The following is a 65,178-nucleotide window of genomic DNA, read 5'->3' as shown; positions in this document are numbered from 1 at the left end:
AAAATGTGGCTTATTATCATTTTGTTTCAAACCCTTTAAATATATCTTTTATAGATAAATTTCATTAGTGTCATCTTTTTCATTTAATAAAAAGACAGTTAACCAGAGAACATCGAATTGGAGATGGGGGTAAAATATGGTTTGCATTTTTATTTTATTTTGACACAAAAAGACATTTCTTTCTAATTTTTTTTCAGATGAACTTTTATTTTTAAGTGCTTATGACGTTACGAATAATTCGAAAGAGAAACCTAATATATAAAAATTGGAATTTTTTAAAAAAATATTTAAAATTTTAAAATTTAAGCTAACTTTTAATGATTCCTAACCACGATTTTTCAAAATTCACTTGTGTGCATGGGCACCCATAGGGAAGGGGCCTGCCCCCCCCCCCTAGAAAATATATGCTTAATGAAATATATGCGTATTTGATTAATCATGTATAATTAGAAGTGAAATTAATTTAAATTAATTAGTTATTCAACTAATTAAGTTAAAAATATTTAAATAGATAAAAATTCCATTCGTTAATTTTTTAATTCATTAAGCTATTTGTCGTTTTCTTTCTTGAGCTCCCCTCCCCTAAATTCAAACATATGGGCGGCCCTGCTTGTGTGAATACTAAGCGTCCCCACTTGTTTAGTACGGAAGGAATGGAAGGAGGAGGATGATAGTGCATTGCAGTTTATAATACAATACGATAAGATCATATATGTTTTAAATGTTATTTTCAAAGGATTAGACAAGTGTATATGCATTATGTATGTAGTATATAAACCTATACGTTCTTTAAGAACTTATACATTCAGAAAGAAAAAAAATAATAATAAATAAATAAATAAAATAAACAAAACTAAAATTAATATTTTGAAAAGTAATCTGTAGCTTTAAAAACAGAATTCTGAATAATTTTGGAATTGAAATCGCCACACCCAAACTAGAAAAGATCAAGTACTTGTATAACTGCAACAAAAAAATATGTTCGCTGGTGTTATCTGCATTAAAGAACTAAAATAATGTAATTTTTTATAAACGAATCTTGTTCGTTCGATATAACTTGCGTAATATCATAACTGATGGACACTTTACAAGCTTCAAAGAATTCAATCTTACCGCGTTCATTGCAAACAGAATGCAGGTAGTTAAACTATTATCATTGTAAAATGGAAAACTGAAAGATTGAATTTTCAAAGTAGAATTTTCTTCTCTTAACAACCATTTTTAGCAAAATTTTACAATAAGTTTAATAAAGTTATTTTAATGAACACGTGTGTAATTATCATCAAAAAACATATTTTCTGCAAAAAATAGTTGGATGATAATCACCTGCGCTAAGCACTCGCCACTAAGTCAAATTCGATAAAATAGTAAATTTGAGGAATAAAATTGTGTTTTGGCTGATGATTTTTTTCCACTGGAAAGAAAAAATATATATTTATTCTCGATTCTCAAATATTCTTCAAAATGAATTTTTCAAAGCAAATCAGAATTTTTTTTCTTCCTATTACAGTAATTTTCAGTATAACCAATTAGAATTGAGCCCAAATAATATAAACCTGAAACAAACTGTCGTAAAATACAGATTAAACCCCGTTAAATAATTCCATGGGAAGAAAATTATTCATAAAAAATTGTTAATTGTTGCATTGGGTGAAGACTTTCGAAAATTGGAGAAAACTTTTGATATTTAGCTAATTTACTTGCTAATAATTTGAAATCCTTAGTGCAGGACCTGGATATAATATACACCTTGGTACCAATTATAGACACAAACCAATTATAGAGAATTTTTTCGTAACGCGATATAGCGTGATAGGTAAGGAAAGCGTTTAAAAATTCTTTCTCTTTTATTATGCACTAACATATCATTTTGTTTTTCAGTTGGAAATAAATGGCTCCACGAATTTGAGAACGAATTCAGAAGACCATGTAGCTTAGATTCTACGAAATAAATTATTTATTGTTAACAAGAACTTTTCTTATATTTCAGCATATAACTATTGTATTTTATCATATAAACTAAAGTACACATTTATGAGTGAAAAACACTGCTGTTTTAAAATACTTTTCCTTAGTTAGACGTGTATCCATCAAGATTTCTATTTTATTTATTTATATTAATGAATTGTAACACAGTAAAGATGTTTCAAATATTTGTTTCATTTTCAAGAACATTTCATAATAAAACTTTTTTCTTCTTCCACTTTTTGAATTGACTCTTCTAATTAAAAATAGCATATAAAAATAGTAGAAAAAATAATGCAATAACCAATATTAAATCATTAATACTCAAAACGCTATTCATCATAAGTTATATTGATTTGATTTTATAACAGTCGTTGAACAGCAGACCCAATTTTGGGTTTACGAATACTAATGTTCATTTAATGCCTTGTAATTTTGAACCCAATCCAGAAGACAATGTAAATCCTGGATCAAGTATTGAGAGAAATTTGCCTTCGTGGAGGTTTTTTTGATGGAACTAACCCTCATTTACGTTACATGGTGAGGAAAACCTCACACGGTTAACCTGATGGCAAGAGAACTCGAACCCATGATCCATCTACCGCTGAAGATATTTTTTACGTCAGCACTGTGGTCGGTGCAACCAGCTGTCGCTGGCATTCGAACCCGATTCTCCTCATTGGAAGGCACACGCTCTATCCCCTGAGCCATCACGTCTCAAATTATATTGATTAATATAGATGTCATGGCCTATATTAGAGTAAGGGAATCCAGCCTGAAAACTTTTCCTTCTATTGTTTAAAAACTTGCGATCTGAAATGGCCAGGTGGTTCGACAATACAATACGAACTACTTCGGAGTTTCACATTGTCCTTCACTTGCACGATTGCACCGTTTCGTAATTCCACACTGTCCTTCCACATTGTCCTCCGTATACTGTTTCAGAGTATTACATTGCATGAACTCATTCTTCTGGGTTCCACATTGTACTTCACTTTATTAATACTAAAGTATATATAAAAAACGCGTTTAAATATTAATCTAACATCGATTTTAGAATATCTTGTAATATCATGCATATCTCTTTAGGTATTTGGAATTTTTGAAAGCTTTTGCAAGAAACGATTTTAGACAAGTCAAACAGTCAGAAAAAAGCGAAGGGAAAGTAGCTGCATTACCTTAAAAACTTTAAAAAAAAATATAATAATAGTTTCATTTTTTTTTTAAACTTTCTGACTTTAAACCTATTAACCAATTGTAATATAAGGTTAATCAGTTGGAATATCATAGCTGGCATTCTCAATTTTTTCATAGATTATTACAATTGAAAAATATATGACGTTTTTGTTAAAAATTTAATACTTAAGTGCTAAAAAACTTTCTCCTATTTATCGTATCGCTTCGTAATGATCTTTCATAACCCCTCTTCTCAGTGAGTAAATATATTTTATGAACTAAATTAACTCAACGAAAGCAGCTCAAATTAAAAAAAAAAAAGAATATTGAAAAATGTATTCATTCAATCAAATCGTTGTGCAGTTAAAAAAAGAAAAGAAAAATGCAATGTAAAGAGAAGCAAAAAAAGAAATAAAAATTTCGCCTAGTACGTCTTACAATAAAATAAAAAAAAGATGTATTGATTATAATAATTTTATATAATCATTAATTTATGGATAAATTGTTTCCTTGCAAGTTTGTATTCGCTAAGATAGTTTTAAGAGTATAAATTTCGATTTCAGAAAGAATAAAATGCAATAATCGGGTAGACGGATCATAGGTTAGAGGCCCCTTGCCGTCGGGCTAACCGTAGGAGGTTCTCGTGGTCGTCCTCTCCATGTAACGCAAATGCGAGTTAGATCCAGAGATGCCAACTGCTCCGGACACGCCAAAATAATCAAAAAAGCGGTAAAAAACTACAAAGTAAATTTTGCAAATATTTGACTATTCTTACTTGCTTTTTAGAAGGTGTAGCATGTCAAGACTACTAATACTATAAAGTGGTGAATTATATAAACCTACGAATCATTTAGAAATAGTGGTGGATAAAAATCTACTAAATTGAATTTATTAAACCGAGAATCACAATTGATAAACTACCACTTTAAAATACATATTTGCTGTCCGGAGCAAGTTGGCATCTCTGTACTACAGAGATGCCTACAGTGTAGATCCCTCAAATAGTCCTCCACGAAGGCAAATTTCTCCCAGAGTTCCCTTGTTTTCTGGATTGGGTTCAAAATTACAAAACTACGGAGTTAAACATAAGTAGTCGTAAACCCAAAAATTGGGTCGGCTGTTCAACGACAGTTATTAAATAAAAAAAAAACTAGACTACCAAAGCGAACTTACTACTACTTCGTGTCAGCTTGGAGAAAATATTTTTGCTTATTAAAAAAAAAAAAAATCCAAACGTTTGCAAAATTGTTATCGAGAGTGATAGCCATGAATTGATTATAGCAACTAACTTGCTAAGATGGAATATTTCCAGCCTTTCCTTTATAAAACCTGACGTTTTAGATCCCAGCGATTAAAGTGGTAATAGAATTCTAATTACAATAAGCCAAATGTTTTAACATCGCCAGCAAATTTATCATTCCACTATACCAGCGAATCTTTAAGCATGTTTAAATTATTTATAAGTATGTTAGGAGATTAAAATCATTTAAAATCAAATACATAAAACCAAAACTCAAATGCTGCCACTTTAGCCATTCGATATAAACCTCATAGAAGAAGCTTATTTTGCTTGTTTATTATTATCAAAGTGTTACATAATGTATACTTTTAAGTTAAAATATAGAAGATTTTTTATCTGTAGCTACAAATTAAAAAATCTGAGATATTAAGTGAAGAAAAGTACAAAGAGAAAGAAACAACATAGAAATATGACTTGTTTTTATTAAATTTAAATAAAAAATAAAAACATGTTCAAAACCAAAATTTAAAACATTTGATAAAACTTCAATCAATAACAATTAAATTATATCATAAAATATTTAAAACGAGAAATATACACAAGTTGATATGTTATTTTCTAGACATTCTGATAATACATGCTAGAAAAAAAATTATAATACACAGCTGCATGGATATATATATATATATATATATATATATATATATATATATATATATATATATATATATATATATATATATATATATATATATATATATATATATATATATATATATATATATATATATATATAAAGGACCAGTTTGATTAAAACAATTCTTAGAACTTATTTTAAATTTAATTAAAACTTATAAAACAAGATGAAAAAGCTAGTTTGAAAACTACTGGTTTTAAATTCGACTCTTCACTAATTTCAAAAATTTAATACAACACAATTGCAATTACATGCGAATAATTCACTCAATCTTATTAAATTTAAACTAAACCATTATAACCTTTGCAAAATGTCAAGAACATTAAATTTTATCATAATAACAATCATAATAACAATAAAAAATTATGATAAATAATATCACATGACACCAGAAACAGCTATACAGAGCAAATTCTGTCATGTATTCAAGGTGACAATTTGAAACACATGTCTAAACTAAGTCTGATGCAAAAACAAAAGAAAATTTGCCCATTGAAGCTGCAAGGGCCTAATATCTAGTAAGATCCAATGACAAAATTTATTAAAAATAATTCATATCCAAGTATAAAATTTATGTTTTTAAATTCGATTTGTCATAAATGTTTAATGAATATATCAATTGAAACATATATTTTATTTTTGTTACAGTAAATTGCACTTGTGTTTCAGACAAATAAAATTTCAAAAAATAAATTCTATTTTTTTTTAAGCTGACAGAAATAATATTTATAAGTAAAAAAGAAAAAAAAATATTATCTCTAATTTCAACCTGTTAATACATTTAGAAATTTTATTATTTACTCTAAATTCGCGTTAAACTATTCATTCAAAATCTAAAACAAATAAGTTCACTATTTGTGTCATGCAGAAAGTTAAAAATTATTAACATTAACATCTTAACATAGCTCACTTAACTGCCTTTGCTGTTAAGTTCATTCTTTGAAATCTCTTAATTCTTGTAATCTTCAATGAAATACGATGCTAAAAAATTAACTAGCAATTATTAAATAGTTAAAAAGTAATTATTTGTGAATTGAATACAGTACCCCAGAATGACAGCAGATGGCTCTAGTTGTCTAACAGTTATTGAGTGAATAACTAGTTTCAGATGGAAGATGATTAAAATTCATCAAAAGGGCCAGATGTCTAAAAAAAATGATATGGGAAAGAGAGCAGTTATTCGTTTCAGATGAGAAAAAAAAACCAAGCAAGTTGAATGAGGATGTCATTTTCAGCACGATAATGCACTTTCAAAACTCAAAGATTACTGCAAAATCTCAACTAGGAAGTCTATATATAAGCCCCCATTCAGCCAAGATTTGACACTCAATGAGTATTTTGTGAATTTGAAATTGAAAGAAAGTTCATTTTGAACAAATAAGGTAACTCTTCATTCAATGTTGTGAAAACAGCTGTTGAGAACTGAATCACTTAGCAGAGATGCTATCTCTACCAATATGGGTTTAACAAGTTGGTCTTGCGTCCCAATAAATAATTGACCATAAATAAATGACAGGCAAGTATGCCATGTCTCCTAATTCAATTTCATATGTTTTGAGTACTAGCAGGGACGGATAATAAATATTTTTTAACTACTCTTGTAACTCTTTTTTGGATCTATCTTCTTACATAATATTTTAATTTAATTCTTAAAGAGTCATTCCGTGTTTCATTTTCCCCCTCGAGTTATTTCAATAATAATGAGAAAAATGATCATTAATAATGAGCATCATTTAGAAAATTCAATTAATTGCTGCAATGCTTACTTTTTGGATTTCCCTAAATTACGAATTGCGCAATTTAGGGAGTATGCATTAACCTTTGTCCACGAGAATCTGATGTGCAATATAACACAAAATTTAACCAAATGTAAATAATGAAAATCTTTCATTAAAAAATATATTATAACATCATTACATATTTTTAAAAAATTTAACTTATAGTTCTAAAGTGATGCAAATATCACTTCCACACAATCAGTCTTACAAAAATTAAAAGCATGTTTTGTGTTGAGTATTTCTCTTTTAGTCAAGCATAGAACTTTAGTCATTGCACAAAAGCACAGTTTAGACCAACAGGGTGAATATGTTGTCTGTTTTAATTGTAAAGAAAAAAATGTTTTTAGTGTTTTTTTTTTGGATAGGAATCACTAAAATAAGTACTTAAATGTATGGTTCCTTCGTCTCATCTAACATTTAAATGTGATATGAAAATGAAATGTATATGAGATGTTGACGTATATGACATTGACGTATATGAGATATGACATTAAATGTATATGAGAAAGAATCGAAAAAAAATTTCTATTAAAAATTCTTCAATAAAAAAGTCATTGAAAAGTAATGAAGATATGTCTTCTCTATCAATAAAGTAAATGCCCTAAACGGAATTTAAGCAGAGAAAGATTAAGCAACTATATATATGTGTGTGTAGCTCAGTCTTCTCGATTTGTTCTTTAAAATAGGACAATCCCTATTTAAATGAAATAAAATCCCTATTAAAAATAAAAAAGTTTAAAATAAAAATATTTAATTTTCAAAAATAAAGGCTGTCATTGCAAATTATACCTGAATACAAGAATTAATCCAAAATTTCTTTCAAAGATCCTCTTTTTGGAATGTTGTAACAGAATAAAATAGGATCTCGGGTTTTTCTTTCCTCTTTTTTTAATCAAAAAGTAAAGTTGTACTAAGAAACCTATATTTTGATGAAAATCACATTTATTTAAGACTATATGGATATTCAAATAATAAAAATCTAAAACAAAAATATTTAAGTTCTCTAATGTTATTTGATTAAAAAATTACATAAAAATTTTCTACCATAAATTTCTGTGGTCACATTACATGCATTTTTCAATCATTCGCACGACAATGCTAACAAATGTAACAGCAATCATACATTATAAGAAAGGGCATGGTGAAGTTTTTTTTTTTGAAGTTTAGAGCTTAGTGATAGATCAAATTATAAATTTTAGACTTGGATTTTGTGGAAGGCTTTTCGATTTATTTATTTTTTGATGCTTGGATTTTAGTGAACAGTCATTTTTTATGAGTACTTTTTAAAGAACAATTTTGTTCTAAATTGACCACAGATATAATTCATTTACGGACGTATATGTAAAAAAAAGAAAAAGAAAAAAAAACAGCTTCTGCAACACAAATCAAATTTATAAAGCATGAATAAATAGGATTGAAAAATGATGTGGGGAATGGAATGGATAATAAAAATAAATGAGATTGAGCATTTGCCCTGATTATATTCAATATCTGTAAATTTCAGAGAATTATCAACACAAGAGTTTAATTTCTATGTAATGTTATAACAAAATTAATATGCCGATACTTAACAAGTGATGAAAATAGATACTTATAAATGAATATATGAATGACAATACAAGAAAATATGAATGAAATGAATACAGTAACATAAATATACTATTAATAATGATAACAAATAGATGCAAAGAATAACAAAAAATAATCATAAATAATAATAATATGGCACTTATAAAACAAATATAAAAACTTAATGAATAAAAAAAAATGGAGAATGGGGAAGAAATATATAACTACAATTTTAAATAACAAACATACTTTCGTAGTTTTAGCAATCTAATAAATTGATGTTTAAATGATGTGAGGTTAACTGAAAATATATATTAATTAACAAGATAATTTTTGTACCCTTATTGATAAAAATTAAAAAAAAAATTATTTCACAGATGAAGGACATAGTATAAATACTTTAAATTTAAAATTTTATTTAAAAAAATAAACATTAAAAATTCACATTACTAAAATAGAAATGTAGAATTTTTCTTGAATTGGTTAGACTAAGAAACCTTTGTAGAAACTGCTCAGAGTCTCTGCATCTAACGTACTTGAAGATTTATTATGCAACAGACAGTAACAGCACATGATTCGGTTAAAGCAAAAACTTAAAAGAAGGAAATTTTTAAAAAAATTCCATGTAAATATGACATGGTGTGATCAACAAGATATAACAGCTTTCAAAAACTATGACAGCTAAACTTGGTCTTTTAATGAATTGCTTACGCTCTTAAACAGTTAACTGTTAGCTAATATGTTAGCATTTATGTTATTTCGAGAAGCAAATTTTGCAAAAGAACTAAATATAATATTATATCTTTATATTCATAGAGGTGTCTTTGGTGTAATTGCCATGTTTTTCGGCTGGAAAAATATGTAGCTGATACAGTTAACATAATTTTGATGTGGGGTAAGATAGTGGAAGTTTGGGAGAAACAATGCTAAGTACAGTAATCTTCTCCGATTCTCTTCTCTTAAGCTAACCCAATTAGGACTATTTTGAAGCTGCTTGTAAAAATGCTGTAACTACGTTAGATTCAGGTACTTTAGAATTGACACATTTAATAATGCACTTTTTTTGCTTAAGAGTAAAAAACGTAATTTCTTTAGAAAATCAAATTTTTTTATGTGTTTAATAAAGATTAACCTTAGTTAAGTAACTATAGTAGATACAGGCAATCTAGAATCGACACGTAAAAAATAACATATTTAACATACATAATATATTTAATATACGCAATAAAATATACGTAATAAAAAATATTTTTCAATATTACAGAATTGTTATCTGACTTTAATAATAGACAGAGAGTAACTATAATTGGGAGTTACCACTACTTTTAAAGATGTAGATAAAGCTCTTGCAAAAAAGCCATTTGATTTATATGATCCTCATACATAATCTTTATTTTTTTCAATCACATCACGATCAATTAATACATACAAGAGCAGATATATAAAGCAAAAATAACTCTAACCAATAGAATTGTTTATATTATTAACAATTTAATTTATAATTAAAACTAATTAATGTTTTACAAAACTTTTGTATAACTTTAGTGTTATAAAAGCACAAAGTTTGTATTCAAAACACATATATCAAAGTGCAGGTTTAAGGACTTAAATATGTAGTGGAGATAATGCAACATTGAAATGGTATCTAAGGACTTTTTACTCTGATAAAAGTGTTGTAGTACTTTATTCTATCAAAGGATAAAATATTTCAGAAGTTTATAGTAAAAATTAGAAGTTTTATAACATTATGAATCATAAACTTTAGGAGAAAAATAATATACATTTATGAGAATACAAGTAATATATACAAAATATACAATATATTTTAATGTGCCTAATTCTGAAAAACACCAAACACAACACCAAAACATATCACAGATAACATTTATGATGAACAGGCTCTCATTAGACAAAATTATATAATTACAAAGACATCACAGCAAATAGTTTTAATTTAATGTATAAGCTCTTAGTAAATAATCAAGGAACATTGATCTGTTTAATGATTATTTTCCTATTAACAGACAATTTTTTTTAAATTTGGAAGTATATACTTTTGTTCTAAAAAACTAAGAATCAAGGAAGAATGATTTGTTTAATGAATTTTTTTTCCTTCTAACAGGTATTTTATATGAATTTGGAACTTCATACTTTTTCTCTAAAAATAAAAGTTCAAAAAACAATGTTTTGTTTCATGTTTATTTTTTATGGTATTTCACATGAATTTAGAAGTTCATATTTTTGTCATGAAAGATTAAAGAACAACTAATCAGAGAACAATGAATTTTCCAATTCACATTTTTTTCCACTAGCATGTATTTTACATGAATCTAAAAGTTTATGCTATTGTTTTAAAAAACTGAAGTGCAATTAATCAAGGAACAAAAATTTGTTGACTGATTAACTTTTCTACCAACAGGTATTTTATGTAAATCTGGAAGTAGTACTTTAGTTTTGAAAAAACTAAAGTGCAGTAATCAAGAAACAATGATTCATTTAATGATTATATATATATATATATATATATATATATATATATATATATATATATATATATATATATATATATATATATATATATATATATATATATATATATATATATATATATATGTATTTCACATGAATTTGGAAATTTATATTTCTACCATAAAAGACTAAAGTTTTTGTTGTAAAGTAGTTTGTTCATTGAATATTTTTTTACTAACCTGTAATTTACATAAATCTGGAAGTTCATACTTTTGTTCTAAAAAACTAAAATACAATATGATAGTTAAAATAGAAAAGGGCATAATTTTAAAAATATTACTGTGATAAATAAATTCTAACTAATTCTTAAATATATATATATATATAAATTTCTTTTAGAAAAATATAAACATTTAAAAGCATTTTAATTTCAAACAAACACTTTAAAATGCTTTAAAAACTGGTAACAGCTTTCTGATAAGGGTGTTGGAAGTGTTCACATTAATCTTATACTTGTAAAATATAAATCTGAAAGTTTTTTGAGATAGATATATTTCTTTAAAACATTTAAGTTCTAAATTTAGCATGCAGTTTTTAAAAGTGAGGGAATTCAACAGACATATATTTCAGAGATATAATATAAATTTATAATACATTATATATGCATATATATTCCATAAAAATAAAAATTTTATTTAAAATTGATATTCTTATGATAAAAATATATTCTAATTTCAATAAAACTTTTCTTTATCAAATACATTTTAAAAGTGGGCTAAGTATAAATATAAATAAAGAAATATAAATTGCATTTACTTTCAGTAATAAGAAATTATTATAGAAAGCACTTGAATGTTTATTTTCCCCTCCCTAAAATAATTCCTTAAATGTTATTATGCATGTTATTTATATTTTCTAGTTACTAAGAATCAAAAACCAATTATTTATATTAAAAAAAGTATTCTTTTAAAAATCCTAACTAACATATAATATAGTTTAAATAGAAAATCATATATGATTTGTCAGTATATTTATAAATTTTTAAATGCTTATAAATTTTATTGATTTTGAATATTTGTAATTGATAATTTTGCTCATAATTATTTTCTTCATTCCAAAACAATATTAACTAATTATTTCAGTCATGCAAATCTTAGTGTTGGACTGAAAAAAATTATGCTAAATGATTTATTTACACCAATCTTAGACATACAGTTGACTTAATGTGCAAACATTTCCCAAAAAAATTAGAATTTACTTTTTGAAGTTTATAATTAAAAAAGTTGTAATACCAATTATTGAAACTTATAACATTTCAAATAATTAGCAAGTATATAAAACATGAAAGAAAGCAATGAAACTTATTTCCATGATAAAAATCTATTAAAAAAAATTAAACAAAAGTATTGAGCAACAAAAAATATTATACACTACAATATTTTCTAAATGCATGCAACAGAAACAAACAACATAGAATTAGACAATGATTTTTACACTAGGGTGAGTTTGCATAAACAAGATAATTAGGATGAATTTTTTTTTACAAAAATAACAGATGATATAATATTACAGTCGACCCCAATTAATGGCATAACGAATAATAGAATATTAAAATAAAACAAATAAAATTTAGTGCATTTAAATTACTTTGCATAAAACAACTATGAATTTCCTGATTGACACTTATTTTTGTTATCCATCAGCCTCTAATGATAATAAAAAGAAATAATGAAATTAAAATTCTTGTTTGTCAAAAGTATTTTATCACTAACCAAAATGGAATTCTCTTTTGCAATGAAAATAATAATAAAATTCTATAAAAATAATAACAATGCAAATAATCCATGAAAATAATAAGAAACTTAGTTATAATTTGAATAGAGGCTCTCTATATTCATGAATTGCCTCAACCTGGTGTCAACAGGCTCTTTCACATTTACCAAGAAATAATGAAGTATATTACATAACAATTTGGCCAAACATCATCGACTTGAGTATTTAGGAAGAAATTATAAGAATCAATATAATCGGGAAAAGGGGTCAAGGAGTGTTCAAGCAAAAGTGAGTATTTTGGAAAAAAATAAGATAATTCGCACAAATTAATTTCAGTATTATTTCTTTATAATATATTATCTCATCAGTCTATCATATTCATCTTATTAAATTTTAAACAGTTTTACATTTAAAGATTCAATATGGCGATTCATCATATATTTGCAAAGTTTTAAAAAATAAAACTTAGCTTATAAAAATTCAAGCAGTTCTAACAATTGCGTTAAATTAACTCTTGGTATCATTTACACTAACTACAATTTGTAGTAATTTTCAAAGATTTAAAATTTTTTAAAAACTAAAATCTGAACGCTACGAATGTCACAAAAATTTTACATTTATAGCAGCTAATTTTTAAAACATCTTGCATTTTTAAAATGTAAAGAAAATTGGAGTATGTATAAATAAATAACACTAAAAATTGCTTTAACAAAAATTATAAGAACTCCTTGATTTTTTTTAAAAACTCAATTGCATGCATTTGAAGGTCTGCAAGTATGACATTCGTAAATGATGGAATTGCTTGAAAGTAATAGTCCTAATTATAATTTTTAATTATTAGAAACCAATATACAATCGAAGTCACATTTGCTATAAATTGGGAACATTATAAAGTGTACCATTTGATATTAAATATTTGTAGTGCTAAAATATTTAACTAAGATACTCTTAGGATAGTAGAATTACCTGCTCATTTTATTACCGTGGAATAGGGCTTTAAGTGGGGCAGACTGTATGATATTAACAAAAACTAACATTTACAAAGTATCACTTAATTGGAAGTTATGGCAATGGCCAAGGTAAGCCACTAAAATCAACTGGACCTCCTAACCCAGCATCAGCTTCCAAAAGACTCATTATTACGGCCATGGCAGCTTCATCATTACCTTCACTGGTATTGCTTTGATAGGAGGCCTGTAACATATCACGACCAATGACAGCATCCATGCCAGAAAGAGAAACAGGTTCCGACATAGGAACTTGATTGTGAACTGGAGGTATGTACTGGGACGAAGTACTGGTTGAAGAAGGAGAACTCATTAACAAATCTCCATCAAAGGCTGAAGAAAGATCCCTTTTCATAAACATATTCCGTGGAGAATAGCTCTTATCTCGTTCTGAATCTATCATAAATGGATGGGCTACAAAAGGTTCAGCATTAAAATACGAATTTATACTACTTGTTTGAGGTGTTTCGTTGCTTTTTTGTCTCTCTAGTACTTCTTCAGCAATTTGACGGCCAATTTTGCCAGCTCCAACTTTTGTGCCTAAAATTCTAGAAGTATCTCCAATGTTTCCTCCTGATGGTAAATATGATAGAACGGCATCTAAACTGTTAGAGTTGCTGTTCATTATGTCATCACGAGCACTGTTTGAACTTTCAACAAGGCCTGTCTCAAGAACAGGCACTAGAGTGTTTACAGATATTATATATTCTAATTCTTTAGTCCATGGATTTCGAAATATCTTCCATTTACTGGTAAGGAAAGCAAAATTTCCTTCTTTTCGACGAAATCTGTAGACTTTGGAGGCCAAACTCTCTTGACATTGCAGAACTTGCCTATGGAAATCAGCTAGGTGCATGATATCGTCTTGATGGAAATATTCATAACAAGATGTACCTTGCAGTTCTTGAGGTAAATAACCAAGAATTAAAAATACTCTTTGATCAACAAAGAGAAATTTTCCATCCACAGCATGACGTGACGTGAATTCCATAGATCTTACTTCAATTCCATCTTTTGGAATAGGATTGGATAAACAATGCTGAACTTGTCCAATAGCAACCAAACAACTTAAATTACAGTCACTGTCAACATCATTATCTAAATCTAGGCTGAGGTTGGCTGGTGCCCATGATTTCAAATAACCTGTACACCGTATCACACAGTATTTACGATCAGAATGATGAGATTTACGCTTCCTGTTAAGCCCTGTTGTAGTATCTGCCTCTTCCTTCACAGATGATGAAACTTTGCATTTCATTCGACAAAAAAAGGAACGCCTGGCACCAGGACAAAGGCGCACTTGAGTTTGAGGAATATCAGTTTTTACAGGCATCATGGTTTTTGCATCAATCAACCTTTCTTTGGGAACAAGGTCAGAAGATGACAATTGTTCTTTTACTTTCGCAACATCTTTTGGGTGCAAAATATCAAACCAGCTTTGCCCTAAAAGATCATTCTGAGAATAATGCAAAACTTGAGACACAGATTCAGAGACAAAAAGCATACGACCGCGGTCACAGCTAACAACGAAAAGGAAGCCTTCTGCAGCTCTCAAGATTAAATGCTTTAGTTCTTCATCTGATAAGAAAGAGGGCTTATACAAACCTTCAGCATAGGAATTGATTGATCCCCTCAGAGTTTTCATATGTTGTACAGCCATGCGTAAAACTGTGAGTTTATCCAATTTCCTAGACATGGCATTACACATTGGTACTATTGATGACAATTCAGTTATATAAGTATTCATTTTATCACGTCTCCTTTTTTCTATTTCACTGTGATTTTGTTTCTTAGTTTGATCTTCAGGATCATGTCGTTGTGACTTGGAATCTGAATCCAATTCAGAACCTTCAATAACATCAGTCATTTTTCTCTTACGAGAAGAACCTCGAGTAGATTCAATATGTGAATCCATCCTTAGTGCAAGTGACACTAAAAAATAATTATATATTTTAGCAAATTATGTTAATTGATAATGTTAATTTATGTGGACAAAATAATTTTAATCAAGCCAATTGGAAATAAAATAATTATATATATTGCAATAAACAAATACACTTTGAATGAATAATAAACATTGTACACTAAAATTATTTTAGAAAAGTTTATAATTTAAATGCAAAGTATATGGTGCCATATTAAAAATATACAAAAGAAGAAACTTATTATCTCATAATAAAATATTCATTAGAATCAACGACAAAAAAAATTAAACCAAAGAATTGTTAAACAAAGAATACTTGGTACAAACTAACATTTTAGTTTCAGAGTATCAAAGAAAATTTAATCATGTTGCAGTGGAATTTTTACAAAAAAATAATAGCAGTAAATGTTAGATTTATTTACTTTGAATCTCATAGTCTACTTTTTATTAATAGGAATTATAGGATTGGTTATATTTTTCAGGATTATATCAAGATTGCATCCAGGTTTTGGCTAATAAAATGAATTGTTGGTTGACTTTCGTTATTTAGTTCCAAGAAGGACATCTTTGAGATTCATCTTACTCAATTTAATTTTAGAACTACTCAGATTCATTTTCCCAAGATAGTGCCGACAATAAATTTGATATACAATTTTAACCTTTTAAAAAGAAGGTTGCGATTTAGAAAGTACAGAAAAATATAATTGTACTAAAGTAGAAAATTTTTTTAATGAAAACCTCACAATTTGAGGTCTTGTGTTACATAAATCATTAAACTTATCAACTAATAAAGGCAATATATATCTGGATGAAGTCAACATTAATTGACAGAACTCTACTGAACATTTTACCTGCTTAAGTTTCAAAAATAGAACATGGTCTTTGAGCTGGAATTAAATAAACAATCATAGAGGTAAATAATACTTACATTAAAAATTCACAGAATGAAGTGCTTTTGAATTAGTTTGTTTCCCTTTGCATTATTATTCAATTTTTTATGAATTTTAGAAATTTGATAAATTTGTAAATTCTCCCTCATTAGTAATTTAATTTATCAAAATCCCATTTTTTTATAATTCGACTACAATGCTTCCAAGCACTTAAAAGAAAAATATATCCTTCTAATAGGCATCAAATTTTAAAATTTTATTTCCCAATTTTGAAGTTAATTATTAGCTATAAACCAAATGTTCTATAGAGCATTAGAGTTTTAAAAGATTAAAAGGTTTTAAAGAATTTTAGATTTTATGTAATTCATAGAGTGTGGTTATATTTTCCATGATGTGTGCATTTCATTCAATTTGTATTATGACACTTATTCAAAAAAAATAATAACGTTCAAATAGAAAAAGGGGTGACACCATTTATGTGATACCATTTATAACTCTGTTCAAAAAAGGTAGAATTTAGCGATAAAAAAAATCGAATGCACAATATCTGATTTGAGGCAAAAATTTTTTAATTCTTTATTCGTTATCCCTCCCCTCTTCAAAAGTTATTTTGTCTCGCTCTGTTACAAAAATCACTCTTCTAGCTAACTGACGCACTATCTATCTCAAAAAAGTTATCTTTTATATTCTCCTTTCTGGCTTTTGCATCATTAAAATACTTACCCAATGTGCTTTAAAATTATTTTTAAATACAAATTCTTGAATATACAAAAACTTGTACTAAAGTATTTTGTATTTGTTCTTCATTTACGTCGCACTAGAGCTGCACAATAGGCTATTGGCGACAGTCTGGGAAACATCTCTGAGGATGATCCAAAGACATGCCACCACAATTTTGATCCTCTGCAGAGGGGATGGCACCCCCGCTTCGGTAGCCCGACGACCTGCACGTGAAGTCGAGCACTTTACGGTAGAACAGTTTAACGAGGACCAATACCGCACACCCTCGGGCCCTACGCAGGCTGATCCAATTGGTCACCCACCCGCACATTGACCGTAGCCAGTGATGCTTGACTTCGGTGATGTGCTGGGAACCGTGTCTTAACGATCAGTCCACTGCGGGACTATTTTTGTATTTAATAAAGAAAATTGAAATTATTAAGATCTTCATAAATACTAACAAACAAATTTATCAATTTTGATTCACTTCAGAGAATGTAATCTCTTAATAAATAATTTTTATTGCAGCCCATAAACTGCTACTAGCTTCTTGCACATTGCATTTCTTTATTTTGATTTTTAATATTTACCTCAGTAAAGTCAATGGAGAATGTGGTTTATAGAATTATGTTACATCTATACTACACTGTATTATAATTTTATTTTGATAAAACAGAACCAGTGTTTTAATGGAAAATGATAGGAGGATACAAAGTAAAAATATAATTTTAACATTCAAACTAAAAAAAATTAGATTATTATGATTGTGTATAAATAAAATAATGTGTAATATTATTATTTCATTGCGTCAGTAACATAATTTTTTTTTTTTTAAATAACTCAGTTCACAGTTATAAGAAAAGAAAAAATAGCTTTTATCTCAATTTTAAATACAAAAAAAAAGATACTGCTTAAATTCAAATACTGCTTACTATTTATTACATAACTAACTTAACATCTGGGCTTTTATCAAAAATTCAAACATTATTTTCTAATTAAAATATAGCTGTTGTATACAATGTAAGACAAATCTACTAATTCTTCAAAATTTAAACATTTAAATCAGATTAAAATATAGTTTCAAAAGAAAGTTTCCATGAAAATAAAGATTTACCACATTCATTATTTCAAATCAATTTTGGTGAAAAAAATTAATTTCTTAATAAAAACGTTTAAACAATAACTTACCGTTCTGTTACTAGTCTTGATATGTGAAGAAGATTAAGAAGTAAATCAGCTTACTTACTGCCACTTAGAAAAATCTAAAACATAAAATTTTCAATAAAATGAAATATTCACAGAATAAAACAAAAATAAATAAAATCAACAATGTAATATAGAAAAGAGGTTCTTAAATTATGTCCCAAGGAATCCCTTTGGAGTAGACTTAATAAGTAATCAGGTGTGACTACTAAAACATTCCAATATGTGTTTCTGTTATGCACAACATATTTTTATAAGCAATTATAAAATATGAAATCTAAATATAGAAACAAAAAGTAAACCTCAAATAAAACTTTACAACATAGAGACTCATATTGTGGTTCTGGTTTTAAAACAATTACAACAAATAAAAAAAATGTAAAACAATTAATAAAATCTAATTTAAAACTTAAATTTTTTACAACCAATTTTTTATTTGTTTCAAATTTTTTAATCTTTGAACTTTCCTTCTTGCATGAAACTATTAATTAACTACGTAGCAATTAGGATTCTATTATAGCATATAAGAATTTTGAATTACACATACATTATTGTATTGAATTAATCAACACATTTAAAAATAATAATATTCAGCAAAGATTTATGGTTTTGCCGATATAGCGTAAAAGTTATTATTGACTATATAGATCAGGGGTGGGCAAACCTTTTTGGTCAGGGGCAACAAAACGTGAAAAAAAAGTTTGGTGGGCCAAGTAAAAACTCCTAAAATAAAAATTAAAAAAAAACGATATACAAGTTTTTATTTAAATATTTAATGCGATGAATGAAATTGCGATTTTATTTTTCAAAGTTTCTTATATTGAAGCTCAAGTGATGTATTTATTCTAAAGAAAGAGGCTAAATGTTTGTCTGTTAGTCTACTTCTGAAAGGATTTTTTCTAAGGTTCATAGTTGCAAACACTTGTTCATATATATAAGATGAAACAAACATGGCACTGATTTTCTTAGCATGAAATATTAAATTTGGGAAACTAGCTTTTGATGATGATTTGTGAAGCTCAAACTTTGGCATATTTAGAAACAACTGCTTCAGATAGCGCCAATTTACGGCTTCTGCTTTCAACATTTTACCAATTGATGCTATCTGTGCTAGCTATTTCCATCAATTTATGTTTTGCAAAACAAAATTAGAGAAAATATAAGGCCATTAGCACTTTGTTAAAAAAGAAATACCAAAAAAAAGCTTTAAACAGAGTAGAAAAGAAAATGGGTGTACATTGTTTATATTCACCATGAATTGGCAAGTTAAAATTCCATCCGCGGGCCGGATAAAGCCTTCCGGTGGGCCACAGTTGTCCCGCGGGCCGTAGTTTGCCCATCCCTGATATAGATCATCATTTATCACAAATTTTAAGGTTTTTAATTTCGTATAAATTTTTGTCTATCATGCTTTTTTTTATCAGAGCCATGTAGCATCCATGGATATAAAACACTAAATGTTTATTAAGTATTTTATTTTTGATACTTTTTCTCAAGTATATGAATCCAACATATAAGCCAGCGAAAGGCATAAAATATAAATATTCAATTATCCTGGTCTTACTTTTAGCATCTATGCCCAGACTTAATAAATTCAGACAATGGAATTGACAGTATTGCATTTTATAAAACATTATTAAGGCTTCCAACAGGGTGAAAATTAGTAATTTCGATAAAAAATTTATTTTATTTTTTCTTCTTTTCTTTAGATTTAAACTTTAGTGCATAAGTTTTCCAAAACCCTTTAAAATTTTTATCACTGATTTTTTGAAATGAAGTTACGGTTATTTTTTCATATGCAACAAACAAAACTGAAGCTCTTGAAGACAAAAACAAAAAAATTGCTTGCTTTGAAAATTCAAGCCCCATATTTGCCTGAATAAATAACATTTTTAAGACAAGTAAATTCAATTTTCAGAAATTAATTTTTAAACATTTGATTTTTTTGTTGTTAGAATTTCTTTGCATTTTCTGAAGAACTGAAGATTAGGAGAAATTTCTATGTGCTAACACAAATTACAAAAAAAAAGATTATTACAAAATTTTTTGAAATTTTTAAAGTAAATTTTTTTTAATGTCAGCGTTCTTTTTAATTTAAAGTTAAGGTCTAAGTTTGAATTTGCAATATTTTTTTCAAAAAAAGTTTTAAGAAAGAATATGTAAAAAATTTTCCTTACAAATCTGATATTAAATAATTTTACTATTCGATTGTATTAATATTTAGTACTATTAGCTGCCATGGCTATAATAACGAGTCTTTTTGAGATGTTTTTTCAAGATTTTAGTTCAAAATGCAGGTAATCACAGTATTGATCTGAAGAAAAAAAATTATTTTATAATTTATGCATTATAATTTAGTCATAGAGTTGTTAGCGTGACATGAAAAATTTGCAGTTTTTAAGCTTGAACTTGCCTTTATTTTGAATATTATTTTATAAGTTTCTAAAACTTCACTTCAAATATTTAATTTTAAGGCCTCTGATTACTGAAAATAAAATTCAAATTTAACTTTTTTCAAAAAAACAATTGTGTTAAATCCAGAGAGATACCTTAGCGATCATCATCTAATCTAATATAACTTAAATATTTATAACAATTATACAAGAAATAACTTTTTCAAATGTAATTTAATCTATCGAATAAAAAATAATTACAGATTTTCTATACTATGTCGTTCGTCACTGAAATAAGCTTAGATAATATGAGTATAGTGAACTTTTTACTTTTATTCTGTTTATAGTTTCACATAATAAAAACCTGATAAAGAGATGTGATATTCATGCTAAAAGTAGGAAAGTTGATTTCGAGAGCGATTATATTACTCTTAATTCGGCAATAAATAACCTTCTTAGTGTTTCAGGCTTTGTCTTTATTTTTGCCTAAAAAACTTGCAAAAGCTTCTTTTTGTATTAACTTGTTAAACCTTCCAAAATACTCAGAAATGTTTTACTTTGTACAGCTTCAATATCCGAACATAAAGTGGTTTTAGTCGTAATTTTTTTTTTACCACAAGTGGTGTAAAATTAATACAAAAATAAACCAACAAGGTACAAATTTTTGATCTGTAAAAACAAAATTATTAAAATGAAAAACTTTTGATCAAAAATAAATAAAACTTGATATTTATTTAATTAATATCAGTCACCAACTCGCTGAAAAATGTTAAAAATTTTAACATTTTACAAAAAAAAAAAACACTTAATGAAATCATATTAGTGCATTAAAATATAGCAGTTTACTGACATCAGCATTTAATACAAACTTTTAAAATTATCTATTTTCCAAAAAACAATATACTGGTGATTCCCAATGATGATGAACGTTCATGTTTTTTTTTTTCAAAATATAATCAATTTATTATTATTTAATACACAACTATATGATTTATATATATATCAGATAACATCAATCGCTGGATACACTTCCCCCATATCTTGAAATTAAAAGGATGTGAATTAAAATTAAAATTTAACGATCTGCTCTCTTTTACAAATTTAATAATGCAACGCAAAATTTTTTCTAAAAAATTTAGCCCGTAAAGTAGTTAATTAGTAAGAATTTTTTCATTTTCTGTTCATCCACTTCATTAATTACGTAACCATAACAAAGCAGAACAGAAAACACTCGAATGATGATGTTGATGAACAGAGTTGATAGGTTTCTTTCTGACTAAAATGATAAATTCGTACTGGTAAGATTTTACATGATTGATTTTCACTGCTGTTTTTGATTTGCTCCTGTCCCTAAAACTAATGGCGTGTATTTCAAACAGCAGAAACACAGCATTATTTCAATCACTCTATTCACTTCGATTCTTTTTAAAAGCACCAATGGTAATACAAGAATTAATACAACTAAACTTAATAATGAGTTTTTGCGCGAATTCGTTGATGTTTTGAAATCGAATTTTTTCTCTGTTGGAATTTGTAAACAATTAGTAAAAAGCAATATGTCTAAAACAGAGAATGCTATTACTTTAAAAGGCTCTGCAGATATTGTGACGGAATTTTTTGGTATTTAATTTCTTTAACACTTTCAAGGTCTGTTGTATTGTTACTATACGAAAATGTCCATTGCTCTTCAAAAGAAATATAGATTTTCTGTCTATTTCGTTATTGGATTCTTATGTTATGAATGAAATAAGTAGTATTAAATGTTTTTAGTCTTTTACTGTAAATATAGAATTTTTTTTTTTAAATAATTATTCTAGATATTGTAGCTCAGACTTTTACTTTTAAAAAAAGAAGTCACATTAATACTGTTATTGGCAGAACACAAGTTATTTTAAGTTCACGTGAATGATGAAGTAACTTCCTGTAAGTTTATAGAGGACTTGTCGCTACATTCTAATTCTTCACTCATTTTGATATGGCGTGAGTGACCAGTTTTACCACATTGCTCTATTTGACCAAACGCATGCCACCTTTTCATAAAAGACAGCTGGCAGAGAAGTTCTTCTCCATAGATTGCAACAAGAATGGGGTTTGCATGAGAACTTTTTAAAAGTATTTTGTGAAACTACCGTTTCTCCTAAAGTTGAATTTGTGAAGATACCGCTGAACGAAAATAAATTTCGCCTGGACAGACCCCTGAATGACTAACTATTATGTAATAAGAGTGAAAGTGTTTTTTTTGTGCACTGTGCATTTAAGGCTAACATATTCGAATTACATATTTTCATACAGGGAATAAACTTTAAGGAATTCTTCAGTGTTTTTTTAGATTTTAAAATTTGCTTCAGGAGAATGCTTCACTAAAACAGAACGCTTTGTTCTTTTGAGTTACATGACAATTTTTAATTATTGTAAACAAAGTGCTGTTTTGGATCTTAAATAGTCTCTTTGTGTTCTTCTGTTTACTTTCTTTAAAAAAAAAATTATTTTCACTCTTAACATATAGCATTACTATTCACTAAATAACATAGGTTCAGAGAACAGGCTAAACTGAAATAAAATAAGAAATTGCAAATAATACTACATGTTTAATTTCAAACAACGTTTGAGAAAAAGAGTAAATGTAGTTTTTAAACCAGAAAAATAAGATTGATGAACATGTTTATCGACTTTTGTTATTCATTAATTTTGTTATTCCTTTTTAATTTTCCAAAAATTAAAAAAAGAAACAAGATTTCGTTCACTATATTAGAAAGAAAAATTTAGTTGGATGTTCTTATGGACGTCAAGATAACATTGTGTCTATTAAACTACAAATGAGACTTCATGCAGTGGTCGTTATAATAGAAGAGTTGTTCAAATGCAGAAGGGAGACATACTAAAAAAAGTAAACTGTATCTTAAATTTTTGCTAAGAAACTGAAAAAACTTTTCAACAAGGGTTTTTTTTTCCTTCAAAATTTTACCTGTCCTATCTATTTTTTTTTTTTTTTCAATTTTATCAAGGTAGAGACATAGCTTTCTTGGGTTTTTTATAAAAGTTTGTTTTCAGTTTCAAAACCTTTTATGCTGGGTTTATAAAAAAAATTCTTCTTTTTTATGTATTCTGTGCACCTGTATTAAAATGTTTGTTAAATATGTTAGGTGCTAACCAAACTTTTTACTCCTTTAGATTTTGGAATTAATAGCATTATTTACCAAAGAGGGATATATCCTGTAGAATCCTTTAACCGTGTTGAAAAGTATGGACTGACAGTTTTAGTAACTAAAGATAATAAACTACAGGCCTTCATTTCTAATATTTTAAAGCAACTAAGAAGTAAGTAATTAGAATTTTAATATTTCGTCTTTGATACATGTAGATATTTTCTAATTTTACAACAAAAGATGTAATTTAAAAGATGTTTGTTATAATGTTCATGAATGTAAAATGAATACCTTAATATATTGAATATTTTAACTTATCTAATTAATTGTGTTTACCTTTAACATGACATACAAACGATTTCAATTAAGTAATACGGAACGCAATTAAATCCATATGAAAATATTTCATTGCTAGTCATACAGCTTCTTCAATTTTTTTTTCTTTCATTTTTCTGCACCTAAATACAAAGTAAAGAGTAAAATTTCGAAGAAATAAGTTTTTGACACATGTCTGTGTTTGGCAGTTTTAACCATAGATAAAACCTTTACATATAAAAAAGTTAAAATGTTGCATTTTTATATGCATACAAACAAACAAGTCCATACGCTCCAGAGAAAATCTGGAAAAACGAGATTTTGACACGAGATTGAAAGACACAATTCTCGGAATTGTCAAAGACAAATTTCGCTGAATGTCACAGTTACATTTCACTAAAAACGTAGGAGTTCATTCTCTTATTTGCTTGTACAATATAATATTTAAAAGTAATAAAATTACGTGCCAAAGAAGGGATTTGGTAGATTATTGAGATTCTTTTATGCTTTTGCAATTTTTGTGTAATTTTATTAACTCAAAGCATATCTCTTCACAATATGAGAATAATAATGGATTAAAAACAGTGGTAGAGCACAATGAATTACAGAGGTAATAACCTTCCCTTATTTTAAGTAAAACTTGCAGTTTCTGGCGGCATCAACCACAATGGAGTGGAAAATCACTTGAATTTCAGTTAATTGGAAATACAAACTTAAAGGAGGCTTTTTTTCACTCAAAAAAAAAAAAGAAAGTTTTTTTTTCCTTTTCTGAACTACTGACGCCAATCAATTGCTGCTGCAATTATTGTAAACCCAATGGTGTTAGTGCACTACTCGATTTAAAATCAGTTTTGAGCTTAAACTTGGAGATTGTTCACTAATTAAATTTCTCATCTGGGTTTACTGCCGTGCAGTTGAAAAAACAACTTAAATGCTTCATGATTGATTCTATTGCTAGTGCTATGAACGCTGAAATAGAATTTTAAAAAACTGATAAATCGAAAAGCTCTTTGAAAGAAAAGATGTCAGGGGGTCCTTTATTAATTTGTTTCGTGTCGTAAATGCTTCACAACCATGATTTCTTTGATTTTAAAGTAGACTATGCATTCATTGTAAACTAGACTTCAAGATAAAAATAAAGACTGTAACTGATTTTGACTGACCCAAAATGGATTATAAGACCTGCTATACACCCCTGTTTGGTAGTAAATAAATTAACATCTATTCTTTATAAAAACAAGCGTTTATGAAACAAGTTAATATCTTTTAATAAAAAAATTTTTTCTTATTAATTGGAATCAGAAGAATCATTAAAATCCGAAGATAAAATATGTATTCATAATGCATTTTCTTTAAAACAATGTATTGTTTCAATTATTATTATTATTAACTCTATATTTGCTGTAGAGAGCTATTCTATTCAAAAGGCTGATAATTAATTTTGGTTCATTCATCATTAATGTGAGTATTTTAACAAAATAAATTGTCAAAATAATTGTGAAGTTTTTTCAGTTCTTTTGCAAAATATTGCTTTTATAATTAGTGCACCTTTATATTAAAAAATTCGACATTTTAAACTCTTTACCTGGTTAAGTTCTATATCTCGTAAAATATAACACTTGATGTGCATTTTTTTTTTATCAAAGATCATTTGTTAATATTTTATAAAAGATTAAGAAAGTTTATGTATATTTTATATCATATATTTTTGCCTATTGCTCCTGATTATTATGTCTCTGACAAAATTTTGAAGTTATGAAATTTTGTGCTATTAATATGGTCGCATATCAAAAATATATTTCTAAATTTAACTGGAACTAGGTATCCCATATTCTAAAAAAAGGGAAATATTGTTGTACAATTGACTAAATTATCTAAATTTGTTACAGGCTGGTTAATGTCCAAGGAAGTTCATAAGCTTGTTGTTGTCATATCTAATTTTTATACGAAAGAAACATTGGAACGATGGGAATTTAAAATTCAGTGCGAAGGAGAATCAAATGAGGGGTATAATATACATATTTCAATTTCTCTTTATCTATTATGTACTTTTTTTCCTCTTTTAATTTTGTTCTTTTGCAAGCAAGGTTCACCAGCTGAAGATTCACCAAAGTTACCCTGAATATTTACCTTTCAAATTTATAACTTTTTTTCTAATTACGAAATGACCTGGAAAAAAATGTGCAAGCAGCTCTTAGGATTGGCTAAGATAATTTAAGTAAGCTATTAAAGTTCAAAAACTGGAGTATTGGAACAAAACTAAAGAGAGAAGCAGAGTGCTTGGAGCTGTGTTTTTGATTCAGTTGGAGCTTGAGCTCTAAGTTTTCCCATGCTTTAGGGCTCCAACACTTTCATTTTATCCTACAAACATTTGAATGTTTGTTGTATGACCTGTTAAATTGTAATAGCATTGCAACAAGTTGCTGTAAAGAAACTATTCTCATTATTTAATTACATTTATAATGATTTAAGATCAAATATGAAGGAGGGTTTATTCAATTCAATTCTACTGCAAATTAAGTTATTTGTATTTTTTGTGTGAACTGATGATTATGTTATTTTTTTTTTTTTTAAAATAATGTTAAATTAAAACCTGAAACTCTAAAGCACACATAAATATTTATCAAAATCACCACAGACCAAGCTTTAGTTTATTATCTGGGAGCCGTGCCGAAACTTAAGCTGCAACATTGGAAAATTCAAAATCAAGATTCCATGCAGGAAAGAGTGGGCAAAGCAATCAAAATTGTTCTAAGTGTGGAACAAGCCATAGCAAGTAAAGGCCAAAGTCCCTTTGAATTATAATAAGGAAAGAAAACATGATTTAATTTTACTATAATAATAATTTAGGGTAACGTACTTATTTAAGTATTTTTAGAAAATGGATTTAGTTATAAAGATTAGATCTAATGATAAAAGCATTATTTGAATATCTTAAAAGTTTAAAACAATTTTCTACATTGTTTTTGTTCTTTTTAAAAGAAAGCTCAAAAGGATAAGGGGTTGCCCAGATATTTCATTCTATACTATAAAACAAGGTTTATCAAAAATTACACCTGTATTGCGGGAGATCACTTGCCATAAAGTATGTTTTATTTTATTTTTTTGCATTCATCCTAATTTCTTTGCTTTCTTTTGAAAAGTATGAAAAATACTTGATACCTTTTTAATTTTTAAGATATTCAAATGAAATTTTTTTATTAGTTGCTAAATTTGATTCACTACAAAATTATGGAAAAACTTTTTAAAATTTTTTCAGTGCTTGCTCAGCGTAGGAAAACTTAAATACTCATAGCTTGAGCAGTATTTAACACATTTTTTAAAATTTTGTTTAATTCCATTGAATATCTCTAAAGTTATAACAAAGAAAAACATATAGCGAAAAGAAATAGTTTTTTATAAAAATGTCCATTTTTTTTCCATAAATATTTATTCTAGGTTTACAAAACTGTATGCAGTTGTTAAAAAAATCAACTGCAGTAATCGATACAAGTTACCAAGTGTATTTCTCAATTTTCCGGCTCAGGGTGTTAAAAAAAAAACTTCTTTACTTTCATAATTTATTGTATGTCTCTCAAACCTGTGAAAACTTTAAATTTTATTCCTAAGTATAAAAAATTGCAAGAACTAAACATCTCTAAAGTTACAAAATATTCCTTTAAGTATTTCTTGAGAAATTTTAAAAAATGTCAAAAACTGAAAGTGTTTCTTTCATTATTGTAGGGTAGTATGTATATTTGTATATATGTTTATGTATATATATGTTTATATCCATGTATATGAGTTTTTTTCATTTTGAAATGAAATTTATTTATTAAAAGTATTAAATTTTCTGCAAATATACTACAAATTTTTTTAAGAAAAAAAAATTAATTTTGTGCCTACAACTAATGTTTATAAATAAAAAATTTATATTTGATGATTGCCACCAATATGACTAAATATGCACACGACCCTTCGTTAGTCTACTCAAAATGAAACCTGTTATTTTATGCGGATAACCACATAATTAATACTTTTAACCAAAATGTGCATTTAGACATTTCTGCTAAAATTGAATTCTCATTGCAAGGATGCCAGCTTAACTAACTACGGTCAATTTCACTTAGTTTTTGTATAGTTTAAAAAATTCCTTAAAATTTGGATGGATGAAAAAAAAGCTTTGTCGATATATATTTTAACTCAATTTATTATTTGCTTGAAATTGAAATTAAACAATGAAGATAGTCTCACATAATATAGAATAGGGGACTTAATTACTTGCATAATTTATTTATATATTGTTATATATTATTATTGCTTTTGAAGAATTTTATATTATTTCACTTCCTAAATCAAAAGAAACAAGCTTTGAATTTGTAGTTGTTGCCTTAATAAATTTGTACACATTTTAATTTAAATGCATTTTTTTAGATTAGATTCAATATTTTATTAATCTTGATTTATTTTATTTTAGAGGCAAATCAAAGTCTAAGGATTTAAAAGAAATACAGAAAGAGATCAGAAATATTATTCGTCAAATAACAGCCAGTGTATCTTTTCTTCCTTTGCTTGATAATGCATGTAAGCATTTCTCGTTTTGCTTTTACATTTGCGTGTTTCACTTGCCATATCAATTAACTCCCCTTTTTCATTTATTTCTTTATCTTGTAATTTTAAGATTAAAAACATTTATTGATTTGCAACTATACATATTCAAAACAAGTTTCTCTAATAATTGTTCAACGCCATTAAACATTCTTTTTATTGCTATTGAATTATAAATAATTTATCTCAAGAATATTTTTTCAGATTATTACTTATATTTGTTTTATAATGTTAATCGATTTGGCAAATGAGTCATTCATTTTCTAAAGATGAAAAAGTTGTTGTATCTAAGTTTAGTTTATTTTGTATATAAAATTCTAAATATAAGCATCATTGGCATCTATAACAGTGCAATAATTTTTTTACGGTTCTTGTTAACCTTTTCTCTATTAATTTATCCAGGGTTCCCGCGGCCTTGAAAAAGCCTTGAAAAGTACTTGAATTTCATTTGGATTTTCAAGGGCCCCTAGAAGTACTTGAAAATGATATTAAATCCTTGAAAATTTCGAAATAACCTTGAAAAATATCGAAAACTCAGGAAAATAGCCCTATTTCCAGTATTTCTATGTTTAACTTTATGACACGCGTAAGTGTGAGAAAATGACTTCCCCGTCTTTCAGATGATGACACGTACTGTTTGATTTTAGGATTTTATGTATGTTTGGCTGATTTTAGGAATTTTAAATATTGGGAACTGCGCCAGATTCTGACAAAATCTCGAATCTTATTCAGGCGATTTTAATATCAATCATTGATCCTTCGTATTAGACTTATTTAAAAATTATGTGTTGCAGGGATGAAAGACGTCCACAGAAAAGCGGAAATCCGCTTTTTTTCCCCAATTTTGAAAATTTCCGACCATGTTCCAAAAACTAAAATTTTTGAGAAGTCCTATTGGAGAAACCCAAGCCGCCCGAACGATAGTCGGATTACCGCGACTTCTGCTATAGAGTGGAAAGGAGTCTAAGCGTTTCGTTACGAGCGCCGATATTTGATTTTTTTTTTTTTTTTTTTTTTTTTTTTGTTTGGCTGATTTTTGGAATTTTAAATATTAGGAACTGCACCGGAATTTGCTAAAATCGCGATTTTTAATCAAACGATTTTAATATCAATCATCGATTTTTGTATTTAACTGATTTAAAACTTACGTGTTGCAATTTTTTTACGCGATTTAAAAATCGTACTAGCAATTCATATTCACTCAATTTCAAAATCCAATATCGCGATTTGTATTTAAGCGTTTTTAAAACCCAATATCGCGATTTGTATTCTCGTGAGTTTAAAATCCAACGTCGCGATTCGTATTCACGCATTTTTAAATCCAATTTTGCAATTCGTTATCACGCAGTTATAATATCAGATATCGTTTTTCGTATTTGTACGCTATTTAAAAATTACTCACTGCGATTCGTATTCACGTGATCTAAAAATTATGCATCGTGATTCTTATTTACGCGATTTAAAAATTCAATATCGCAATTTGTATTTTCGTGTCTTTAAAATCCAACAGCGTGATTCGTAATCACGGGATTTTATAAATCCAAAATCGCGATTAATATTCACGCGATTTTAAAATTCAATATCGTTATTTGTATTCACGCGATTTTAAAATCCAGTATCGTGATTTGTATTTTCGTGTTTTTAAAATCCAAAATCGCGATTCATATTCACGCGATTTTAAAATCCAATATCGTGATTCATATTCACGCGATTTTAAAATCCAAAATCGCGATTCATATTCACGCGATTTTAAAATCCAATTTCGTGATTCATATTCACGCGATTTTGAAATCCTAAATCGCGATTATTGAAAGAAGTAGAAGTAAGCTTTCTCTTGAATTAGTTACTGTAAAGATGTGATATATTTTTCATTAGTAAGTAATTTAATAGTCGCGCCTTCCTATAATTGCTTAATTTTTTTTTAATATATTAGTGGTCAATATTTTAAAATTATATTTAAGAAAAATTTAAAGTTAATTGTCTAAATGCTTCTGCCACTTTAAATATTGAATAAAAATCTCCCAGCATAGTTAAAAGTTGCCTTTATAAATCTCAGTATCATATAGAGCACTCCCCCCCCCCTCCTCCTAGTGACCTGCGTTGTAAAAGTTCAGCTTTTTTAATTTTTGTCCACTTTAATGCCTAGTGTTGCAATTCGTTTTCGCGTGATTCAAAAATCGTACTCGCAATTCCCATTAAAGCAATTTAAAAATCTAATATCGTGATTTGTACTTAAGTGTTTTTTTAGCGAAAGTAGTTTTTCCGCGAGTTTAAAATCCAATGTCGCTATTCGTATTCACTCATTTTGCGATATCAAACATCGATTTTCGTATTTATACTCGATTTGAAAACTACTCGTTGCAATTCATATTCACGTGACCATGTCAAATGCGTATGATCGATGCTACTGAAAAAAAGTTTATTCAAGTATGAGTGGTTAATTAAAAAAGTCAGTGACCAAAATTGTTACTAAGAATCTATCAGAAGGTATTGAGGTGAAAGTTGGCAACTGTTTCAATTTAAAATGGTTGACTGATAATAAATTTAAAATGATAATCAAGCCGCAACATCCAATAATTGATTAATTTTCTTAAATAGAAAAGTGGTCGAAATTTCAAAATTATATTTAAGAACAATTTAAATTTCACTGTCTAAATGCTTCTGCCACTTTAAATATTAAATAAAAGTCTCCCGGCAGAGTTGTTTTTAAATATCTAATTGATATCACACTATTATATAGAACATTCCCCCCTACCCCGTCTTCTGCCCGAATCTTTGCTTATTCAGACTTTGTATACCTAGCTTAAAATAAGCCTTAATGCAAAATTCAAACCTGACGTTTTTATGCATCATGAATTTTATTCTCGACTTGATGCCAATCACCCTTGTTTTTTTTTTTTTTATATATATATATATATATGCTTAGATCACTTTCCGAAATCAAGAGAGAGCAATGGAAGTCTTATTTTTCAGTACTGCTATTATCGACTAACATTTATCGTCAAAACATTTTAGTTTAAAATGTTAAATTTTAGTCTATCTTTAACTAAAATTTAAGTCCTTGAGAATTTTATAATAAGTCTTAAGAAGTCCTTGAAAAGTACTTGAATTTTATTTTTATAGTAGAGCATGAACCCTGTTATCTTTTTAACACAAAATTTATTTTTTTTATTTCAATTTGTATCTTTTATCAGAATTAATTCTAATTTTCAAAAATTATTAGCTATGATGAACTCCAAACTTTTATTAACACCTGTGATGCATAACTAAATGTGGCATTAAATTCTACTAGTAATTCTGTTATATTTGCTATCATAATAAGAACATATTATACCAATATTGTGTTAACTATAGGTACTATGGTAATAAGCTTTTAACAGCCCTCCAAAACGAATAAGTATCCTAATATCCAAAATATATGGAGAAAAAAAAATTTATATTCTACAGTGGCTTTATCCAGTGTTTTCACTACAGTGCGAGAAATTCGCGCATTCCGTGAATCAATTTCAAAATTCCCGAATTTCTCGCATTTTGGAAGAAGCTTCGAATTACGCCATTTAGAATAAAATCCGTTTCACTTTTCTTCCTGGATCTTTCATTATTTTCAACAATTGCCCCGTTATCTAGCTTCCCTATTTACCAGTATTGTTCAGAACCTTTTCGAACAACAGAACACAACCCCTCCGAACCACGGAACCCCTTTCAGAACGCATTTCTCTGCAACCATGTGTTTACCATAGGTAAGGTTTTTTTCATGTAAGACGTTCAAATTTTTTATGCAATAATATAAGATGGACAAATACCTAGTAAAAGCAAAATCTTCTATGATAATGCCGCAAAAATATTCAATGCTTTAAAAAATAGAAGACGTTAAAAATTTATTATAATAAAAGAAATGGGGGGTTTTTTTCAAGTCTATTTGTCTTTTTTTAGTTTTTAGAAATCTCACTTAACCTTCTGAAATCTCACCCTGTTTTTGAGAAAGGGTGAGAAATTCTCGCCTATTTTTTTTCTATGATAAAAACACTGCTTTGTCCCAGATTTACCATAGTAAAAGTTAGAAATTCTACCCCTAAAAAGAAAGATTAACTTCACATATATATTATCATTTAACATACGCTATTCAGAATTAACCACAATTGTCCCATGACTTACTTGATAGCTTCAATTTAATTTTATTAGTTCTTAATAAGTATTTATTGAAGTTTATAGAAGCATGTTTTAAAAGTATCTATATTGAAAGGGTTCAATAGGTAAGGTTCAAAAGGTATATCTTTTAAAATATTAGTTTGGAAGTCATCACCATTCTTTGCAAAATGGTCGACATTGATTTTACCTGTGATAACCAAATGAAAGAAACCAAAAATAAATATTTCATTGAAAAAAACTGCAATAAAATTTATTTTTGATTGTTTTGAGTAGCAAGCTCATATTATCAAATCGTAAGGTAAAATCTTATTTTGAGATGTAGTATCTGAACGAGTTGCCAGAGAAAGTTTTAAAGTAGACAGTTAGGTCCACCATTGTCTTTGGGTGTAAGTACGCCACATTGGGCAGATCGGTTCAGAGTTGTGGATTTCAGTACAGTACCTACAAACATACATTGTAGTCCTGTCGGTTGGTCAGAGTGCTTGAGGCTGAAGTGGCCCTTTACTCTTTCATGAATTGAAGGATTGTTGTGGTGGTTCCTTACTGTCCTTGTTGCCTAAAAATAAAAGTAGAGAAATAATTATGAGAAAATTGCGTAAGTAATATTAAATAATGATGCCCCTTTTACATATACAATTAAATAAATAATGTAGAAAAAGAATAATAAAAGTATACTTCCTGTAAGAAGTTTGTCAAACTCAATTGTACATCTCTTAAGTATAATACACTTTCTTATCACATTCTCTACAACATTATCTTCACTAATCACTTTTATCATAAAGCATAGTCAATTTTCATGAAATCTAGTCAGGGCTTAATCCAGGGCGATTTTGGTACCGTTTTTCGGTACCTTCACAAAATTTTTTTAAAAAAAACGGTACCTTCACAAAATTAAAAAAAAAAATCGGTACCTTCACAAAAAAAATCAGTACTTCAACAAACTTTAAAAAAAAACGCATCTTCACGAAAATAAAAAAGAAAGTTAGAAGGAATTAAAGTGCTGAATAGTTTTCCGAGCGGTTCACGGAAAAGTGGATTCACAGTGAATGCCGTATGGTACGCCATCGGACGGCGTTCCGCGCAACCGCACTGGCTTGATATGCTGACGTCACTTCTCCTAAATACGCCATTCAATCGGAGTGAGTGGTGAAGTTTTTATACTAGGCAACCGGCTAAATTGAGCCAGCGTGTAAACAACTCAACTCATTTTCCCAGACAAGTGTTTTTGTTATGATTTAGCGTAAAACGTGTTCTATTCGTATTTTTTAACAAGATTTATGAAAAGTTTTTATAATGAAGCGAGGAAGAAATTTAAGTGGAGCGGGTGGCTCACGGAATAGCGATTATTATATGAAGCGTTTACGCACGATCGATAGTATAGGAACGAAATCAATTAAAACATTTTTTTCAGTCTGAAAAAACTGAGGAGAAACCGTCACAACAGTCGCCGTCTAAAAAAACCGTCACAGTTGATAACGAGGCACAGTGAATTAAAAATGCTACGGAACCAATGATTGAAGAGCAAAACAATTCAAGTTTTGCTACAAAAAAAAAAATTTTTTTTTTTTTTTTTTTAAATCAATACTTAATTTTCACAAAAATAAAGAAAATTTTCACAAAAATAATTTTTTTTCACAAAAATAGGTACTAGGATTGAAAACCTGGATTAAGCCCTGCTAGTACAATTCAAATAAAGTTTATTTGTGTTAACGCATTTTATATACAATTACACGTCTATATCAGTGTTATTCTATACGAATATTGTCCATTTTTGTAATATTTTATATAAATAAGTGGCATATGAATATATTGCCATAATATAAAATTCACTATTTACACTCCATTGAGTTTGACTCAAATGGTCAGTGTTGCAACACTTGTAAAAAAAAATGTGCAACTGGTCTCAGAGAGGCATCTTCAAATAGGTTTTCATACTCGAAAATTGACATGCATATAAACATTCAACTTTATTTATACTGATATGTAAACCTAATTGCCCTTTTTTAATGTAAAAAAAGTCTTTATTGTCAAAAAATCTATTCAAGTTATGCTTTTAACAAACTAAGTTTTATGTAGAATTTTTATCACTCAACAAGTTTTTTTTTTTTTTTTTTTTTTTTTTTTTTTTAATTTCTCGGTTATAACCGAAATCACCTTTAAAAAGATAGTACAAAATTATATTTTTATTAGTGTACCTATTGAAAGCATGAAGTTTCTTTTTTTATCATAATTATGTTTAAAATATCCAAGTAACTATTGTCTTCTTAAATACAAATTTTTATACAAAGGTATTGATGTTTAGTGTAATTTACTTTTTCCTCTCCTTATAAAGGTGCATGAATATGAAGTATTTACACTTTTATGAGTATCTGTGTGAAATTGCAACATCTAAACATTCTACTCTTAGATAAATTGTTTTTTGAAAAAATGAAAACCTATTAAAACTGTAAATTAATGTTTAAGACCTGTCCTTTGCATGAGATATATCATATTAAATGATATGTTTAATATACAAAGCTTTTTTATTTGTATTTTGTCAGATTTCTGCAATTTAGTGGTTTATGCTGCGTATGATTTTTACCTTTTGTGACATTGCAACAGTAAAATTTTAACCTACCTTATAGTCAGAATATAAATATTTTTCCCAATCTGGTTCGACAACAATAAAAGAAAGTTTTCTACTTTTGCTGAATGTAGACTACAGATCAGATTTTAGAGGCTTATTCTCAAAAACTTTCAATATAGTCTGAGGTTGATGAGGTTTTTTTTATTTTTAACCTAAGTAAATTTTTTGTATCATGCTTTTTAACACAAAATAATCGTTGAATATTGTCTTCAACAAAATCATTTATAATTTTATTTGATAACATTGTATTTGGTTTGCTTTTCTAATAAAATTATGCTAAACTATTCTTTGATATTTATAAATTTTACCAATGTCAGATCTTTGTTTGTGGCTCTCTATTTCAGTGCCTGATTTATCATAAAGTCTGTGAGGCCAGACTCCCTAAATGTTTAAAACAATTTCTTTTTCTTATCTCATCAAAATTTGAGTTAGCAACAAATTGTAATAAATCTAAGCTCAAATTTACTGATATATTATAATTTACTCTTGTTATAAGCAATTTAAAAGCACTTCATAAAGTAAATTTGGCACATCAAGTAAATTTGGTTTAAAGATACGACCAGGGGCGCCTGACAGTTTCGTGCCTAGGGCTGTCACACTTCCGGATCTGCTTTTCTTTACATCATACTTAGTTTTTTTGTTGGTTATTCCATAAGCAAATTCTGTATTTATTTATGTCACGAAAGATACTTTTGAAGTCACTTATAATGAGAGCAATGGGAATTGGCTTTCTAAATCTAGGATCCCATGAAAGCCAAGTCAGCTAACATTATCAAAAAAAAAGGAACTAAACTAATAAAAAAAATGAACTAGAAAATGTACGTTTGGAAAGAGTCCTAATGTACATTTTCTAATCCACCTTCAAAACTTCCAAACCCACATTCATAGACCCTGAGTTTGCAACGAAAATTGCCAACTTTTCTGGTTCTTTGTGCAACTTGTGAAATATTTTGTGCCAGACTTGTTGTAGATCAGGGCTTTCCAACTTACATGAGGCCGGGGGCCGCAATTAAGAACACCAGTCAAATGGCAGGCCGCAACTTTATCAAAATTTTATCTAGGACTCTTATGTTTGAAAGAACATTAAATATTACTGTCAGATTTTTGTCAAGTTGTACAAAACAAACGTATTGAATTACAAATTAAAATTAGAAGTAGATTTTTAAGCAATATACATGATTATTTTTGTATTTAAAAACATTTTTTTGCTCTGTTGGTATGTTGAATTTCACAGAAACTAATAAATTAGGTTCTTTTAACGAAAGAAGAGTATTTTAAACCCATATATATTTTTTAAGAAAATTTTCCTCACAAAATGACAATTAATATATTTCAGTTTGTGGGCCGCTAGTTGGTAACCAGTGTTGTAGATCAAACAGTTATTAAGATTTAAGAAAGAAAAATAAATATTTCTATCAGTGTAAAAGAAAAATTACAAAAATAAAGTTTTAATTTCATGCTGATTGCATTAGCAGCTTAATTTTTTTTATTCAGTATGTGTATTTAAACAATGGCAATTGCTCCACCTACAACAAGTATATCAATGCCTTTTCTTACTTATATTGAAACCAGAAAAATTTAAAATTTCTTGGAAAAACCACTTATTTTTAGTTTGGGTGGTGGTAATTTTTTATCCTATTACTGTTAGTTTCTATGTTTTACAAGCATTTGTTCAGGCGCATGCGATGTAGTAGTTATAGAATCTATTCAATAGTTTGCATTGTAACATCTTCTGTAAATAATTACACTTATGATAACTGATGATTTTTGTCTGCCTGCTGTAGAAAAATGAAATCACATTACAATTATAGGCTTGAGTATACTTGATTTTTAAAGAGTTTAAACATGCTATTTTATGATTATTGTACATTTATATGAATATTTAGTTTTTCTCATTCAGTAGGGATAATTAAAACCATTTTAAAATTATAAATCCTAGAAAAAAATAGCATAAATTTTACTACCTCGTTAAAAAAAACATTTAACGCTAAATATGAAAAAGTTGACAGTTATGTGTAAGGAACTTTTTTTTCTCCCTTGATTTTTCAACAGATTAAACTAAAGGAGTATTAATAAAACCCTCCAAAGGAAATTAAATTGTGCCTAATACTATTTTTTTTCTTGCAGCTGTAATAAAATGATTTTAAAGGTGTTTTGGAATAATTCCTTGTTTATATTCAATTTATGCTTGTAATAACAATGCTTATTTTATAAACATTTTAACATTAAATTCACTTATTAAATTTTTATTGGTTTGATAAGTAATGAATGTTTTTTTTATATAGGCTCATTTGACGTTTTACTATACACAAGTAAAGATATTGAGGTTCCTGATGAATGGGCAGACAGTACAGCTCATCTGATACCGGATTGTGAAGAAGTTAGGTTGAGCAATTTTTCCACTTCTGTTCACAAAGTAGATACAGCAGTTCAATACAAAACCTGTGAATAAAATGAATATATTTTGTTCAAATGATTTTGAAATATTTTACATAAACTTTTTCCATGCTCCATCCATGATGCTTTTTTTTGTAATATTCGTATATTTTTTTTGTATATTTATACTTTTTTAAGTTGTGCTGTAAATAAAGAATAATCTTTTTATGAAAATGTCTTAATTTATTTAAATTATTATTTAACGTAAATTTGTTTGTCTTTTAAAAAATTATTGTAAGATTTATTTAATAGATTACTTGTATTTCTTATCTCTGTTCTATGAAGGAAAGCTATTAAATTGCATAAACCATTTGAGCCTTAAATTCGTTTTTAGAAATAATTCTAAGATTACATCAAATATATCTTTATTTAACTTAAAGGAATATTTTTTATAATTTTAATAACGCTCATGAATTTAATTAAATTAAAGCAGGTCAATCTTTCTCGAATCCGCTTTCTTTCAAGGCTGCAAAAAAAAAAAAAAAAAAACTTAGAAAATCCAAGAATATACGACCTACCCTTGTAAATTTCTATAATTATCAAGTTTCTTTTAAATTTATTTTGATCTATTTTTATATTAAAGAATCAATTTCCAAAGTCTGGAAAATTCAAGTTCCGAGATTTTTTACCGTCATAGTCACCAAGAGATAAAGCCGTTGAGATCAGCACAGTGTTTTAGTGACGTCTCTCAGAGTTGTTCTGATTTGCCGCCAATTTCAAATGTTATTTATATAAACAAAAGCTTTCTTTGACCGTTGGTTAAGCTATTCTTTCTATGGTATTGTTTTATGGTTCTTAATGCCTGTGCAGTTCCGAAATTTAAATGTAATTATAAAAATGTTAGCTTAAAAATTTTCTAAGTGTAAAGAACTGAAAGAGTGGATTTATTTAAACGCGAATTAACAGCTAAGTAAGTGTTATTTATCTTTCATTTTTTAGTAATTATTGATTTTTTTCTGACTTTAATATAAGCTTCTAATTTACATAAGGAAAGAAATCGTATTTAAGAATATCAATGTTTCAGGTATTGTTTGTTAGTGAATATTATAAAATAAAATTGGCAAAACCATCTTACTTTCTCAAAACTTAAGATCGTGAAATAAAACATTTAAAGATCATTTGTTTTGTAAAAATTTAGATGAATTCAGAACAAATATAAGTTGTAATTAAATAGCTGAAATTTGTATTTTTAAGACAAAGTAAACAACATAATTTTATTTCTGAAAGAAATAAAAATTGGATGACTGTTGATTGGCACTTAAAGCTTATTTATTCTCAAAGATAGCCTTTTTTATATGATTTAAATTTTATAAATATTTTTACTTGTATGCAGACGAATTCCTGTGAATTCAGTGTTAATTAATAATAAAAAAAATAGGAATTTAAGTCATGGTTAGTCATTTCTATTTCCTTGGGAGTGATATTTTTAAATAAATTTTGATGAAACTGTTGCTCATTCTTTATAAGGCATGATTTTTTCTCACACAGATAAATTGCCTTTGTGTATCTTATGAGGAAGTTCTAAATAATTTTTTACTTCATTGAAATTAATTTCTAGATTTTGTAATTTTAAGATGTCACATTTACCAAAATATAAACTAAAGAATCAAACTATTTCTTACATTAAAGTTTAAAATAAGTCAAACACACTGGGAAAAAAAATTCCTCTCCGTCTAGATTATTTATTTAATTTTGTGGGTTGTTTGGCAAAAAGACAGTGGTATGCTTTTTTGGTATTTACATGTGATTTAAATCCCTAAGGTTTTTTTTTTCCCCCTTGAAAGTGATTTTTTCTTACAATCAATTAATATACTTCATGAAATTGTGCTTTGAATAAGCATTTTATAAAATTTAAATAAATTTTTACAGCATGTTGTATTTAGCGTTTGATATTAATTTATTTTTTCTTTCTGTTTTACTAGTAACTAAATATAAAAATGTTTAATTGATATATAATTAAACGAATAACCAGATTTATAACCGTAACCATTATGCTAAAAATATGATTTATTTTTATTGAAAAATACAGAAAGTTACAGCTTTGAAGATTTAAAAATTTTGAAATTTTATAAATTTTTCTTCATTTTAAAAAAGTCAAAGTCATTTTATTTAAGTGTGCGTGTAGTGCATCTAAAAGAATGTTTGTTTTATTGAGAACAAAAAAATAATTCTTTTGAGGGTACTTTGACCCCTTAATCTTTGAGTTAAAATCAAATTTGCATATTTAGATTTGGATAAGTTATAATAATAATTTTAATTCTGAATAAGTTTAAGTAAGATTTTATTTTTAAAGTATATGTATGTACTTTTCTTATATGTATGTACAGTGTATTCCATAAATTACTCCCATAATTGAAAAAAAATTCAACTTTATCAAAAATAGGAATAAAAAGTGTACTATTAGAGGTCACAAATTGATATTTTTGCAAATAAAAGCTAAAACTATCGAAATCTGTCAAATTGTGGTTTCGGAAGGCAGTTGAGCAATACACCAAAACATGTTTGATTGCAGTAGGAGATAGATGCGATGAAAGACGTTTATTAAAAAACACCCCCTGAAATTCAAACGGGTTTCGGTGTTATGTACACTCTTTTTTTTTATATAATGTAATTTGAAAATTTTCTGGAAAAAACTTTTCTTTTTGTCGAAATCTGAGAAAAAAAAGATTGTTATCAAAAAATTTATAGGTTAGTACATACATAATATTCGAAAACATTTTACTTTTTATTACAATATTTTCAAAAAAGCTTCATTTATTATAAATATTCATTTATTATATTTATTAAAAAGCTTCATTATATAATGAATATTATTTTAAAGTTTTACAATCTTAAGATTGTAAAAATAGTTAGCTAAATTATTTTGCCTCGCTTTTATATTATATGCGTTTATTTGTAAATAAATGTGTTTGCATTATTTCCACTTAGAAATTAAATGTTTATCAATTTATGAAAGTAGCAAATTTATGAAATTGCAATTAAAATTATAATTTTTTTTCCATTTTTTTCTTACATAATATGCCATATTTTTCTTATTCTCGTAATTGTTTCCTTACTCAAATCTATCATTTCTTATTTTCTAACATATGAATAAATCTAATATTTCATTATACATTAGAAAGTTATAATTGATACATTTGAAGAAGTTCATTCAGTTGATATTAAATATGTTAATGATAAATCATTGTTTAAAATTGGAAGAATAACTTTTCTTATTAAATCATTTTCTGCTATGAAATTCAAATAACATTGTTTCATAAAAACATCAAATAATTCACATGTTCATTTTATTGAATTATAACATGATAAATAAAATATACTTTCCCTAATAAAAATTCACCTCTTAAAATCCAGTAAAATATATTTACACTTAAAACTATTTTTAAACTGGTTTCATTACCTTTAGTCAGTCTGATTTTAGGCTAGGGACACAAATTATTAGTCTTGTGTTAAGTTTCGAAAGTAGAAACTGTCCTCTTTAAGGATGCTCATTCCTACCGAAGGCTAATGGAGCCAATCCCCATCAGATAAATAGATTTTAATCTCCCTTTCAAAAAACAAAAAAACTGCAATTAAATATAATTTTTTAAAAATTTCAGAGTAAAATTGTCTAAATCATATCACTTTTCATATTTAAATTTCTATCAGTCACAAATCATTGAAAATCACTTATGAAATATTTTAGTAATAAAATATTGACAATCAGCTTTAAATATATGTATATATATATTTGGTAATTATATTTGCTCAGTTAGTACTGAAAATTTTCACAAGCTCTGAAAAAGATACGATATAGGTAAGCGGTTGCCTAAATCGTCCCATTATCAAAATTTTTGAGTATTTATGATAAAGCGAATAAACAGACTACGTAATCCAAAACAATTGTTTAATATCATAATAAGAAATGTATCATAAAATTTTTTTAAACTACTGCAAGTATAGTTACAGTATCTTAAGCCTATATAAAATTTTAAGGCCGTTTTTCGAAGGAATACTTTTTGCGAATAATATGCTATTTTCATAACTGCTGTGAGTTTGTAACAGTTACTCATGACTGTTAGATCAAGTTTAGTCTATGTTTAGTTTAGTTATCTAAAGCAAGCTCTGTCTATGCTTATTTTGAAAATGATGTAAACGTCATTATGGAGAACACAATTTTATAAAAAAAAAAAATAATAATAACGTTTGTGGTTTATTTATTTATTTATATTTTTTAATATTTAAAAACTTACTCCAATGCTGCACTATCTGGGTCCAATAAAATTTGCAAAAACTGAGAATAAGACTGTGATTTTGATAATTTTCATCTCAGTGGGAAAAAGTCGCAAAATTGGCGATTTTTAAAAATGTTTAATTATTTTTAAAATATTTAAGTTACTTGCCCATTTAAAAGCCCAGATGATTCTTCACAGCAAGATGATATACATAGTTTATAATCATATTTTCGTTTCAAGTCTAAGGCACTTTAACCCGTTTTGTCCCAAAGTTATATATTGAAATCATACAAAAGTGGTTTTATGGAAAAGTGGTATAATATATTTTCGAAATTAATTGTTTTTTCTACTGTTAGAACATTCAAAAAGTCTTTGACAGATCAAAAAGTACTTGCTCCTTATAATTCTAGATCTAATCAGAAATAACTAAATTATTGTGGTATCTGAGAAACTTTTAATTCACCCAGATAAATGAAAATGCTTAAAAAAGTTTCCCACCACAATGAATGTTTTTGGAAAAAGGAACTGTCCTAAATATATGACGCTGGGCGTTAACCGGTTAACTGTGGCTTTTTTTTCCTTTCTTTTTTTTCCTTGGCGACAGAGCTTCGGAAAACCATACCATCTAGTTATATGGATATACAGAGCCGGATAATACCTTTCGTAGGCCCTATAGGCATAGCCGTTTTTGGGCCCTCTCCTCCTTCCCCTCTTTTCAAAATATATGCTAAAATTTTCTTGCATATTTTTTTTTACATTTTTATTAATATGGATTTTAGTTTACGAATTTGTTCATCGAACTTTATCTGCAATACAGACATACTGCCGATATTGCAGTTGATATCGATAATACCATTATGATTAGTTCGATCGATAATTATGTAAACACTTCACGTCAAAAATACAACAACAAACCAGCAAAGAAAACAGTGAAATTGATAGTGAGATTAATTACAAGAAATATTTATACAGTAGAGAATCAATTATCCGGGATGCTCGAGACCATCGCTATCCCGGATGTCTGAATTTCTCAGTTTTCTGCATCGGCCAAAAAGTGTTGTTAATCGATGTTTTATCGAATCCGAATTACAAGGAAAAAGTGTAATGCATAAAGTAAGAGAAAAAAGAAAGGTACTCCTAACTTTAAAGAGAAAAAAAAAGGTAGAAATATAACATTTAAAAGATAAACTTGTGAATACTTTTCCTCACATTGCATTAAGAATATATTTGTCGATTCTTGGATCAAATGCAGAAGGAGAAAGATCTTTCTCCAGATTAAAATTGATAAAAAAATTATTTGCGTTCAACAGTGAATCAAGATCGTTTGGCATCGCTCTCACTTATGTCTATTGAATACGACATTTTGCGTAGTTTGGAATTCAACAGCATAATACAAGATTTCGTTGAATCCAAAAATCGCAAAAAAGTAATATATTAGATCATAAGATTCTGCAAAATAATTTATTACCAAAAATATTATATTTTTATTTGTATCTTCATAATTTTGTGCAAAATGCACTTGTTGTTTTTAAAGCTAAATTATTTTTGTCAGCAAATTTTTTTCTCCCAAGTTTTTCGTAGGCCCTAGGCACGTGCCTAGTGTGCCTATAGGTTAATCTGGCCCTGTGGATATGGAACATGATGTTACGTGCTACCTAGGACTTCAAAAGACTGCATCTTTTTGGGATCTACAATGAACTTTTTACATTTATGGTTTTATAAATACGGAAATCGGTCCATCAAATCTCATTACTAGATCACAACTTGACTAACCTGAAAGCTCATCACTTAGATTTTTTCATCATTTTTACCTTACTGAATCATTTTATCATTACCATCATCATTACAATTGCTATCATTACCATCATTTTACTGAAGTGTTTGCCTCATTCCGAAAGACTAACGTATAAACTGAGATTTTCTGCTGTTAAAAAGTCTGCTTGATGAAAGATGCTAAATCCTTTAAAACATTGTTACCAATTGTTATAATTCTTATTCACAAGATTAGAAATTTGGTAAAGGGTGAAAAGAAATCAAGAAATAGTTCTCAGCCATTTCTCGACTGCTTGAGCAATGTACAATGCGCCTGAAAGAAAAAGGACCACACTGAATAACTTTTGATCTAAAGATCGAATCTTCACGTTCTAAGATTCAATGATTCGAAGAGGCAACCTCAAATATGCTAATTAATTAGTGCAGAGTATATTTCAAGTTACTAAATCAGGCACAAAAACATACTTTCTCTGAATAAACATACTGTTTTTGTCAGATTCGGATTTGTGACTCCTCAAAATATAGGGGGTGGCTGCAATGTGGGAAATATAGTCCTCATAGTTTGGTCAGGAGAGCGATTAAAATTTGGTTATAAAATATGATATGTCACTTTTTGCATATTTCGCCTTATATCGAGAACTTATATCGCCAATTGAAAATTTTTTACACACAATTATAAAATTCGTTAACCCAACGATAATTACATGCAAAAAATAAATGTTAGTAAGCATTTGTTGTTTTATATTATTTTATTTAATAATAGTAAAAAAAAAATTAATTGTAAGATATACAATTTTTTACATCATTTTAAAGTACGTAATTTTGTATGGCAAAATACGAAATTGGTTGAATAGTTCCTGAGAAATCAAATTTTAAGTATGCAGCATTTTTAAAATTGGAGCGTCTTGATTAAGCTCATTAGTTCCATTAAAATTAATAATGAAAACTACTAGCAATGCTTCTAAAAACAGAGCTCATTAGTTCCATTAAAATTAATAATGAAAACTACTAGCAATGCTTCTAAAAACAGAGCTCCGCGGGCCTTCAAATTTTTGAAAAGGCGGAAAAAAAATTTAACAAAAACGAACGTTGATATTTTAACACTATTACTACTATGTGTACGCTGGAATAGTAATTACTACTAGGTATCTATTATTTTTAAAGTAAACCAATAAATGGTTAGGTTACATTTAAAGAAAAGTGAAAGAAATTTCGATTAATTGCATTAATGTAAATCTGACAACACTGTAAAAGTTTTTTAAGGCCCGCGGGGTTGCCACATTCCAGAAAAATTTAAAAACTGCTAGAAAAAGATGAAGAAAACGAAATGTTTTAGCTAATTACAATCAAGTAAAAATTTCTGTAAATTAAACATCTGAGTAACAAAAGCTGAGATGAATTCTTAAAATTGATCTGAAATGAAGGTACAAGTTTGCACCTATGCATTTCTTTCGCAAGTGAGGAGAGACGTTAATGGAAAGATAAAGCTTGCATTTTCCCCCGAGACGAACACAATATTTCTTCATTAATTAATTTAATTTATTTACTTATTGCATTTATTTATTCAGGTATTTGTTTATTATTATTATTTTGCCCTAAATTACAGTTGCTCTCAATTACAGTTATAAATTTCACTGTATAATTTAAGAAAAATGTCATAAAAGGAGATTGCTTTCATATTTTACGATGAATGCACAAATGCATCTCATTAAGAGAGCAAAAAAATAAAACAATTCCAATTTTATTTCTAAAATATTGATATCTGATTTATGCTATTTTTTTATATTTATCATATCTTGCCTTCACTTTTATTCCGTGATCGAGTTGAGTTGGTGCAAACAGAGAAAGAGTGGGCAAAATATGTCGTCTGTGCAGAATTTATGGGTATATGGACAAAAGAAATCGTTTGCTTTGCTCCAGACCGTTTATTATTGAGATTCGAATGCTATTGACATTGATCGTCTGCCGAAGTTGTTTGTTGCAGTCCGGTGGGGTGTCTATGGGTCACCCAGCTGCTATATTCATATTTTTATTTTTATTTGTTTACAGATTAGGAATGGTATAAAGAATACGCATTATTCTTAATGGAGTTTCGAAGTTAAGGGAGCCACCCTGTATGTTTAATAGTACAATAAATTTTGTCTATTCACATACTTCTTGTACTCCCATTTGACACAGTTTTTTTTTTTTTAAAATTCTCAAATGCTATTATAACAAATTTCTTTCTTCAATTTAAATTTAATTTTCACAATTTATCGTATAATTGTATCTTTCACGTTTTAAAGTTTTCATAAGAGATTTATTTTATACGTTATAGATGAAAATCAGGAGTTGAAAATTCTTAAAATTTCAGCTTCATGCTGTGTATCTATCAGGAGTAAGCAAAGTATTTCAAAATAAATAATAGTTTTAAACAATTTCGTAAAAAGAATCAAAATATTTTATATCAGTTTTTATAAAGTTCAGGATAAATCTCTATAAGTTGCATCAGTCGATTCTTATTAATCTGTAATTACGTCATCAATATAATGTTATATGAAAATCAATTTTTAAAAAATTAATAAGAAGTGTAGATTACTACAGTTAACTTACAAAATTATTTAAATTGATAAAAATATTTGTGATTATAAAATGTTTAACCAAGTCAACATCGAGGCTGGAAAAGTGCTACTGAGAAAATAGTAGTAGTATCACTTTAAAGTTTGAATTAAATGGCTAATCGCATAAATTAGGTATTTTCTAAAATTTTTTACGGAAACTCTCCAGTCTTCGCGTATTTTATTTCTCTTGATTAGATGCTAATAATGAAATAATTCTAGTACCAGGTTTTAATTTTTAAAAAAATTAATAAATAAATAAATGAAGACTACATCAATTAATAAGGAAATACTGGAATCAGTCAAATACACTGGTTATCATAAATTAAGGAAAATTCACAAAAATCGCGATAACTCAAGAAATTACACATGGAATTTTATGAAACTTACCCACAATATACAACACATAGTAAGGTATTAAACAACATAAAAAGAAATTATCAGACATTAATAGTAGTATAGAAATTAGCACATGTATAAAATAAACAAATTGGAAGTATCGGTTTGCAATAGAAAAAGTACCTTTAATATGGAATATGATTGCCTCTAGAAGCAATACAGCACAAACAGCGATGTGTGATGCTTTCAAATATGCGGTCTATCAGTTCAATAGGAAGTGAGAGCCATTGCTCTTGTAAAGCAGTTGCAAGCGTGGCAAGGGTCTGAGGGGGCGGATTGATGGCAGATACACGCCTCCCTAGAGCATCCCAAACGTGCTCGATAGGATTCAAGTCCGGGGATCGAGCTGGCCACTCCATGCGAGTAATTGTTTCCTGTTGAAGATAATCATCAACAATGCGAGCTCTGTGTGGTCTTGCATTATCGTCCTGTAACAGGAAGCAATCACCAATTGCCCCGGCATATGGGCGCACATAAGCATCAAGGATGTTGTCTCGATAAACCTGAGCATTCACGGTTCCCCTTGGAAAGACATGAAGGTATGTGCGCCCTCCTAAGGATATGCCTCCCCAAACACAGACACTGCCTCTTCCGTATGCATCTCTTTCACGGATGTTTGATGGATGATAACGGGTCCCAGGTTCTCTCCATATCAAATAACGTCTACTGTCACTTTCTAGACTAAACCTGGACTCATCCGTAAAGAGAACAGGCCTCCATTGATCTGACGTCCAGTGGACATGTTGTCGGGCCCACTGCAAACGGTCTCTCCTATGGCGTGATGTGAGCGGCACGCAAATGGCTGGTCGTCTCGCATACAGACCACCTTCGTGGAGCCTTCTGCGCACAGTTGACGTTGACACCAACCTTCCGGTGGCTGCAGCAAGAGAGGATCTAAGATGTGTCGGAGTAGCGGTTCTATTCCTGCGTGCACTTAATGTCAAATATCGGTCATCGGCACTGGTCGTAACAGTTGGCCGTCCTTGACTGAACCTCCTAGATGCCGAATCTGTGGTTTGAAATTGCCTCCAAAGTCTATGAACCACAGATGGACTCACATTTAGCCATCTGGCCACTTCTGATTGACTCTGCCCTGCCTCTAGTCTCCCGATGGCTCTCCATCGTAGTTCTTCAGGCAAATGATGCCTAGAGGTCATTATTACGAATTGGCTATCTCAGATTTTCAATGTCGCAATCACAGTAAAATTTGTGTGCTTTCTCTCAAACTTGGACTTTTATGCTCCAGGCAGATGACGTAAGCCGAGTGCAGCGCCACTAATTTGCATATTGCAATTTTACTCAGCTACTCTTAGTGGACAACATATGCAAATTTTGCACGGTTTGGCTTACTTTTGAAAGAGTTATCGCTATTTTTGTGATTTTTCCTTAATTTATGATAACCAGTGTATATGAACATTTTCAAACTGACAAATATTATTTTCGGTTTGAAAATTGTTTTAATGTTTATAAATTTGGATTTAAAATATAATCTTACAATATTTCATTCCTGCCAACTGTTCCGGAAGATTTTATTTTCATATTTAAAGTGGTAGTAAATATATACAATTTTTTCTGTTTTATAAACTTAATTTTTAAATGATTTTGATCACCACTATTCTTACAAAAAGTAAGCACATATATTAATATGCGTTACTATCATGGTTGTCAACTTAAGTTTTCTCAAATACAATGTATTTGTTTGCTTAAAATTGAAGTTGTAATTCCATTTTAATACCACTGGGAAAAATGATAATGGAAGGTATTAAAAGTTGGCAGGTATGATATTTAAATAATTGATGTACTCAGGGATACTAACTGCTCCGCTTTCTGAAATAGTTTTATTAAAGTGGTAGAAATTATGTAATAAAATTCGTTAGAGACGGACAGTTACGCCTACCAGCCAGTAGATCGATGCTTTAACGTTGCATTTTATACATGGGTGAAAGCCCTTATATAGCAAGACGGAAAGGAGAAAAACCTGGTACGTAAAACATTTCATTCCAGCATTTTTTTCGAAAAAATGAAATATCTGTAACTATCAAGATTTCTTTTATAATTCTGGCATATATATAAAACTGCTTCTTTTCCAAGATAAAGTAGATATTGTTGAAAAATTTTAAAAAAGAATAAGTAAGCTCCTCCCCAAAACTAGCTATTACTGAAATGGTTTTACTACCAACCTTTCCTCTTTTCCGTCTCGCTTTCACCCCTGATTTTATATGATACTTATAATTTTTGATATTTAGTGACAAAAAAATTAATTAAAAGGAAAAATACTAAGAGCAACTTGAATTTTGCAATCACTGAAAAATACTATTTTACATAGCGGAGTGGACATCTCTGTGTACTGAACATTCTTGATTTTTCTTTCATGATTTTCGATTTATTATTTTTTAATTTTACTTGTTGTGACATTAAAATCTCTTTTTTAAAACTTCAAAGAAAATTATATAGCTTTACTAGCGTTCTCGAGGAAAGAGAACGAAAAAGACTGCTTGTAAAGTTACTAAAAAGTTTTTCGAAAACTGACTGCTTTACCTCAGAATCACTGTTTTCCTTCAATTTTCGGTACCTCAGACCGTTTACGGCACTTTTCCGTGTGTCATTACTGCCAACCCGGAAGCACTAATTTCCTAGAATTTTTAAATCGGTATCCAAATATCAATTCTAAATAGGCTTGATTCGTTTAATTCTGCATTTATAATTATTTAAAGTTTTATCTACTAAGTAACTGTGGAAACTAGTAATAGATGCGAAGGAATACCTGGCCAATAAGGCCACTTCCTTACATTACTATCCATTGAATCAATCAGTGGCAATTAAAATTAGTTGCTTTAGTAGTCAAATATGAGTAAAGGTAGAAAAGAAGAGGGAAAGGACAACACAATCACACAAAACCATATAACAATTAAAACACAAAAATCAGGGAATCAGTAGGTAGATATTTCAGAAGATTTTTTCCTATAACAATTAACAAAAGGTTAGCTAGTCATAAAATTGCAGGGAATCAGTAGGTAGATATTTCAGAAGATTTTTTCCTATAACAATTAACAAAAGGTTAGCTAGTCATAAAATTGCAGGGAATCAGTAGGTAGATATTTCACAAGATTTTTTCCTATAACAATTAACAAAAGGTTAGCTAGTCATGAAATTGGGGAAAATTACTTACAAGTTGGATGCTGGATATCTGTGTAATCTCGGTATGTGCAACGCCTCCTACAACTGAAAGCCTCCACACGGCTTTTTGAGTTTGATCAGACCACTATGAAGGCAATCCAATTAGTGAAAGAACCATTTAATTAATTTAATATAAAATCTATTAAAAATTAAAAAGTGGTAGCAAATATTTGTCGAAAAATTTGTTTAATTTATGAATATAATTGGTTTGTTTTATTTACTTGTCAACCACTACGGATTCAATTCTCAAATATATATGATAAATTTCTCTCAAGTACTTTTTATATAGAATTTGGGTTCATGCGCACTAGTGGTTCCCTTTTTAAATAATCTGCGCAGACTACTTATAAGAAACCGTGTGGAGACTTTCTGATGTAGGAGGTGAACGAATATGGCGCGAAGCGCCACTTACCAATTCGTCTTTACTAGGTTGATATATAAGTAAAAGTCACATGCTAGTTTAAATTGGGGAAATCCCCATAATCAAAAACAACTGAAGAAAATGTATAGCCAGGTGCTACTTGTCAAATAACACAATATTCACTGTAAGTCGGGCATGCAATTGAAATAAAAATAGTTATGATACATTTACATAAAAGTAATATTAAATTAGCTATATACAAAACATATCTTTAAAACAAATAAGTAAGTAAATGAATTGAAAAGAGCAATACTTAACTTACCTACAGTGAATCAATAGGTTTCATACATATGTTTAAGTTGTTTATTTGTAGTGGTGGAAAAGAACATTTAAAATTATATTTATTAAATCAGCAATAAAATGTTATATTATGAATTATACCACACCTATGCTCTAAATCAGTGTTTCCCAAAGTGTGGTACGCGTACCCCCAGGGGTACGGGAAGAGTTTAGCGGGGGTACGCTTTCTAATGCTAAATATCTTGCAACAAGCGAAAATTTCAAAAACTTTTATTTAAAAACAAAGTTAGCCATAAAAGTTTAAAAATACGAATTTTTCTATTGGCTATTTTTTGCAGAGTTAACAGTTAATTAGTGGTGTCAACAGTCAGTTGAGATTTTTAATTTTTATGCAGTTTTTTTTACAGTAAAAAATTTATTCTTTTATTAGTGGTACACAGCATTACGAAAAATTTTGAAAGGGTACACAAAAGTTTGGGAAACACTGCTTTAAATTAGAGATGAGTCGAAAGTAACGTAACAGTGACTTGTCACAGTGACTGGAGCAGTCACTGTGACAGCCTGTTCCAACCAAAAAGTTGTCACAGTGACTGGAGCAGTCACTGTGACAAGTCACTGCTACTGTCACTGTGACAAAAATCACTGCTACTGTGACTGTGACAAAAATCACTGCTACTGTTACTGTGACAGATTTCACTGCTACTGTCACAGTGACAAATTTCACTGCTACTGTCACTGTGACAATTATCACTGCTACTCTAGCTGTTCCAAATGCCACAGGTATATTCACTGCTCCAAAAAACATACTGAAATACCAGTGAATATTGCCGGCCGATGCTCCAGCTCGTACCCTGCGAATGGAAGCATTTTCGTCGCATCTAAATTCAAGCTGCTCCACTCTGAAAAATTTTGCTGTTATTTTTGATCAAATATCATAACGGAGTTCAGTCTCTATTTTAGTTTGAAGAAAAAAAGAAATTAAAAAAAGCCATGATTTCTATTTTTATTTTGATAATTTTTATAATTTAGTATTAGATAAATTGTTCGATAATAGAAAAATCTTAATAGTAATCTTAATACAATATTATATATTTTAACAAGATATAATTCGAATATATAATATTTTTGTATATATTCAACCGTAGCTTAGTTTATATTCATACTTGAAATCTAAAACAAATTATTATTTTTATTGATTTTTCTTCTTTAAAGGGAACTGAATTTTCGGTCATAAATATCAATTATGCAGCATATAAAAAAGTAGAAGAAGAAACAGATATTGTTTAAAGATTAGAATTTTTTACATCAAGTTTCCAAACATAGCAAACATTTTTATTTATATCTTAAGTCGTGAAAAAAAAGGAAAAATGTTATCTTCTTTTTTCCCCCTTAAATCGAAAAATTAGTACAAGTTACTAAATATCAACAATGTAACAATCAACAATAAGTAAAAATTTCAAGAAATATCTATAAATATTTAAAAGTACGTAATCACAATTTAATTTTTTATAAGCTATCTTATACTCGGACGTAAAGTGTATAGTGGGTACAGTGCCGCGCTAGTGTATAAAAGGTCTGAGGTTCGATGCCTCGGGAACGCAAGTGTCAAATTTTACATTTTTATTTAAAGATTTATACCTATCAAAATTTTGCGACTAATATTTTCTATTAAATTTATTCAAGCAACTAAATACAAGTCGATATCAGTTGCATACATAAAATTTTAATTTAAATATTTTTTTAATAAATTATTTTATGATTTTTTAAAAAATAAATGGTAAAATGTCAGGTTTAAGAAATCTTTTAAAATGTCTACTTTAATGGATGAAAAGTTTGTTTGAATATTATAAAAGAAAAAATAGATATCATTTCCAAAATTCTGCCAATAATTGTGCGTAGTTTGTTAATTTCTGTGAAATTTTGATCATAATTTTTTTTCCCCATTTAAATTATTGTAATTCTACCACAACTGGGTGAGAAAGACTGATGACATTTACTTTTTATCTTAATTTTTGTTTAATTTAAGAACTGTACAAATCGTGAAGAGAATAAAGACTGCTATCAATAAATGTCAAATTAAAAAATTAATCAACCTCTTTGAAAACAACTAAGTAAATTTAAGTAAATTAAATTAAATTTATTTATTTCTATAATATTCGTTAAAAAGTTATTGAAATTTTAAGTAATTTTTTTAAATAATAAGATTTAAAAAAAGAAATTCCGTTCTCGCCCATTTTGTAGAGAGAAAGTCTAAGATCGATATTTATAGTGATTAGAGCCATGGCAACGAAAAAAGCCAAAATATAAATTCAGTTAAGTTTTGGAGTTTTTAACGCTTTGGTGATAATTCACTTTTGAACTATTTTATTTGATTTTCTTATCCTTTTTTCGAGGGTATTCGTCTATAATACTCTAGTAGAGTTCAATTATTACTCATAGATTCTTAATCACACATCTATGCATGCCTAGAAACATATTGATAAATTGTAATTTACTGAAATAAATATACATAACAATTGCATAAAGCAGTTGAATTTTTTATATCTATTAGAAAAATTAAAGCATAGTGTTTATTTCTCCTTTCCAAACAGCAAAATTTAAAAAAAAAATGCTTAGTGGCGCCATCTGTTGGCTCTTATAACAGATCCTGGTGTACGAAATTAATGCTACCAGCCAAGGATAAAATAAACGCAAAATTATGAAAATATCTAAATTCATAACAATAATCATAACAAAAAAATTAAATAAATTTTTGTTTTCATACTACGCATTCTTTTCTTTTATAAAGGAGAAAAAATCTTCATAAAAGTTTGAAAAGCTATGAAGAATTTCATTAATACGGTGATATTTTTTGTTTGACAACATTACTAAAAATTTACTTGCGATTAAGTTTTCATTTTACTGTACATTTAATGAAGAAATCAGTATTCTATAATATAAAATATTGAATTAATCTCATCATTCATCGTTTTTAAATGCCAATAACTCAACTACAAAAATTTTGAGATCAGATTTTCACTGTAATATCATTATGAAAATATTAGTAACGAGAAGAATTATGAGTTTTAATTTAATATCTTATCTGAGATAAAAGCTTTGATTTTGTTATTTTAACATTTTACAAGAATTAAATAAGGTCCCATATTAGTTATTAAAAACCATACTACTAAATTGCGTACTGCGATATACATTATTAAAAATTATCTCCTTCCATAAGAATGACTCAGTATAAAGATTAATTATTTTAATTGACTACATTAAAAATTGATGATATAGATTAATTTTACTAAAAACTAATTACAGCGATTAATTTTACAATAAAAATATTATATCGATTAAATTAACTAAAAACTAATCATATCGATTATTAACTAAAGCACTTAATCGATTAATTTATACCAAGTTTTTATAAATAAAAACGATTAATCGATATAAAATATCGATTAAATCTATATCGAAATAATAACAGTCACTGCTATTTGTCACTGTTACTTTTGGGTCCCAGTAGCAGAAGTAACAGTGACTGAAAAGTAGCAGTTTTGCCCATCTTTACTTTAAATATGCAAATGAAAATGTTCTAATATTTTGGAGCAAGCTGCCCAATGAGATTTCTGCAAAGTTTTCTACTTTTAGACATAAATTTTTTTTTATTTTTATAGTAGTAGTTAAAATATTAAAGTTATTATTATGATTTTTTTTTATCCTTGTTTAATAAAGTTGTGTTTTAAAGATCTTGGCCGCCACAACATATGATTTTTTTTTTTTTTTTGAACGGTGGGGAAATATAGAATTTGATGTTAAGTTCTCAAAAGAAAAAGAAACACAATCATACTGAATAACTTTAGATCTAATTATCGGAATTTCACGTACTAAGATTCAAACTTGATTGTTCAGAAGGGTGACTTCAAATAGTATAATTATTTTGTGCAGACGCTATATTAAATTACAAAATCAGACGCAAAATTGTACTTTCTCTGCATAGAAATGTCTTTTTTTCCCGACGAATTTGTATTCTACACCTTCAAAATATCGGGGGTAGTCGCAATTCGGGAAATAAGGTCAAAATAGTTTAGTCCGAAGAGAGGTTAGAAGTTAGGACCCCTTAATATTAAATTTACTTTTGTGTTCTTCGCTTTACCTTGGGATCTTATAAAGGGAATTTAAAAAAATTGCACACTATTATAAAATTTGTTTATCCATTAAAAAAAAAACAATTTTTTTCGAGAATTATTATAATTTTTCATTATTTTTTTTAATAGAAATAGAAAGAATTGTTTAGAATTGAAAAATCTGTCCAAATAATAATCAATTTTGTACATCATCTTTACGATTATAATTTTATATGGTAAAATACAAAATTTGAGCAAAACCAGACCAATAGTTCCTGAGAAATCGGATTTTAAATAAGATCTTTTTTAAATTTATTCATAATTTGAAATTGAAATATGATGCACTACTTAAGATTTTAATTACTCAAACCTGCTCTCCACCGGAATTATGTAAGAACAAGTACTTATTATACACGCAACAAAATTTTTTTACCCTAGTGCAATCAAATTTTAGTGGGTGCATAAACGCTATTTTAGTGTATTTTTCATCAAATATTTATATGCCCTTCTAGGCCCTGTAAGGATAGAAATTAATAATTTTGGGTTGTATTACATAATCTAAACAAATATGTAACACAACTTTTTTTTCCTTTTCAAAACAACACACATTCGGTTTTAACGCTTTTTTTTAGTACAGTCTGATGATCTTTTCTAAACATGTTTTGGTAGTTCAAAATATCTAATTTATCTGAAGATTAAAAAACTTCAAGTAGTTTTACAACCACTATTTGCGTTTTTCGGACATTGTGTGTACCACTATTAAAGTAGTCATTATTCTGAAAAAATCTTGAAAGTGGTAGAAAAAATATTTCGATTTATTCCTACCAAAGAAAAAATAATTATAAATTAAAAATGTACATTTAGATATTAAAGCCAACTAAATGAATTTCCTAAATTTAAAGTAAAATGAAACTTATGAAGCATTTATACTTTGTTTCAAAATTTCTGTATTTCATAGCTGCCAACTCCTCCGTTTTTCTAAAAGATTTTATTTTCATGTTTAACCATTTGCATACCTGCCAACTTTTACGCATTTGGCGTAAAATTTTATTTCTATATTTAAAGTGGTAGTAAACTTTATGCTGCTCTATATTCCTTGCAATTATTATCCTTTTGACCACCACTATTTTTTAAAAAAAATTAAGAATATATATGAATATGTAATACTGTTACTGTAATCTGCATAAATACGACGTATAATTTTGCCAAATAGTGTAATTTAAATTCAATTTTACTACCGCTGGGATAAATCATCCTCGAAGGGATTAATAGTTGGCAGTTATGCACCTCTGCGTTAGAAAAGGAAACGAAATATTATGATAAAAAAATTTGAACTTTCAAAGTGGTGACTTTTGATGTCACTTTAGAAATGCAGAGATGCTAACTTGCTCTGGACAGCGAATAAATATTTTCAACTGGTAGTTTATTAATTGTGACTCTTGGTTTAATAAATTCAATTTTGTAGATTTTTATCCACCACTATTTCTAAACAATTAGTAGGCTTATATAATTCACCACTTTCTCATGAACTGTCATACCCATACCTGCCAACTCTTCCGGATTTTCCGGAAGATTTTATTTTCATATTTAAAGTGGTAGCAATACTCAGGTTTTTCCAATTAATTTTTTGAATTATAATGATAATTATAAATGAGTTTGACCACCACTACATATAAATAATTACAATCCTTGCGCAAGCGAATTTCAACGGGATCAAAATATAAATATATTTTTGAGTCAGATGGTTTTTTGTTTATTGTTTTACAACCACTCTGAAAATCCATTATCGGAAAGAGTTGGCAGGTATGCATACCTTTTAAAAAACTACCAAAATCAGTCAGATTTGTAAATTTAGTTTGTAGCTTTTTACCGTTTGGCCAGACGAGCAAGCCAAGTAAAAGTAGCATGGCATTCAACGTGTTAATTATATCCAAATATCCTCAAAATAGACCACTTTGAATATAAAGATAAAGGATTGACTTAAATACCGAAAAATAAGGTAGATAAATCATTCGTGACATTCAAGTTGCATGAAAACGTTGAAATATATTTCCTTTTGTGCCATTCTTGCCTTGAAAAGCGTTTAACAGCAAGCAAAGGTGTGCCTTAAATAAAAAAGAACTTTTTATCTTGAAGTGGAAGACCTCACACTTCTGAAGGGGTTTTCATAACGGGTGAAGTAAAGGATAGTGGTTCGGTTTTTAAGGTATGTTGGGCTTTTCTTACGCTTTCACACTTGCTCCCATTGTCGGCAAGTTTATGGGCTCTCTATGTGAAAAGTCTGTCTATTTAAGGACTCTTCATGAACAAATATCACTTAAGCGGTCCCTTTTGTGTTCACGGTACTTTTACGATAGATTGGTCTACAATGTGGAACCAACAGATAGTAGATCTAGAAGAACTTTTGAAGTACTATTGTGCCTGTGAGATATTAAATTGCTCTCGTGGAAGGAGCCTTTTAAGAAGCTCTTCAAAATATTTCATTTTATGCCTTTCTGATCTGATGCTTAAATCGAAGCTTTAGTTCGCCTTAGAAATAAAGTCATAAACTTGTTATTTAAAAATTAAATGACATATTTAAAAAAAAAATGGTGCCACTGTTATCAAAATGTAATTAACTAAGATATACGTAAATAAAAATATTAAAAGACACTTAAAGCGTTTCTTTAAACATTAATTTAACATTAATAAAGCATTAATTTAACATTAAGTGCATTCGAAGTGTATATGCGTGATATAAAACAAAAAATTGCCATTGGTTTTGAAATTCCAATAAAAATACAGTAAGAATAGTATTTGGTAAAAAAATATTTGGATAAGATTATTTGATATAAGAATAATATTATTCCATTACATTACCAATGTAACTACTAAGCATTACTAGTAACTATAACTACTAGTAACTACATAACTACTAGTAGCTACACAACTATACTAACAATATAACTACTAGTAACTACTTTTATACTGTGAATTTTCTAATTTTATCTAGACAAGATAATGACTTTTAGTTTTTGATGACTCAATTTATTCCTTATTTTTACAAAAATCCAAAACATTAAAATTCTTAGATAAATTCGTATAAATAAAAACCAAAGAAAAAAAACTTAGAAAATAAGAAGAAGCTGGCTGATCGATCCCCAATAATAAAATGCATATTCAGCGTTTATTATATAACACCATAAAAATAAAATATAGTTCCAAATGTATTAATTAACCAGAGTAATATTATAAATATTTAAAACAAAAATGTGTTTGTACGTTTAAGGATTTCATAAAATTGAAACATCATTAAAGGTGAAATATAGTTATAAATTTAATGTATAAATAGCGTAAATCTGTAAGAACAGTTCTATAATATTATTTAACCTGCGTAAATTGATATTCATAATTAAAAATAAACCTAAGATACAGCTCTGTTTCTTTAAAATCATACCCTCCAACATTTGAGTTTCGTGCGAACTAGTGGTAGCGAACTAAAGGAAGAAATTTCGAACGAAATAATCTTATGAACACAGGGTCCCCACGGTCTGAATTTTTTTTAAAGTACTGGCTAAAGTGAGATAAAAATCTTAATGTTGGAAGCTACTAATAAATTTCAAATTTAAAGGAAGAATATATAGGTGCATAAAATACCTTTAGAATAATTTCGAAATTCTAAAATTAAAGGTAAATTTAAGTATTTTTATGTCGTAGGAACCTTACATTTAGTTTTACATTTAATTTCTCTGATTAAATTATTTACATGTAGTGGTAAGCAATTTTCTTCTAATTCTAATTTATTAAAATAATAATGCAGTGCCTTTCTTACGACTATAAAAATTATTTTCTGCTCTGTAATTGGGTATGGCTTAAAATGCTTTAATGCATATTCAAAAATCCCAACTTGCACGGTTCTGTGGAAAACATTTTTCTAATGGTATCAGCATTTAATTTTTAATGTATGGGTTTTGGTTAAGGAAATTTGATTTAAAATTGTTTTGTTACACCCTCAAATATTAATGATTTAAGCACATATATTAAAATAAAATAAACAGTATCGGCTTAATAAAAAATAACTATTCCAAATTTAATTAATAAATTTAAATTAAATTTCACACAATCAGAGAGAAAATTGATCGACTTAGGTTGCTAAATAAATGTAAAAATAGATTTCCTTTCAAAAAAATAATGAACAAATTACGTAATTTGTTTCGTAATTTTTATTCCCACACTGCAGATAATTGTAATATATTTGTCAAAAACCAAAGACAAATGGAGTTTAATTACGCTAAAAAATTTGAGAGAATTTTTTTTTAGCATACAAATAAAGTATTTTGTAATTTCTTGTGAATTTGTTTTCCCACACTACAGATAACTGCTCTGAATCTGCCGTAATCTAAAGTAAACAATGAATTAAGCTATTTACGACAAAAAATTTTTTAAAAGATTACTGTGGGGCCTTCAAATGTTGTAAATTAAGCATAAAAACTAGCAATTTTCTCATGCTTACCATTCATAAGCCAGATTTGTTACGCATCGAAAAAATGTTTTGCATCTTTTAAAAAATCTATTGACGATTATAAAAATTTAAGGAAACAGTTTTGTAAAATCATGTGATCATGGTCCTTTGGTTCCCATGTTTGGTGTCAAGTACCGGAATACGGCCTGGAAAAAACATTTTCATTGAGCGGCACGCGAGGGCGCGTGGCTCTAAGCTCGAACACGAATTGAATTTGTAATATTGTTGCGCACTAGCTTTGTTTGGGTCACGTGCCGGTAGGTGTCACTCCACCCCTGATGCCATTCTCCCGTTTCTGAACTTTTTTTTACCTCGGACATCTCTATTTCGAGATGATTATATTCGCTTGTCACATCAAAAAGATTTGAATGGTTCCAGGGCTGAACTCATAAATAGTAATGACATGGGAACTAACGCCCTAAACGCGAATAATCCTATACATAATTCTTTGATTTAGCTACCATGGAGCAAAATTTGAATAAGCTTCTTAAAAAATATTGTAGATAATCGTCAGCGTGATGCAAGGGTCATGTGCAGGCGTTTTCGAATCATTACAGTGACGAATCATTACAGAGTAAGAGAATGATTTCTCATTTGGGAATAAGAAATGTATAAAAATAATATTGGAATTGACAATGGCTCCTATAACTGAAAGCCTCCACACCGTTTCTTAATGATAGTCCGATCAAACCACTATGAAGGTAAACCAGTTTACAAAAGATCCATTTAATAGAAAATCTAGTAAAATTAAGAAAGTAGTAGCAAATATATCTCTTTAAATTTGTTTAATTTATGAATATGATTGGTTTGTCTTATTTACTTGTCAACCACCACAAATTCAATTCTAAAATATTTATGATAAATTTCTCCCAATTACTTTTAAAAAAAAATTTGGGTTCATGCGCATAACCAACGCCTCCTATAACTTAAAGCCTCCAAACGGTTTTTTGTAGGTAGTCCGATTAGACCACTATGAAGATAAACTAATTAGTTAAAGAACCATCCAATATGATATCTATTAAAAATTAGAAAGTGGTAGCAAATATATGTCGAAATTTTTTTTTATTTTATGAATATAATTGGTTTGTCTTACTTACTTGTCAACCACTACAGATTCAGTTCTCAAATATATATGATAAATTTCTCTCAAGTACCTTTAAAATAGAATATGGGTTCATGCGCACAAGTGGTTCGCTTTTTAAATAATCTGCGCAGACTTCTTATAAGAAACCGTGTGGAGGCTTTCTGATGTGGGAGGCGATGGCATAACTGGTCCACTTTTTAAAAAGTAAGAGTAGACTACTTATAAAAAATCGCATGGAGGCTCTCTTATGTAGAAGGTGAAGTTTTAACCCGGAGATTTTCCAGAAATAAAAAGATTGTGAAGCTTACCTTCAAATATTCAGATATTGAAAACTGCGATATTTTAAGATATCAATGATGTAAGTTGCGTGCTACTAGTTTTTAGCTAATACTGAGAAGAGACAATTTTTGAATCGTTAACATAAACAAACACAACGAGTAAATTAAATATATAACTAAGAGGAAATAGTCAAATTAAAAAAATGGTAAATACTTTTTGAAGAAAATTGGACATTAATTCAGTAGATAGCATACGAGTCAAGTTCTCCCGTATTTAAACTGTTTAAAATATTCAAAGAGGTAAAAAACATTTAAACTTTAAAATGTCATTTTAGGCTAATGAATTTGATATTAAATAATTTTAACGACTACGATCCATAAATGAAACATATACATAATGATACATAATGGAACTTAACATAATGATACATAATGAAACTTAACGTTTAAAAATGATATTTTGCTTCATTATTAGTTTACTGTTGATTTAAATATTGTGGAAAACTATTACAATAATCCGGGTTTGCAATTTTGGTTTGATTATTTAGTCTGGTTTGATTATTAAGAATTACGATCTAAATACGGTGTCATATCGTATGATGTGTTGTTATCCGAAATAATCAGATAGAAAAAAAGAAATAAGTCACTACTTTACCAATTTTACTTAGAAATTTCATTACCCTTACTTCACTTATCAAATGGAAAAGGGAACCTGTGCGACACCCATTCCTTTTGTCCATAATAGTCAGTGAGATAGTTAAATGACATAAAAGTGAAAAGAGTGTCATCCGAGAGAGGAGAAGACATCATTGTTCCTCTTTCTTAATTTTTAAACCTGGGTTTAGTAATAGATTATTTGAATAAATAAATTTGATGTCTTGATCATGTCATACAGCTGAAAAAGTGAGCTGCAATGGGTCTAATAATTTTGTCCTCTTCAAGGTTCTAGATATGAAAAGATTGTTGTATTACACTTAAAAGCTTTTTCAAAAACTTATGATTTAATCATGCGATTTGCTTATAAAAATATATTTTCAATACCATAAATAATGGTGACTTAATTGTTGCTTGAAATTTATTTTGAGGAAATAAGACATTCATACATAGCATAGAGGTTCAGACTTGATCCGCTTAGCAAAAAATATTTGGTGACGAAACTTAAATTATCTTCAGTTTAGTATTTCAAATTTTAAGTAATTTTTTCACAACTTCTTATCAAAAAATTCAAATTATAATATGTAATGCATATGTGTCACCTAGAGCGGTCGTTGAAATAGATTTAACTAAGTGCTAGAAATATTACAATCAAATTCAGAAAAGTTTTCTTACAGCAAAACTGTTTAGACATCTATGTGTATAAATTGCTATTAGGTATTATAAATATATTTTTAATACCTAGGTATTAATACCTAGATATTAGGTATTATAAATATATTTTTTTTAAATTATTGATTCACTGTGGTAGTTTAAAACTTTTTTGAAACTTAGTTTCAAATGTCAAAGCCTTTTTAATGAAATGTTAGAGCCACATTAAAATTGTCGCATTTGCGTTACGTGGAGCTTGTATTTTCGAGTTCTCTAGAATTTAATCATGTTTTTTTTTTCAATATTAAAAGTTGGGAATGGCATTATGTTAGATTTTTTAGTGAAGAAAAATTCTAAAATTTTCTTAAAACTACCGTGAACTACGATTTGACACTAAATTCTGTCCAGTTTTCTAAAAATAATTAATTATAAAAAAAGGAAAAGTTAAGGTTAAAGCGTAAAGTTAAAAATTTGAAAATGAAAAAAAATTCTAGATTTACGTTCAGACGCTTGGCAGATTCTGCAATGCAAAGAATTATCTTATAAATCGATTCAATTGGTTTTGAGATATTGAAATATACATTCTGCTTTTAATTATTTATGCTATACAAATTATATAAATGATTATAATATAAGCACGAAAATTTCTCCTTTTTCAGAGAAGATAATGCACTGTCTATTGTTAATGAAAATATTTTATTTCTACCTTTTCTCAACAACAAAAAAGTGAACATTTCGTTGATATTAATTACGAAGTAACAGCTTCTATAAATTTTAGAAAGCATTGGTTTTCCAGATTGACTTATTTCTCGCGGAAAACAGTAGAAATTAAATAATAGTACTACCGATATATTATCTTTATCGCATAAGAAAATATAATAATTTGATCTGTTGCATTAGGCAACTAAAGATGCCAAAAACGATAAGCAATGAAATTTAAAATTTTAATGAAACAGAAATAAGCAACCCCTCATAGAATTTTATTATTATTATTTTTTTAATAGTTTTCATTGGAAAGGACTAACTTAACACGCACACGTGTTGCGCCTGAAAGCGGGACGGAAAAGAGAAAATACTGGTAGAAGAACTATTCCAATATTAGATAATATTCGGGAGGAGTTAATCTATTCTCAGCAATAACAATTCACTGTAAGGAAATTTATCACTGCCATACCTGCCAACTCTTCCGGATTTTCCGGAAGATTTTGTTTTCATATTTAAAGTGGTAATAAATACATACTATATTTTCTTTTATAAACTTAATTTTTAAATGACTTTGATTCCCACTATTCTTACAAAAATTAAGCACATATATTAATATGCGTTACTATCATGGTTGTCAACTTAAGTTTGCTCATATACAACGTATTTGTTTGCTTAAAATTGAAGTTTTAAATCCATTTTAATACCACTGGGAAAAATGATAATGGAAAGGATTAAAAGTTGGCAGGTATGTCACTGCGAAGAAGCAATTCAATATAAAAATTGCATCCGTTAAAAACAATTGGTAGTTACGGATTTTTATTATTCCCGGAAAAAAACTAAAAAAATGAAATTTATTTGTTACCAGTTTTTACTCAGGTGCGCCGCCCGATGAGACAATCTAGCGTGAACACGTTAAAATAGCCTCCGCGGGTTTCTTTCTTTCTCTTATTCTTTTTTTTCTTCTTGATATGAATGATTTGAAATATAAATCATAGTGGTAGCTAATATTGAATAATTAAAGAAAAAATATATAAATAGAAATAAATTGAGTTTCTACCTCTTTCTACATTTTTATTCACTTGTGGCATGTAAAGAAATATAATAAAGAAAAACATATGGTTGCCCCAATTAATATACTTCTTACGAAAAAAAAAAATAGAAATGAAGTTGTTTTACTCTAGTTCCTTCTTTTTTCCGAGTATCAGCCCTAAAATCGTGGGGGTTAGCTTTAACTCCTTAATTATTTCGGCCTGAGTTACCGAATAGAAGGAATCGGTAGGGAAACTGCTTAAATACTATTTGTTTACAAAATGAATAAAATGCCTGTTTTTACCATGGTCCTAGATACAATTGAAACTAGAAGAGTGTCCTAATTATTTATGTAAGGAATAATCAAGGAATAGAAGGGCTAATCAATATTTCATTTCGGTCGAATAGAAGGTAGAAATGAAATAGTTTTTTCTCTATTTTCGGTAAGAAAAATGCCCTTCAGTTATCTAGTGCTTTCAAGTTAGAGGTTCCAGGATTATCAGCTACACAAGTTGTACAGGTATGAAATTACTCTGCATTCCAACCATATGTAAAGAACAGTAGAGAATTTCAAACCGAAATTTGTGGAATTTCGGTTTATTTTGTTAACTAAGAGGAGAATTTTTTCACATTAATTATTCATAGCGGCGTATTATATAACCCTTTGATTTATTTAGATATAGTGGTGAATAAAAACTCTGTAAGTCAAACTTTTAAACCAAGAATCGTTCTTTAACCTTTTCGCGCCGACTGTCACAAATACGTGCCAGCATAAAACCGTATCAACCAGGGTAAAAAGATAAAACTGGTAATCAAAGTAATTCTTTAGCAGTTTATTTGTGGGCGGAGTAATAATTGTTTGATTTGTTTAATTCACCATTACTTTGTTCAAAATAAAACTATTTAGTTATACTTTGAATTAACATTGATTATATATATGATTAAACTAACAATAATTAATGGAAAACAAAGTAAGTCTGTCAAATTAGCAACTACTACATTTAAGTTACCGTTTTTTATTTAATTACAGCTTGATTCTGATTTTTGTACGAATGCTTTTCTGAATCATTCGTCCCCAAGTTGTTAAAGAACTACCTCTTCAAAATAATTTTCCGCTATCTGGCTCAAGTTAACATTTCTGTATATTTCTTCGTAAAATACAACAAAATGATTAAAAATGCTAGTTTCTCTCATTTAAGTTTTTTGTAATGATCTTAACTATCTCGAAGTATTGCTTGAAAAATATATTATTTATATTTTAATATTGTTTCATATACTTATGC

At 28.2% G+C, this 65,178-nt stretch overlaps 3 protein-coding genes across 3 annotated transcripts in view; 2 read left to right on the top strand and 1 right to left on the bottom strand.

Moving 5' to 3' along the window:
- LOC107439718 (prolyl 4-hydroxylase subunit alpha-1) overlaps positions 1-2,203 on the top strand; it is a 40,393-nt gene extending 38,190 nt beyond the window's left edge. The window contains exon 14 of the mRNA XM_087160899.1: positions 1,882-2,203. Within this exon, the coding sequence (XP_087017025.1) occupies positions 1,882-1,952 (71 nt within the window). The 3' untranslated portion in view covers positions 1,953-2,203. The remainder of the gene's footprint in view (positions 1-1,881) is intronic.
- Positions 2,204-12,580: 10,377 nt separating this feature from the next.
- On the bottom strand, positions 12,581-22,044 carry cyc (basic helix-loop-helix ARNT-like protein cyc). The gene is made up of 3 exons (XM_021145189.4): positions 21,674-22,044; positions 18,397-18,470; positions 12,581-15,606 (listed from the first exon to the last, which is right to left on the bottom strand). Exon 3 carries the CDS (start codon positions 15,587-15,589, stop codon positions 13,730-13,732), a length of 1,860 nt encoding a protein of 619 aa, XP_021000848.1. The 5' UTR covers positions 15,590-15,606; positions 18,397-18,470; positions 21,674-22,044; the 3' UTR covers positions 12,581-13,729.
- Positions 22,045-22,255: 211 nt separating this feature from the next.
- Positions 22,256-38,237, top strand: LOC107439734 (mitotic spindle assembly checkpoint protein MAD2A). The gene is made up of 5 exons (XM_016052421.4): positions 22,256-22,424; positions 23,976-24,122; positions 26,155-26,272; positions 28,722-28,828; positions 37,913-38,237. Exons 1-5 carry the CDS (start codon positions 22,361-22,363, stop codon positions 38,077-38,079), a joined length of 603 nt encoding a protein of 200 aa, XP_015907907.1. The 5' UTR covers positions 22,256-22,360; the 3' UTR covers positions 38,080-38,237.
- The last annotated feature ends 26,941 nt before the right edge of the window (positions 38,238-65,178 follow it).

The sequence above is a fragment of the Parasteatoda tepidariorum genome, chromosome 4 (assembly GCF_982258835.1).
Source record: "Parasteatoda tepidariorum strain Cologne lab strain chromosome 4, Ptep-v5.0, whole genome shotgun sequence".
Classification (NCBI taxonomy): domain Eukaryota; kingdom Metazoa; phylum Arthropoda; class Arachnida; order Araneae; family Theridiidae; genus Parasteatoda; species Parasteatoda tepidariorum.
Note: the sequence above shows the minus strand (reverse complement) of the source record. Positions and strands in the feature narration are given on the sequence as shown.

What these genes read in the sequence shown, in the direction of transcription:
- cyc (XM_021145189.4), bottom strand. Translation starts at nt 15,589, where the DNA reads ATGGATTCACATATTGAATCTACTCGAGGTTCTTCTCGTAAGAGAAAA.
- LOC107439734 (XM_016052421.4), top strand. Translation starts at nt 22,361, where the DNA reads ATGTCTAAAACAGAGAATGCTATTACTTTAAAAGGCTCTGCAGATATT. An exon ending in TATTGTGACGGAATTTTTTG is followed by an intron (nt 22,425 to 23,975) that starts GTATTTAATTTC and finishes TTACTCCTTTAG; the next exon opens with ATTTTGGAATTAATAGCATT. An exon ending in TCCTTTGCTTGATAATGCAT is followed by an intron (nt 28,829 to 37,912) that starts GTAAGCATTTCT and finishes TTTTTTATATAG; the next exon opens with GCTCATTTGACGTTTTACTA.